This window comes from Triticum urartu, chromosome 5, assembly GCF_003073215.2.
Source record: "Triticum urartu cultivar G1812 chromosome 5, Tu2.1, whole genome shotgun sequence".
Classification (NCBI taxonomy): Eukaryota; Viridiplantae; Streptophyta; class Magnoliopsida; order Poales; family Poaceae; genus Triticum; species Triticum urartu.
In genome coordinates this window covers 591,000,889-591,069,638 of record NC_053026.1, presented here as the reverse complement: position 1 = coordinate 591,069,638, position 68,750 = coordinate 591,000,889, and the positions used below count along the sequence as shown (strand labels likewise).

General features: G+C 46.3%; 2 protein-coding genes and 1 pseudogene across 3 annotated transcripts; 1 reads left to right on the top strand and 2 right to left on the bottom strand.

Moving 5' to 3' along the window:
* Nucleotides 1-37,365: 37,365 nt before the first annotated feature.
* Nucleotides 37,366-38,832, bottom strand: LOC125506184 (putative serpin-Z8). The gene is made up of 2 exons (XM_048671048.1): nucleotides 38,445-38,832; nucleotides 37,366-38,337 (listed from the first exon to the last, which is right to left on the bottom strand). The coding sequence occupies exons 1-2, from the start codon at nucleotides 38,796-38,798 to the stop codon at nucleotides 37,366-37,368; spliced, it is 1,326 nt and encodes a 441-aa protein (XP_048527005.1). The 5' UTR covers nucleotides 38,799-38,832.
* Nucleotides 38,833-41,107: 2,275 nt separating this feature from the next.
* LOC125511023 (putrescine hydroxycinnamoyltransferase 1-like) lies at nucleotides 41,108-43,058 on the top strand. Of its 2 annotated transcripts, none has more exons than XR_007284865.1 (2): nucleotides 41,108-42,718; nucleotides 42,810-43,058. XR_007284865.1 is itself a non-coding variant. In XM_048676307.1 (2 exons), exon 1 carries the CDS (start codon nucleotides 41,296-41,298, stop codon nucleotides 42,640-42,642), a length of 1,347 nt encoding a protein of 448 aa, XP_048532264.1. In that variant the 5' UTR covers nucleotides 41,108-41,295; the 3' UTR covers nucleotides 42,643-42,687; nucleotides 42,810-42,938. The 2 variants fall into 2 exon arrangements, 1 of the variants encoding a protein (XP_048532264.1); XM_048676307.1 differs by having other exon boundaries at nucleotides 41,108-42,687; nucleotides 42,810-42,938.
* LOC125511024 lies at nucleotides 42,720-49,367 on the bottom strand (annotated as a pseudogene).
* Between the last annotated feature and the right edge of the window lie 19,383 nt (nucleotides 49,368-68,750).

The following is a 68,750-nucleotide window of genomic DNA, read 5'->3' as shown; positions in this document are numbered from 1 at the left end:
CTATTTAGATATAAAAGATTATACATGTAAAAACATGTATAGGTCAAGGCGTATAAATGTGCATGGCCACACTGGCAACTGTACATGTAAAAACACGGCGTAAATATATGAGACATTGTCAAGCACTCGGACTCTTCCTCCATAGTTAGTTCCTGTAAGAATGAGGATGGTTCGTCGTCTATTATTAGAACAACCGGAGGTCACACGACAACCGTCCGATCAGATGAATTGGATTAGGAGGTTTCAGGAAATAATACATGCAACCTTTGCGTTGAGTAGTGCCAACGATATCACCACCTCGTACAAACAATGAGTTTCACGGTTAATGTCTTCAATGGAGGTGCTGCAACACATACCGTCAATCCAAACATTTCTGACCCTGCAGCATGCCGGGATGAAGGTAGTCGGATCAATATTGCTTTCACCAGCGGGTGATGACCCTTGTGTCTGTAATCCCCGTGTCATCATGAGATCATTGTTGCTTTTCTGTTCCTGATTCGACTCATGACTGTTGTAGCTTTTGAAACTGTCCATCTGCAACCGTGGAACCGTTCAGAGGTTTGGTTGTCAAGGAAATGTCATAGGGCTAAAAAAAACTGAATCTGGCAATGAACGGTGGCTATGCAATTTCTTTTATATTTTTGTAAGTATCTATAAATAACTCAAACATCTAATGCCATGGTGGCATCTGTTAGAGTTATATTTATGGTGGTCTTTGGCCTTTTGCATTCTGGCCTTTGGCCTGCCCTATACACGTATATATGATGGCGTTTGCCTCTTGATAATACTAAGTTGCATATTTTCTAACATGGTATTAAAGCTTAAGTTAAATTTTTCGCACGTGCAACTCGTGCTTGATCCTTCCATCGCGTCTCCATCGTCTTCTTGCTCGGCGTGGCCGCTCCCTCATCTCCGCTGCTGCCGTTTTCCTTCTACTTGATCGCTGCTGTCTCCACTCCAGAGCGTGGCAGAAGGCCGCCGCTCCCCTGCGTCTTGCATCGTCCGGCATCTCCAACTGGTTCATCCCGCTCTGGCCACCGCCCGGCGCCCCTCCGGCCGCCACCCGCAGCCCATCAGGTGCTACTTCTCAGGCCGCCCCTCCGGCCGCGGGCCGCAGCCCATCAGGTGCTGCTTCTCCGGCCGCTGCCCGGCGCTCCTCGGGCCACCGACCGGCGCCCCGCCGCCCGCAGCCCATCGGGCGCTGCTCCTACGGCCGCCATCCGGCGCTCCTCGGGCCCCTGACCGGCGCCCCTCCGGCCGCCGCCTGGCTGCTCCTCCGGCCCCTTCCGCTCATCGCCGTCGGCCGCCCGTCCGGCCCTCCGCGCTGCAGGCTTCCGCGTGATCGTGTGTGAAACTGTCGCTGTTTCAGTTCCCCGTTCAGATCGATCCTTGGGATTCTGCGGGCGCGTGTTGACTTGGCTGCTGGTGGGCCGCCGTGATTGGTCTGCCGCTACGTACTAATTCTTTCAGCTCTTGGCTCTGCTCCTTGGCCCTTGCCTGATTAGAGTTGGCCCGTCCCTTTTCTAAAAAAAGAGGTACTATGTCATTGTCTTCAGGCGCTGGTTGTCTATCCAACGTCAGCTCACACGTGCACCTTCCATCTTTACTCGGTGCTCCTCCTCAGGCCTTGCAGTCTGTTACTCCGATATTTTTGGATGACAATGGTCGCTTTGTGTCGACTCCTCTCGACGCTGTCGTGAGTAATGGTGGTCGCTTTTCGTCGACTCCCCTTGCGGCTTTTACACGTCGTGGTGGCTGCTCTTCATCGACTCTTGCAGCTTCCGCGCGCGGTGGTGATCGCTCTACATCGACTTCTCTCGCGGTTTCCGCGCGCGGCGGTGGTCGCTTAATGTGGACTCCTCTCGCGGCTTCTCCGTGCGGCGGTGGTCGCTCGACGCCGACTCCTCTTGCGGCTTCTCCGCGCAGCGGTGGTTGCTCTACATCGACTCCTCTCGCGGCCTCCGCGCGTGGCGGTGGTCGCTCTACGTCGACTCCTCTTGCGGCTTCCGCGCGCCGCGGTGGTCGCTCTATGCCGACTCCTCTCGCAGCTTCGGCGGGCGGCGGCGGTCGCTCTACATCGACTCGCTACTCTCGGTCGACTCTACAAGCGGCTGGTGTTCCTACCTTGACCTCTTTCGCAGTGTCCCTGTCTGCGCGCGAAATTGTGCAGCTTCGAAGTCTGCTTGCTGCTTCAGAGTCTTCACCGACTGGTTCTGCAGGTTCTGTGACTAACTCTTCTGGCATTGAGAAACCACCTTCTACTCATTCAGGTACATCCCCATGGATTCTTGATACTGGAGCATCTTTTCATATGACTTATGATTCTTCTACTTTGACCTCCGTTCGACCCGTCGAGTCTCCTATTCGTGTTCTTACAGCTGATGACACTCCCCTCCCTGTAGCTAGTCGAGGCACTCTTAACACTTCTTCATTTCATGTTCCTTCTGTCGCTCATGTTCCTCGACTTACTATGCAGCTCATATCTGGTGGTCAGATTGTTGACTCTAGTTGTAGGGTCATTCTCGACTTTGATTCCTGTTCTGTTCAGGATTGTCGCACGGGCGCTTTGCTTGGTGCTGGCCCTCGACACTCTGATGGTCTCTGGGAGCTTGACTGGCTTCGTCTTCCCTCCGCTGCCACCGCCGCCAGTCTCGCAGCCCCTGTTGCTGCATCTACCAGCTCTTTTCAGCAGTGGCATCATCGTCTTGGCCATTTATGTGGTTCTCGTCTCTCGTCTTTGGTTCATCGCGGTGTTCTGGGGTCTGTCTCTGGTAACGCTTCGTTGGATTGTCTGGGTTGTAGGCTTGGTAAGCAGATTCAGCTACCTTATCCTCATAGCGAGTCAGTGTCCGAGCGCCCTTTTGATCTCGTTCACTCTGATGTTTGGGGTCCGGCTCCCTTCGCTTCGAAAGGGGGTCATCGCTACTATATTATCTTTATAGATGATTTTTCTCGGTACACTTGGATCTATTTCATGTCTTCTCGTAGTGAAGTCTTGTCTATATACAAAAAATTTGCTGCCATGGTTCATACTCACTTTTCTACTCCTATTCGTGTTTTTCGCGCAGATTCGGCTGGTGAGTATATCTCCCATGCGCTGCGAGGATTCCTTGCTGAGCAAGGTGCTCTTGCTCAGTTCTCTTGTCCTGGTGCTCATGCTCAGAATGGTGTGGCTGAGCGCAAGCATCGTCACCTTCTTGAGACGACACGTGCGATGATGATCGCTGCCTCTCTCCCGCCTCACTTCTGGGCTGAGGCTATTACCACTTCCACCTATCTCATCAACATTCAGCCATCTGCTGCTCTACAGGGTGGTATTCCTCTTGAGCATCTTTCTGGTCGTTCTCCTGATTATTCGGCGCTTCGCTTGTTTGGTTGCGTCTGTTATGTTTTGCTTGGCCCTCGTGAACGCACCAAACTGACCGCTCAGTCTGTTGAGTGTGTCTTTCTTGGATACAATGATGAGCATAAGGGCTATCGATGTTGGGATCCCGTCGGTCGCCGGATGCGTATTTCCCGGGATGCCACCTTTGATGAGTCGCGTCCCTACTACCCTCGCCCATCCTCCTCGGCCTTTTCCACGGAGGACATCTCTTTTCTTACCTTTCCGGATAAACCTCCCTTTGTGCCCAGTAGTATTCCTACTCCTCGTCCCGCTGTTGCAGATCCGACGCAGTCCTCTCCTATGGTTCCTTCTCCTCCCTCATCGCATGACTCACCACCTTCATCACCGATACCTTCCTCTTCTCCACCTTCATCATGGATACCTTCCTCTTCTCCACCTTCATCACCGATACATTCCCCGTCTCCACCTCCAGTGATTCCCCGTCTCCCCTCCTTTCCATTCCATTATACTCGTCGTCGACGTGTTGTGGACGAGTCTACTGATGTACCCTCTACTTCTGATGTGTCATCTTCCTCCTCTCAACCGACTTATGGTCTTCGTTCTCGGCCTTGTCCACCCCCTGATCAATATTCTCCTTCTCGCTATGGTCTTTTGACCATTGTTGAGCCGACTTCTTATCGAGATGCTATTGTTCATCCTGAATGGCAGTTTTCCATGGCAGAGGAGATTGCTGCCCTTGAATGCACCGGCACGTGGGATATGGTTTCTCTTCCTCCCTGTGTTCGCCCCATCACTTGTAAGTGGGTCTATAAGATTAAGACTCGCTCGGATGGTTCTCTTGAGCATTATAAAGCTCGTCTGTGGCTCGTGGCTTTCAGCAGGAGCATGGACGTGATTACGATGAGACCTTTGCTCCTGTGGCCCATATGACCACTGTCCGCACACTTCTCGCCGTGGCCTCTGTTCGTCATTGGTCCGTGTCTCAGCTTGACGTTAAGAATGCTTTTCTTAATGGTGAGTTGCATGAGGAAGTTTATATGAAGCCACCACCTGGGTATTCAGTTCCTGATGGCATGGTTTGTCATCTTCGTCGCTCTCTCTCTATGGCCTTAAGCAAGCCCCTCGCGCCTGGTTTGAGTGTTTTGCCTCGGTTGTCACTGCAGCTGGTTTTTCACCGAGTGTTCATGATCCAGCGCTGTTTGTCCACCTTTCTGCTCGTGGTCGCACTCTTTCTATATGTTGATGACATGATCATCACCGGCGATGATCTTGAGTACATTGCCTTTGTCAAGGCTCGTCTCAGTGAGTAGTTTTCTATGTCTGATCTTGGTCCACTTCGTTACTTTGAGATTTCCTCCACCTCTGATGGTTTTTTTATTTCCCAAGAAAAGTATATCCTGAATCTTCTTGCTCATGCGGCTCTTAGTGATGAGCGCATTGTTGAGACACCTATGGAGCTTAATGTTCACCTTCGTGCTACTGATGGTGAGCCCTTGTCCGATCCGACTCGTTATCGTCATCTTGTTGGGAGTCTTGTCTATCTCGCTATCACTCGTCTGGATATCTCCTATCCTGTCCATATCCTGAGTCAGTTTGTTTCTTCTCCCACTTCAGTTCACTATAGTCACCTTCTTCGTGTTCTACGATATCTTCGTGGCACGATCTCTCACCGTCTCTTCTTTCCTCGTTCTAGCTCGTTACAGCTCCAGGCCTATTCAGATGCTACCTGGGCTAGTGATCCTTCAGATCACCGTTCACTTTCTGCTTACTGTGTCTTTCTTGGTGGTTCTCTCATTGCCTGGAAAACGAAGAAACAGACTGCAGTTTCCCGTTCGAGTGCAGAGGCTGAGTTGCGAGCTATGGCTCTTCTCACAGCAGAGGTGACTTGGTTACGCTGGTTACTTGAGGATTTTGGTGTTACTGTTACTGCACCTACTACACTCTTGTCAGACAGTACAGGTGCTATCAGTATTGCGTGGGACCCAATGAAGCATGAGCTTACCAAGCATATTGGTGTTGATGCTTTCTTTGTGCGCACTGGTGTGCAGGACCATGTCATTGCTCTTCAGTATGTGCCTTCCGAGTTACAACTGGCGGACTTCTTCACGAAGGCCCAGACTAGAGCGCAACATGGATTTTATCTCTCCAAACTCAGTGTTGTGGATCCACCATGAGTTTGAGCGGGGGGGGGGGGGGGGGGGGGTTAGAGTTATATTTATGGTGGCCTTTGGCCTTTTGCATTCTGGCCTTTGGCTTGCCTTGTACATGTATATATGATGGCGTTTGCCTCCTGATAATACTAAGTTGCATATTTCCTAACAGCATCAACTTGCTCACACCGACTGAAGGTGGTCAGATCAAGATATCTTTCTTTATCAAGCGATTACTGTTTTGTTTGTAACCCCCTTTGCCATCTCAATTAGAATGAGATCATTCTGATGTCTGTTCCTAGATTGACTCCTGGTTGTACTTGCTTTTGCAACTGACCACCTATATTCCTTAAACTATACATAGGTATGATTGTCAACAAAATAACAATGGGCCTACAATTTGTCACGGGCCTGAGGAGTGGGCATGTGATGTCAGAAGCAAAGTTCTATATGACCAAGGTGTGTCCAACATGGCTGTGTCCAGTGACAAGGACCTGTGTCCTATGTAACCTGGAGAGTAGGTGGGGTAAAGGGGAAAAGATAACTTATATGTAGCCCGAACCACTTCCTTCCACCTTGGCTTCTCCCATTATCTGAATTTTTTTGAACTGTACCCAAAACTGTATCAAATATATGATCTGAATCTCCCCGCGTGATGCCAGTAGCACGGATTGTTACACAATCCAAATTTCGGCAATGAATGGCTGCTATGCAACTCTTTTTATTTCAAATATATATAGCTTGGGATCTGTAGGATCAAAAGTATGTCTAGAGGGGGGGTGATTAGACTACTTGACCAAATAAAAATCTATCCTTTTCCCAATTTTAGTCTTTGGCAGATTTTAGCTATCTTAGCACAAGTCAAGCAATCTTAACACAATTCAAGCAAGCATGCAAAGAGTCTATGAGCAGCGGAAAATAAAGCATGCAACTTGCAATAATGTAAAGGGAAGGGTTTGAAGAATTCAAACGCAATTGGAGACACGGATGTTTTTGTCGTGGTTCCGATAGGTGGTGCTATCGTACATCCACGTTGATGGAGACTTCAACCCACGAAGGGTAACGGTTGCGCGAGTCCACAGAGGGCTCCACCCACGAAGGGTCCACAAAGAAGCAACCTTGTCTATACCATCATGGCCATCGCCCACGAAGGACTTGCCTCACTAGCGGTAGATCTTCACGAAGTAGGCGATCTCCTTGCCCTTACAAACTCCTTGGTTCAACTCCACAATCTTTGTCGGAGGCTCCCAAGTGACACCTAGCCAATCTAGAAGACACCACTCTCCAAGAAGTAACAAATGGTGTGTTGATGATGAACTCCTAGCTCTTGTGCTTCAAATGATAGTCTCCCCAATACTCAACTCTCTCTCACAGGATATGTATTTGGTGGAAAGAAGATTTGAGTGGAAAGCAACTTGGGGAAGGCTAGAGGTTAAGATTCATATGGTGGGAATGGAATATCTTGGCCTCAACACATGAGTAGGTGGTTCTTTCTTAGAAAATGTGTATTGGAAGTGTAGGTATGTTCTGAGGGCTCTCTCCACAAATGAAGAGTGGGTGGAGGGGTATATATAGCCTCCACACAAAATCTAACCGTTACACACGATTTACCAATCTCGATGAGACCGAATTGAGAAATTCGGTCGGACCGATTCAACAAACCTAGTGACCGTTAGGATTTTCGGTGGGACTGAGATGCAACTCGGTAGGACCGATATGGTTAGGGTTAGGGCATAACGTAATCTCGGTGTGACCGATTACACAAACTCGATGGGACCGATTTTGGTAATAAGCTAACCAGAGAGTTGGTCAAATAAACTCAGTGGGACCGATCGCTCATTTCGGTGGGACCGAAATGTTACAAAAGAGAAACAGAGAGTTTACATTGCAATCTCGGTGGGACCGATCGCTCATCTCGGCAGGACCGAAACGTTACGAAGGGAAACAGAGAGATTACAACCCCATCTCAGTGTGACCGAGATCCCTATCGGTGAGACCGATTTGCCTAGGGTTTGTGGCAGTGGCTATGACATTTGAAACTCGGTGGCGCCGGATAGAGAGAATCGGTGGGGCCGAGTTTGTCTTTTGGTTTAGGTCATATGTGGATGTGGAAAGGTAGTTGAGGGTTTTGGAGCATATCACTAAGCACTATGAAGCAAGAACCTCATTAAACAACACATCATCCCTCCTTGATAGTATTGGCTTTTCCTATAGACTCAATGTGATCTTGGATCACTAAAATATAAAATGTAGAGTCTTCAGCTTTGAGCTTGAGCCAATATTTTGTCCTTAATATTTTGAGGGGTCCACTTTCCTCATCCATGCCATGCCATTCATTGAGCTTTTCCTGAAATATTAATCTTGGAATAGTATTAGCTCAATGAGCTATATGTTGTTAGGAATTACCAAAACCACCTAGGGATAGTTGCACTTTCAATCTCCCCATTTTTGATAATTGATGACAACATATAGATCAAAGCTTCGACAAATGATAATAAGAGTGAAAAACATTGTCGCTTTGAGAAGTATGTGAAAAGCAAGAGCCCCCCTAAATTTGTGCATAGTTTATGATTTGCTTTGGACTGCAAATGCACAGAGAATTAGGCTCATGGGTTACTCTTCCATGTCACATACATCTTGGTGGAGCGCTCAAAATGATAATAATTAAATACATGCACTCATCACCAAGCAAAGTGAATGATCATATAGGGATAAAATGATAATGTCATCCAACAAGCATTACAGTAGCATATGATCAAACACATGATCATCCAAGTATCACATAGACAAAAGGTATCTCAAACAAGCAAAGCAAATAAAGTTCAACCACCAAAGCAAGAGAGAATAAAAAGCAACGCTCTCTCTCGAAGCCTATGATCTATACATTTTTCTCCCCTTTTGGCAACAAGTTACCAAAAAGTTCCTAGAAAATGCATAGCACTAAATCGTCTCTTAGGCTTGGTCTTTAGGTGGTGGTGTTCGGATAACTCCAAGAACGAAGGCTTCAGTCGAAGTAGATGGAGCTGATGGAGTAGGTGCTGGAGCTGGTGGCACTGAAGCTGTAGCTGGTGCAGATGAAGTAGCTCTGGTGTCTGGAACAGGCACTGCAGCAGACCTCTGAGCTCTAGGCACTCTGGCAAATGCATCAGTGGTTGTCTTGCCCTTCCTCTCCTGCATATCATCCTGAAGTTGCTCCATAACAGACTGGATCTCAGTTACCTTCACATCGAAGTCATAGAACTTTTGCTCCACGATCCTCTCCAAGCTCTCCTGGTTTTGAGTCAGGGTGGCCAGTCCCTTCTCAATCCTCATAGTGGAGGCAATCAAGTAGCCAAGCTGATCTTGCTTGCTCTTCAGAAGATACTGAGATGCTTCTTCAGTAGTTGGCATCCTAGCAGCCTTTTCAGCCTTTGCCTTCTCCTTCTTGGCTTGTGCGTGCACAGAAGATGGTTCATTTTCATCCATCACCACTTGGTTGTCCTCAAAGTCTGGATAGATAGGCATGTGCTCCTTGTCCAGCAGATATGTGCCAGTGCACATCTTGGAGTTGATCAGCTCCTGGATCCGTGGGGCATACCCACAACTCCTCTTCTGATCTGCAGCTGTCCTCTTGATAGTTTCAACTATAAGGCTCATGACTTTGAACTTCTGTGGGACATCAAAGATATGAAGCAAGTTTATTGCATGGCCTCTGATCATCTTGTGATCACTTGACTTTGGCAAGAGAGTGTGCCTGAGGATCCAGTTGATAGTAGGCAAGCCTGACATAAGGTAATGTACAGATCCAAACTTATATGTCTCAAGAGCAGCATCTGGGATCTCCTTCTACATGTGTGCCATGGAGTTGTGATCCTTCTTCTTGTTGGCATAGACATCCAAGTCATGTTCACTCTCTTTCGGAGCATTGATCAACTTCGCCCATTCAGCAACCGTGGACTGGTACCTAGTACCTTCAGACATCCAGACAATCCTTCCATCTGGGTAGAAGTGAGCTGTGGTGTAGAACTGCATGATAAGCTCATCATTCCATTTTGTGAGCTTCTGAGCCACAAACTCATCGACTACACACGCCTTGAAACTGTCATACACACCTGGATAATGTTCATCATTCTTCCTGATGTACTCCCAGCCGACCCATCTCATGTCACACACTATGGGCTTCTTGTCAAGCAAGACTGTCTCATAGAAGTCCTGCTGTTCCTTTGTATGGAACCTGTAGTCCACAGAAGTCCTTCTCCTGGTGGCATATGGATCAGATTCTCTCCATAGCCTTAGACCTGAGTCCTTCATTATCTTCATGTTCTCAGCTACTGGACGAGCATCATTGTGATCTGGAATTTTTGGCTTCAGCTTCCTCAATACATGTGACTCATCATCTTCTTCTTCCATTTCAGCTTCAGGCACTGGGGCCTTGTTCTTTTCCTCAGCAGGGATGTTCCTGATGCTCCTCTTTGGTTTTGGCTTTGGAGCTGGAGCTGCAGCCTTTGGAGCAGTCTTAGGCTTATATGGAACAGCCCCTGCCCTGATGGCATCACTCATAAGCTTCTGAGCTTTGGGTGCTGGTGCAGCATCTTCTTCCTCTTCCTCTTCAGAATCTCTCATGATTGAGGGTCTCCCAAGTACTCTGGCAGTGGTCTTCTTGACCCTCTCTTTCCTCTTCTTCTCTGCCACAACCTGCTCTTTGGGTGCAGATCCCAAAGTCTCTTGAGTAGATACTCTGGCCTTAGACATTGGAATTCTCTTGGTAGGAACCTTTTGCGTCATGCCTGGCTTGGTGGCAGCAGTTGTGCCATATTCCTTCTTGAGGACTTTTCTCTTTGAGGTGGTTTCTTCTTCCTCAGCCACATAGTCCTCATCCTCTGACTCTGAAGTTCTTTTCTTGCTGGCCCTGGAGGCAGCTTTGGGTAAGTTGCTTGGGGTGCTCCTGCTGCCATCATCCGAGCTGCTAGAGGGACTAGTGCCCTCACTCAAGTGAACCTGCTCCTCTGACTTGTTCTGGCTGTCACTCTGATCAGACATATTGCAAACACTGACAGCAGACCCTGTGAATAGATATAGATGAGATAGAGTGGATAAGCATCACAAAATGCAGAGGTTTTTGCAAAAGAATGAGTCAAAAACTTAGTTTTATTTTTCCACAGAAAGCATTTCGGATCAACCGATCTATAAACTCGGTGATACCGAAGCAGCTGTTGGAACCTAAACTAGTGAACTCGGTCAGACCGAGTCACAGTTTGGTGGCACCGAGACTGCTAGGGTTTCACAAAGTCTTGAACTCGGTCACACCGATTTGCAATTCTCGGTCAGACCGAGAATCACATGTGCAATGGCCTGAGCCGAATCGGTGGTACGGTACCGAGTTCCACAACTTGGTGGGTCCGAGATGGTTTCGGCGGAAACCTAACCCTAAATTTTCAATTCACGACTAAACTACGGAGTGTTTTGACTGGATAAGAATGATCTCAATTGTGGCAAGATACATGGCGAACACAATGTGCTAGGAATCATATAGGGATAGCACAGTGATCGAGTTCATACCCTAGTTCGGCGATGAACTTGCTACGGCGGCAACAGCGGGGATGATTCCTATTGACAGCGGCGGAGACCAGCGACAGGAGGCGGCTGGCGACGAGGAGGACGATCCGGAGACCCTGGAGGCAGAGCGGGCTAAGCGCGGGTCGAGGAGGTTTGGAAAGTTTTCCAAAATTTGACCCGTGGATATATATAGCCCGACCCTGTCGGTGTGACCGAGTGGAACAACTCGGTGGCACCGAGATTCATAACTGCAAGAAGTTACTGAAACTCAGTGTGATAGAAAATTTCGAATCGGTTGCACCGAGGTTGAAAACCTAGATCGACTTAGTGATCTCGGTATGACCGAAATGGGTGAATCGGTCAGACCGAAACGCACAAAGAAGTTTTGGAAGTTTAAGTCTATGACGAATCGGGGACTCCGAGTGCTCCTCACACAAAGTGGTTCGAATCTGACTTGATCAAATTTTGTGATGCAACATGAATAGAGTTTGAGACGAGAAAAGCATAGATAGCTAGAGAAGGTTCTTAGGTATTCTTGTCCATCCACTTGGCCAAAATAAAAGGAAACCAATCAATCAAAACAAGAAGTGGATGTCCTCAAATGAGTAAATTATGCAACCAACATGCTCACACAATAAAATGGCAAATGAAATATGTGGCAAAGCATGCACAAACAATTCTAGCATCTATCAAGCAATTGGCGATGACTAGGTCATCTATATATGAGTATATTGACTTAGGAGTCAAATGAGAACATTTGATGATAGGTCATACTTATCGTTTAAGCACAAGTGGGGTTACCACTTTTACATAAAGCGTTGTTGTGTTCACACCATTAGAGTTTCTTTAACTCAATTGTTAGAGTAAAGCTCCCTCTAGATGTGAGATCCCCCCTAAGAGGGATGAACTAACCTTGGGTTTTGTCGATGATGACTTCATGTAGGTGTTGAAGATGTGGATGCTGTATGTTGATGTAGATCATTTGGAGCTATCCTTTGGAGTGAGTTGCACTTTCAATATCTACACGGGTTAGTCCCACAAGGAACAAACAAGGGTATCCATAGACATAGAGTGATGCACACACAAGATGATGTCTATGAAAGCTTTAGGTTACCTTGTCCCTTGTCTTACCAACAAGAGGGTTTGTGACTCCTTGAACTAGTGCAAGATGTGGAAGTTGATTGCACTTGTTCTTGCCAAAATGATAAGAGTGAAGTATATTGGCGGAGTCACCCTCAAGAACTCTCTAGTTCTTCTTCTTCGGGATCCACACCATCTTGATGGGAATCCTCGGAGTTGTAGTTGTACTTGATGAAGTGGAACTTGATGTAGTCTTGGGAACCCACTTGACCAAGGCCTTAGGAGCTTCTACAAATGCATCAATTTCCTCTTGAAGCTTGTCCTTGCTTTTTTTCTTGTGGTCTTGTGGTGGAAGATCATCTTGAGCTTGTGTCCCTTTGGATTAAGTAGGATCATACTTCTCTTGTTGAGGAACAAACTTCGTCTTGGGGTATTGATCTTCTTCCCACTCAACTCCATTGGCATTGAACTTTCGTTCAAAACCAATACCTTGATTCTTCCGGTGCCTTCCTTGCTTGCGTACAATTTCCTCGAATTGCTTACTCCCGGCAAGGCTCTTGTAAACACCTTTCTCTATAATTCCCTTCAATAAGTTATTTTCTTGCTCAAGTGTAACTTGGCTAAGAGAATCATTAGTGGAATCAAGAGAACTACTAGAAGCAACAACATTGGATTTAGCATGATTATTGTCACTACTAAAGGAAGAATCTTTCTTGTTCTTGTTACTAGACTTGACTTGAGGCATGTAAGTGGATAAGAGTAAACACTTGGAATGTAAGAAGAACTTTTCTTGCGAATATCATCATTGATTGCCTTTAAGAACTCATGCTGTTGCTCAAGGTTGAGCTTTTCAAAACGTAATTTCTCATGAGTCCTTAAAAGTTCTCGATGATCTCCTAAGATAGTTTCATGAGCTAACTTAAGAGTGTTTAGTTCTTTAGTTAGAGACTCAATCTTCTCCTTATCATTGTCATTCGTTTCATCATAGTATTCATCACTATAGTTGTCAACAAGTAACTCATCATCACCTAACAAGTCATCTTCATCACTATTGAAATCAACATACTCGGGGTGTGATACCTTTGGACCTTTGGCCATGAAGCATCTTCCAATTCCTTCATTTGGTGAATCAAATATGTCGTAGGAGTTGGTTGACACAAGTGCTAGTCCGGCAACACCTTCATCTTGAGCATATTCGGAGTCGGAGTGATAGCTTCTCTCGGAGTCATTGTCGGAGTCGGAGCCAGATACCCATTCACCAACATGAGCTTGATGTCTTCGTTTTGTGCAGCTCCTTGATGACTTGTCCTTCCTTTCCGAATCCTTGCTTCTCCGAGGGTGTCTTCGTTCATATCGATCATCCCTACTTCTTCTCTCCCTTGATGGTGATTCTTCTCTTCTACTTCTTCTTTTGGGAGAATCTTCTCTTCTCTTGTGGGGAGCCGTACACTCATTGGAGTAGTGTCCGGGTCTTCCACAATTGTAGCAGTTTCGCTCTCGACTAGAAGATCTTTTGTCATTGTAGGACCTTGACTTGGAACTTCTCTCCTTGCTTCTACTCTTGTAGAACTTGTTGAAGTTCTTCACCATTAGGCTCAATTCTTCATTGAAGGTTTGTTTCTCACTTGATGATGTGGGAGCTTCACATGAGGCTTTGTAAGCACCACTTGACTTGTTATGGAGCTCCTCCTTATCCTTGAGTGACATCTCATGAGCAACAATTTTTCCAATGACTTCTGTTGGCTTGAGATCTTTGTAATTTGGCGTCATTTGGATCAATGTGCATACGGTATCGTATTTTCCATCCAAGGCTCTTAGGATCTTCTTGATGATGAATTTGTCGGTCATCTCTTCACTTCCTAAGCCGGCAATCTCATTTGTGATAAGAGCAAGCCTAGAGTACATTTCAACGACACCTTCACCATCCTTCATTTTGAACTTGTCAAGTTGACTTTGAAACACATCCAACTTGGATTCCTTGATGGAGTCGGTACCTTCATGCATGTCAATCAAAGTATCCCAAATTTCCTTTGCATTCTCAAGACGGCTGATTTTGTTGAATTCTTCGGGGCACAATCCATTGAAGAGGATATCACAAGCTTGAGCATTATACTGTAGCATCTTCAACTCATCCGCGGTAGCTTCACGATTTGGTTCTCTCCCATCAAATAATTCACCTTGCAAGCCAACACACACAATAGCCCAAACGGCGGGGTTATGTCCAAGAATATGCATTTTCATCTTATGCTTCAAACTAGCAAAATTAGTACCATCAAAGTAAGGACCTCTACGGTGATAATTTCCCTCACTAGACGCCATACTCTCCTAGGTTGTGAAACCAAGGCTATGACCACCAAAAGATATGGAAATCAAAGCAAATGGAGACCAAAGCTATGATACCACTTGTAGGATCGAAAGTATGTCTAGAGGGGGGGGTGATTAGACTACTTGACCAAATAAAAATCTATCCTTTTCCCAATTTTAGTCTTTGGCAGATTTTAGCTATCTTAGCACAAGTCAAGCAATCTTAACACAATTCAAGCAAGCATGCAAAGAGTCTATGAGCAGCGGAAAATAAAGCATGCAACTTGCAATAATGTAAAGGGAAGGGTTTGGAGAATTCAAACGCAATTGGAGACACAGATGTTTTTGTCGTGGTTCCAATAGGTGGTGCTATCATACATCCACGTTGATGGAGACTTCAACCCACGAGGGGTAACGGTTGCGCGAGTCCATGGAGGGCTCCACCCACGAAGGGTCCACGAAGAAGCAACCTTGTCTATCCCATCATGGCCATCGCCCACGAAGGACTTGCCTCACTAGCGGTAGATCTTCAAGAAGTAGGCGATCTCCTTGTCCTTACAAGCTCCTTGGTTCAACTCCACAATCTTTGTCGGAGGCTCCCAAGTGACACCTAGCCAATCTAGGAGACACCACTCTCCAAGAAGTAACAAATGGTGTGTTGATGATGAACTCCTTGCTCTTGTGCTTCAAATGATAGTCTCCCCAACACTCAACTCTCTCTCACAGGATATGGATTTGGTGGAAAGAAGATTTGAGTGGAAAGCAACTTGGGGAAGGCTAGAGGTCAAGATTCATATGGTGGGAATGGAATATCTTGGCCTCAACACATGAGTAGGTGGTTCTTTCTCAGAAAATGTGTATTGAAAGTGTAGGTATGTTCTGATGGCTCTCTCCACAAATGAAGAGTGGGTGGAGGGGTATATATAGCCTCCACACAAAATCTAACCATTACACACGATTTACCAATCTCAGTGAGACCGAATTGAGAAACTCGGTCGGACCGATTCAGCAAACCTAGTGACCGTTAGGATTTTCGGTGGGACTGAGATGCAACTCGGTAGGACCGATATGGTTAGGGTTAGGGCATAACATAATGTCGGTGTGACCGATAACAAAAACTCGGTGGGACCGATTTTGGTAATAAGCTAACCAGAGAGTTGGTCAGATAAACTCGGTGGGACCGATCGCTCATTTCGTTGGGACCGAAATGTTACAAAAGAGAAACAAAGAGTTTACATTGCAATCTCGGTGGGACCGATCGCTCATCTCGGTAGGACCGAAACGTTATGAAGGGAAACAGAGAGATTACAACCCCATCTCGGTGTGACCGAGATCCCTATCGGTGAGACCGATTTGCCTAGGGTTTGTGGCAGTGGCTATGACATTTTAACCTCAATGGCGCCGGATAGAGAGAATCAGTGGGGCCGAGTTTGACTTTTGGTTTAGGTCATATGTGGATGTGGAAAGGTAGTTGAGGGTTTTGGAGCATATCACTAAGCACTATGAAGCAAGAACCTCATTAAACAACACATCATCCCTCCTTGATAGTATTGGCTTTTCCTATAGACTCAATGTGATCTTGGATCACTAAAATATAAAATGTAGAGTCTTCAGCTTTGAGCTTGAGCCAATCTTTTTGTCCTTAATATTTTGAGGGGTCCAGTTTCCTCATCCATGCCATGCCATTCATTGAGTTTTTCCTGAAATATTAATCTTGGAATAGTATTAGCTCAATGAGCTATATGTTGTTAGGAATTACCAAAACCACCTAGGGATAGTTGCACTTTCAGGATCTATGAAGAAAATTATATTCAAGGATTTTTTTTCTACATCATAAGTTCAACTACTCCCTCCGTCCCATAGGACCGAGGGAGTAGTTAAAGATACGAGACATTGCAAGAGTCTATGTGATGCTCCATCTGTAGTTACTGGATAAAATAATTAGCTAAAAGAGAGGTCATGGAAAGCTCAACAAGCAAAGGATTCCTTTGACCAAAAACAAAGTCATCAAGGTGATGCTCCATTTTAATTAAAATTCATCCTTTGTCGAAAAAAACAAAGTCATCGAGGGGGTTAGCAATAGGTTGACCACATATGGCTCTCACAATATTTAGCTCCAGATGCAACTCAGGGATGATTCTAACCATTGTTCTTGCTTTACCAGGGTCTTGAGGATCCTGTCCATGAGATCTTTTTTTCTATAATATGCACAAGCATGTGTATCATTGTATTAAGAAGAAGAAGCAAAGAAGGCGGGTACAACACATTTCGACCATTACAGACGCCAATCATAAGGACTAGCCACCACGCAACCACCACACATACCACCACATGTACTACGATACATGCTTCACCTATACCAACCTCATGTCAATGACGATGAGGCAGGACACAGAGCACCAAGCCGCGTCACAGCCAACATCAACAACCTCTAAAACAAGTCCAAAACTCGAGGACAACACAGACCAACGTACCGCCACCCATTGCGCTAAGAGGAAGTCGGCAAGTGGACGGCAGACATAGATCTTGACTATCGGCCTGCACTTCAAGGAGACGAACAACTTACTCTGAACGTTGGAAGACCTGAAGTAGAAGAAGAATCACTACGCTGAGAATGGTCACACCAGCAACCGTGAGAACTACATCAACCATCGATCATGACAGGAGGATGAACTAGGTTGCTCGATGACCCCTTGTGTACGGAAGATGTTTTGTTTGTTAAGTCTACATTACATTAGGAAGTGGATGGTGTATGGAATTTTGATATTTCGAAACCATGCATGTTTGAAAGAATCCGACTCTGCATGTGTAGGTTTTCAGACATATCTAGTGCCTTCTGCTAAGTGTTGCGAATATGTCTCTCTTTGGTGTCATCCTTTGCAAGATCTTAGTGCTATATTGCGGCTTACTGTTGTAATCAATCCTACATAGTGAAGTGGATCATGGTAATGCTTACACTGCCGCTGAAGAGCGATGTACGTGTAAGTTGAATGCACAACAGATTCGATCGGAACGGGACCTACCTATGGCAACCTGGCGAGAGGAGAACATGGACCACCCTATATGCCTAGAAGTCACAAAAAAACCCAGCTCAAAATCTCAACATCAGCCATGAAACGATTAACAATATAAATATGAGTGCAAAGCCCCCCAATACCTTTTCGAAATGAAGCTGACATTTAATTCAGCTCAAAATCCCAACACCAACCACGAAGGACGCACAAACAGATCTACAAAAAAAGGAGAGTTCAAAGCCCCTTTGCCCCACCCCCGGTCGGATGAGCAGACGTAGAGGGACGGGAGAGGAAATATCGCGGGATGAGACAAGAGCAGATACAGCGACGGAGCTAGAGGAGATAAAATGAGACAATTGAAAATCTGAGTCCCTGCATTCATGTGAACTTGGTTCATGCTTCAACCAAACATAACCTTCCACGCATTAACAATGATACCGACCATCCACCAAATGTGAATCAACTAGGAGGAGACTGATGAAACATGTGCCTCATGTCCACATTAGCAACCGTGCATGTAAACATGTATAGTAGGTCACGACAAATATATATGTTAGATCATCAAGCACTCAAATATACTCATTCCCAGTCAGCTCCTTCAAGGAAGAGGATGGTTCATCGACTAGTATTGCAACAACCAGAGATCACACAACAACTGTGTTATGAGCAGAATTGGATTAGGTGGCAAGAGGAAATACTTTCAATCTTTGTGATGCAAAGTGCCAAGTGCTAACGAGATCACCTACCAGAGCACATACCAGGGCTGCACGAGCAATGTCTTTCAGTGTAGATACTACACATTCCACCGGTCCATGCAGGACTAACCATTGACGATTGCTTGGATGGCATCAACTAGCCGACACCGAAAGTGGTCGGATCATATCCCCTTCTTCAGCTAACGATGACCGGATGGTTTGTAACACATGTGCCATCTTGATTAGGACGAGACCATTTTTGCCTCTGTTCCTAGCCGTACCAGCTTATGTAACTATCCAACTGCGACTGTCCAACGGTACAAAAGGATTGGTTCTCAACATCATTGGGTTAAAAAACTGAGTTTCACCAATGAATGGGTGCTAACTTGCTATGCAATTCCTTTTACTTTGAATACATTTGAAATAACTTAAACATGTCATGAAGCCTGATTACTAATCTGAATAATCTTTCCTGCCTACTAATCTGAATATTTATTTCCTTCTTTAGAGTTCTGAAAAATTAGAGCGGATCTTGCATGCAAAAGTCTTGAGTGATCTTTGGTTTTGGGATTTCATAGAAATTCATACCATCCACGTTGTCTGCAAGAACACAAAACTAATGACCAAATGTTTTTAATCTATAGTGGAGATTAGTATGTAGAACTAGAGTTAGAAACACAAGTTGGTCTACAGTTACCTTATACTACTCCCTCCGTTCCTAAATATAAGTCTTTTTAGAGATTTCACTACAAACTACATAGTGGAATCTCTCAAAATACTTATATTTAGGAACATAGGGAGTATTAGTTAAGCGAAATTAAAGTTTGGATCAATAGCTAGTCAGTCCTCATCAAGCCGACTATGTCTACAAAATAGGAACTATCCCGAGAGTAGCTCTACCAACTGGAACACTGAGAGGTACATTTATACATGGAACAACAATTAGATTGGATCGTATGCTAGTTCCTCGATCGTTTATATGTATCAACACATAGGGATGCAGTATATGTGTGGTATCAAGTTAGTACATGGAATTAAAGTTTATGAATTGATTGTCACAGGATCTAATCTTTATGACTGGATTAACTCTTCATGTTTCCTCATATTTTTTCCATGATCATGCTAAGCATAACGTCATCTTCCTTGAGGATCTTGTGCACGAGATCTTGACCGTTAACCCGCACTTCAAGGAGGACGACAAATTTGTGTGGTCATTCAAGATAAAGGCGCTGGTAGGAGGCCTCAAGAAAAAGAGGAACCACTAACCATGAGAACTACATCAGCTAACTTATCAGGAGGATGAACTAGGCTGATCCATGATCCCTTGTGTTCGAAAGATGTTTTGTTTGTTAAGCCTGCTTTATATTAGGAAGTGGAAGGTGGGTGCAATTTTGATATTTCAGAACCATGCATGTTTGGAAGAATCTGACTTTGTATGTGGAGGTTATGAGACTGTGTTTAATACCTTCTACTATGTGCCGCGATACGTTCTCGTTGCTGTCACCCTAATATTCATGTGGGCTTTGTAATTTTTTTTGTGTAACTTAGTTATGCGTAGAAGTGCTATTGCGGTTTTGTGTTATTTGAGGGAAATCCTCACCACCATTCATGAAGGACTAACGAACAAACAGAGGCACAGAGGCACAGAGTAGAGAAAGGTGCAGAGCCCCTCTCACTCCATCCCCAGTCGGATGAGCCGACACAGAGGCACGGGAGAGGAAATGTCAGGAAGGATACAAGAGCAGTTAGAGCGACAGATTGACAAGGGAAAATGTGAGCCTCATATTATGTGAACTTTGATTCGTGCTTCCACCAAACATAAATGTCAATGTATTAATGAGGACGGCCAACCATCCACCAAATGCACTTGGAGTGTTGCTAAGGGGGATTGATGAAGCATGTGCATGTTCACACTGGCAGCCATACATGTATAGGCCACGGAGAATATATATGATACATCGTTGAGCACTTAGACTCCTCATCCCCACTCACATCCTCTAAGAAGGAGGATGGTTCCTCGGCTAGTGTTAGAATAGATCACACAACAAGCAACCAATGAGCATAATTGGTTTAGGAGGTATGGGGAGATACATTCAATCTTTCTGCTATGTGATGCCAATGAGGGCACCTCCTTGTACACACAACAAGTTTGCACTATCATTGTCTTCGACGGAGATGGTGCTACACATACTGTCAGTCTAAATATCTCCGACCAATCCATCAGGAACGCTCTCTCCAGCCGGTGATGTTTGTTCCTAGATCACGGAATCATTGTTGATGTCTGTTCCTAGATCAACTCCTATTTGTACTAGTTGTTCACCAACAACTTTGAAAATGCACAAAGGTTTGGTTGCCAACGAAACATCATTGTGCTAAAAAACTGAATTTCGGCAATGAGCGGTGCGACACAATTTTTTATATTTAAAAATGTTCTAATAACTTAAACATCTAATGAAGCCTGATTACTAATCTAAAAAATAATTTCCTTCATACTAATCTGAATATATATTTCCTCCAGAATTTTTAAAAAGGTCTTCAACGGTCCATGGTTGTGGAATTTTGTATCTGTGTTGTTTGCAAGAACAACAAACTAATGGCCAGATCTTTTGTTTATCTATAGTGGTAATGAATACGTGGAAGTAGAGTTAGAAACACTAGCCGATCGATAGCTATATTATAGTCGTAAGCGAAATTAAAGTTGTGGCCTTAAGCCAAGAATGACACATCGAAAGAAGGCAAGAAAGTCCAAGTATGAAATTTTCTAGGATGTTGTGGCTTGGGAGCAGCGGTGAACATCAGTTCATTGGAATGACGCGAGATAGGTTTGCTGAGAGCACCATTTATGAAAAAGTTGTATCTTTTCATTATCTTAAACAACACTGACCTAAAGCTTAAGTGCACAAGTGCGAGGAGTTTATGAGCTTGATGAGGAAGCTTACCCCATTGTCCCAAACTACTACAATGTGAGGACTGCAATGCATACTCATGACCACATTTTTCCGAAAAAGGAAGTTTTTATGACACAAAACATGCATTAGGTTTCGGGCACATATGAAAAGGGCAAAGGGGCTTACAAGGGTGATCTCGAGTCGTTATGATTATTCAGCTCAAATAACCTGAGGGCAATACAAGTGAAAACCGTTCACAACGGGCCTCTATATGCTGGGGTGCACACAACCTAGACAAGACATAGAAATGAATCTGCAACTAGCGTAGTCTACAACAAAAGGGAAAATAATAGGGAAGTCAATGTGAAGGAAGTCCGATCCAAAGACAAAATGTTCAGTAAATATCTCCTTGGACACACATGCAGACATGCTCCCTATGCATACATGGGCAATTGCCGGTGCTCTGGTCAGTGTAGAATAAACTAGAACAAAGCCAGCGTTATATGAGAAGACAACCTGCAATGGAGTATAATTTTTCTTTTTCTCAAAAAGCACATAATTTGTACATAGTCAAAGGGACTAATACAGTGCTAAGTGCTAACGCTCCGACGAGGATAGATGTTTTAAACTTTCATTTTTTTTAAATAAGTGGGACATCATATTGGGGGGAAATCTGGTATATAGAGCTGACCAAGAACTTGCGGTTCTAGTGAAGATTTCACCGGAACTCGTCGGAACTATGTCATAGTTGAGCATAGCCTAGGCCTGAGTAAGTCATAGACTCATAGGAGGTGAGGTACTTAATATTTGTTCACTCGTGTTGTGTTTGCTACACAAAATGTGGGGCAATCTTGGATATTTGTCGCCGAGTGGTGCATTGCCCAACCACCGATCCTCCAAAATCTCATTTGCCAGAGACTTTTTACGGTACATCGTACTACTCTTAAAGTAACTCCAACGGGCCGACCTAAACGGACAGCGTATTTGTCCGTTTTTGTCCGTTTAGGTCAACTGCCCGTCAGACATCCGCCCAGTTTTATATTTGGGTCGACAGTGCACCCAACGCGCCGACCCATTTCATATCCGCACTCAACTTTAAAAAAAGAGGCCCGCGGCCAATTATGCCAGCGGCCATGTCTCATGCCGGCACCATGCCAACGCCGGCATATAATGCCGGCTTCAGAAAATATCACCACAATTCATGCTGGCGCACTCGCCAGCTGGCCAGCACACATGCCAGCACACAAAAAGGGTGGGACTTAAATTCGACCACGCCATCGCGGCCCCATGGTCATGGCAGCACACCTGCCGGCATACAAAAAAGACGGTGCTCGCCGTCATAGATCACTCGTCGTCGAACTTGAGCATGTCGGCCTGCATCTTCTCAAACCACGGCCTCTTCCTTGATGACACGGTGTTGAGATCCACCTTCATGATCTCCATCCCGGTCATCATGCTCGCGAGAGCCATTTCTTTCGCCTTGGTCTTGGCGTTGGCGGCCTCGATCTCTAGCATCTTGGCTTGCTTCTCCGCCTTGAGCTCGAACATCTTGGCTTGCTTCTTCGCGTCCATCTCAAGCCTCCTCCTTTGGATCTCCAAGAAAGCGTCCATTTGCTCCGCCTTGAAACACCGACGCTCCTCCTCCCTTGAGTCCTTCATGTTCATCATGCCCTCCAGGCTTGCGATCAAGGCGTTGGATGTCGCATCCTGCTTGTCCTCCTTCTTGGAGTTGGTCTTCTCCCACGGCCGTGCCGGCTCGCCCTCCCCAACCTCCTCCACGGCTTGCTTCCCCCCACGCAACTTGAAGGCAGCATATTGCGTCTTGAACTTCTCCTTATCCTTGATGACCCGATAGCAATGGGAGAGGTTGAAGCACTTGCCGTTGTGTTGAATCTTGAATGCCTCCAACGCTTGAAATGCCTACAAAATGTTTCCATGCAAGCATATGGGCAAATGATATGCAAATGAACACGCAAGCATGAACTTGATGACACAAAAGAGGGCGGCTTGCTAGCATACCATGTCTTGCATGCCGATGCGCTCACGGGGCGGGCCTTGACGCTCTCAAGAGTGGTGCAAAACTTGTTGCACTCTTGTTGGATCACCCTCCATCGCTTGGAAATGGACACCCACCCGCACGTGCTCACAAATTGGTAAGGCGGAAACTTCTTGCGCTCATGAAACTCTCGGTGGACACGAATCCAAAAGGTTGAATGCTTTTGTTCAGCGCCCGTCTTGGGGTCTTGTCCAATGTCTCGCCAACACTCACAAAGAAGCATGTCCTCGGCAGCCATGTATGCCTTCATGCGCTTGCTCTTGCGCTTCGGCTTAGGACCGGCGGCTTGGGTGGCGAGCTCGCCCTCGAACAAAGGCTCCACTTAGATGTCGCACTCGTCCTCTTCCTCTAGCCCGTAGTCGTCAGGGAACTCGTGGTCGAGTGGGAAGCCGTCCAGATCGATGCCGACCTGATCACGCATGAATGCCTCCTGATCGGGATCATAGCCAGCGGCCGGCGTGAACGCGCCGCAGCCGTCCTGGATTTGTGTCTCGTCGGGATCGTAGCCAGCGGCCGGAGCACCACCCTCGAAGATGAGGTTCTGCATGTAGTCGTCGTCGACGGCGGACGGCATTCCCTCGAATAGGTTGCGGGCGTCCGGGAGCACGCCGGTCGGCGTTTGCCGCGCGCGTTTCCTCGCTCCGCCGGATGACGAGCCACCGTCCACTGGGGTGGCGTTGAGGTCGATGGGCGCAGGCGCGGGCGTGGAAGGTGCGACCACGCTCACGTAGGGCGAGCACTCCCCGGAGAGGTGGGAGGCCTGCGGGTACACGTGGAAGCCGAGACGCGGGGCGAGTCGGGCAGCACCATCCGAGGAAACGCCAATGAGCCGGTGCTAGCCGCGGCGACGGCGGTGTTGAGGAGGCTATGATGGCTAGGGCTTAGCCCTAGCATGCACAACGCCTCCCTCATTAAGGCGGTGACGCGGGTGGTGGTGTCCTCCTGCTGCACGACGGCGGCCTGCGCGGCGGCCTCATCCCTCGCGTCCACGGCGTGCCTCCGGTCCTTCCTCTTGGCCGACTCCCTTACCCTCTGTGCGGGCGTCAGTGGCTTCTTTGGCTTGGCCGAGGCGGCGGTCTTGCGCGGGATACGAGGCTTGCTTTTCCCGGAGGGGGCGGCGGCGCCGGACGAGGCAAGGGAGGCGAGGCTTGCCTCGTCCGGCACCGGCGTCGAGGTCGATGGCATTCTCCATGGCGGGTGTGGGGCGGGAGTGCGCGGGCGGGAGGGGTTTTGAAGGAAATGGGGGGGGGGGGAATGATGGTGGCTGCCACCGACCGGCGGGCCCAAGGAGAGGAGTAGGCGCGCGCGCGTCCGTCTCCTATCCGCGCCTACGCAAATCCGACTCAAAATTGGGCCAGGAATGGGTCGCCATGCGGACACCAAGCGCAGGGCCGTCTCCAGAAATTCGGGGGCCCGGTGTGAAGTCTGAATGGGGCCCTAAAATCTCAAAGATTTTTATAGCTAAAAGCACACTCTCACTTCTTCAGACAAAAAAAAACACACTACTACTTAAATTATAGAAGCTTAAATATATGTGTTATTTCATATAATAGCTTGATATATACTCATATGTCGTACTAACTATTCCCCCAAACAGTCCGACCACTGAGCAACGAACATATAGCAATTTGTTAATTAACTGGAGAACTGATGCACATATTCAGTATACACATTAGTCAGTAAATTCTTGAATAGATAAAATAGCCACATAAATCAGCTTGGGAGCACCTGATGGACATGGATAGATGGTCGGCGATGGTAAATTTAATCTCCCGATCGATCTGGCCAGCGTTGGTGCTCAACCAGCGGCTGCTTTCTGCTTTGCTTGGAGGCGTTTGACCCCAGCTAGCCCGGCACTGATTTCTGATCAAATTCATGGGCAAGTTCTGCCGCTTGGCCCTGCCCTCTTGTCCTTGCGATCGCGCCGGCGGCAAGCATGTACGATCAGGTTGGGGAATTCGGGAAGACCCGAAAAGAAGCGACGACCAAATTATCGGGGGCAGGCCCTGATCGGAAGGGATCAAGGGAGTTCGTTCGGAAGAGAATTGGGCTATCGGACCATATTGGCAGACCCAAGAGGGGCCCCCTGAAATTTGGGGGCCCTGTGCGAGCGCACAGCTCACACAGGCCCTTGGACGGTCCTGACCAAGCGGACGCACGTCCGTTTGGGTCGGTGCGTTGGGCCGTTTTTTTCATCCGCGCCGACCCAAACGGACGTTAGCGGACGAAATGGGTCGCCCCATTGAAGTTGTTCTTAAGACTGGGTAGTATTAAATCATCTCAGCCGTTGAATAGGTGGGTAGTTCCGTCGTTTCTTATTACGTAATTTATAGGACCCCGCCGCTGTGACCAGCCTCGTCGTTGCCATCACCGGCGCCCAGTCAACAGTCGATCATGCTTCACATCTCACACCATATGTTTGCTCTAATGGTGTCGGCGAAGACGGTGCTATCAATCAGAATTCTGGCTGCGTGCCCTTCAAGTCGCTGCTACAACGTCGTAACCGGCGACGCCGTCGCAGCTCATGGTGCCCACTGCCCAGCCTAGGCACCAGCGCCTCGCCCCCGCTCCGTCCAGCGGTCATGCGTGGCATTGCTGCTTTGACGTCGACGTGGACCTTTCGCCGTCGTCGACATCGAAGGCGGTGGCACTGCAACACCCGCGGTCCATCCATGTTTGATCGTCCCACCTCGCCAGCGTCTCACCGGGATATGTTTGTGGCAACAAGATCATTACGAAGGGTTTCGTCCAGATTCGATCGTGTTGCGAACTTGTGATTGCTTCTGTGTAGCCGCCGGGTTGTGTACGTATACGTACGCGTGAGCGTGATCATTCGAAGCCAATTGGGTGCTCACGTACTAGTGCATCGGGACATGATCGATTAATCTGGGAGCTTGCTTCGTGCTGATTTCGTTGATCAAAAGTCCTGGCCGGGATCGATCTTCTACATGCAAGCGTTTCTTTGTTGCATGTCGTCTCCGGCGGAAACTACTCGGCCGGATCAGGCCAGCGGCAACAATCTTAGAATGGATGGATCGCATCCGGTCAGAGCAGAAGAAGAAAGAGAAAAACATCTAGATGTACTTTAGTAAAACTGATTTGCTTTCTATGTTTCGATTTTACCCCTTGAACAAAATATACTACTGATTTTATCTAGTAGTATTAATAGATCTAGTCCATCGAATGACTGGAAATGAATAATAGCTTCTATTATTTAGATGTACCATGAAAGAACTCATTTACAAATATATTTAAGACTGCGTACATTGCTCAAGACGATCTTAAACATTTGATATAAGCAATATGGGTGGCGAACAAGTTATGCGCCCACACCCTTTTTGAAGAGGCACACAAAAGGTTTACTCAGGAAGGACTCGATCTCCCCAAGAAAAAGGATGATCTGGTGTTTGGAAGAATGTGACTTTGTACGCAGAGGTTTTGTGACCGTATTTAATATGCCTTCTGCTTTGTGCTGCGAATATGATAAGTCACTTGCATTTGGAATTGCAGAGGGAGATTGATGAAGCACATGCATCTCCATCCCGGCCACCGTACATGTGAACATGTATAGGTCATCGTGGCCTATATAATAAACCGTGGAGCTTTCAGACTTTGTACTGCCAGATAATCCCTCAAAAGAACGAGGATGGTTCCTCGACTAGTACTAAAACAACCAAAGGTCACACAACAACCAACCGGTGGGCAGAATTGGATTAGGAGGTATGAGGAAATAAATTTGACCTTTGTGGTGCACGGTGCCAAGAAAAAACGATGGCAGTTGATCGTATGGACAACGACTTTGCACCAGCAATCTGTTTTTACGTAGATACTACACATTCAGGACTAACCATCGACGTATGCCCGGATAGCAATAGCAAGCTATCGACATAGTTCTTCGGATCAAGATCTCTTTCTTCAGAGTGATGACCAATGTGTATTAGTGTATACTAGGATAGATGCCCGTGCGTTGCAACATGAGAAAAATATATATTTCTACACCCTCTGTCAGAGAAAACTGCTGGTGAGGAAGGTTGTTATAGCAGGACCAGTACCCTAGGGGAGGCGCGGCCATTGTCCGGGGACACCACCACCCGGAGCATGGCGTTGCCTAGTCTGAATAATAAGTAAAATCATTTATTTAATCATTGCACACCATAATAATAAAAAATTAAAGATCAACTATGTTGGTCAAACCCACAAGTATGACGGAATGACATGTATGGTAATGAGCCTAAAAATAAGAATAAGCCAGTGAAGCTGTGTTATCCGTGAACATACCTTTTTTACATAGTTACTCAGCAGGCTAAATGGTCAGGTACCCCATAATACTTGTAAATTATTCTGTGAAAACGCTTGTTTCCTGCATCTCTTTAGCAACAATAATTCTACATGTACTCTTAGATTGTATGCGCCATGAAGAAAGGAAGGCATTAGATTGTATGCAGACAATAATTTCGAAATTCTAGAATGTACCATTAATCCCAACAAAATTGGTAACTACTCCCCCGTCCCGTAATATAAGACGTTTTTTTGGCACTAACGTCTTATATTATGGGATAGTAGGAGTACCCTTAGATTTCAAATGAAGCAACCCTTAGATGCCCGAGGATAAAAAGCCAAGAAAATTAACAGATACCTATCACCTAGTATGACAGAGCAAAAACAATTACCTATATACGCTAGCTCGCTAAAGCACTGAACCTCCACCAATATAATCAACCAATTGTCCAAAAATATTAAAAAAGATATAAGAAGAAACTCTTTAGAGGTCTGCTTTTAGATAAAATGCTATGGTTCTTCATGTGATTTCAGATGGGCGTGATTATGCATGTAGGATTGAATAATTGGGAATATGCAGCGCATTGTATTGATCCATAGGGCAATTACATATATACACAAGAATACTTGACCTCCAAGACTCTATCTCTATGTACAAGGAAAGATATCAAGAGGAGGCAAGTATGGAAGTAAACATCCTACGTGATCGCATGTGATACAATGCCTATATTCCTACACCCTCCCGCAGTCGAAGCGTCGTCAGAGTGAATTCCAAGACTCTTGCGAAAAGCTTCGAATGAAGTAGTCGGAAGACCCTTGGTCATGATGTCGGCCAGTTGATGATCAGTCGGGACATGAACAACACGAAACTGTCCCGAGGCCACCTTCTCACGGACAAAATGAATATCTAACTCGATGTGCTTGGTGCGGCGATGATGAACAGGGTTAGCTGAGAGATAAACAGCAGAGATGTTATCACAAAATACCACCGTGGCCTTCTCAATGACGCAATGGAGTTCTCCAAGGAGTTGACGTAGCCAACAACATTCAGCAACAACATTGGCGACAGCTCGATATTCGGCCTCGGCACTGGAACGAGAAACAGTGGGTTGTCGCTTGGACGACCATGACACAAGGGAATCACCAAGATAGACGCAAAACCCGGAGGTGGAGCGGCGTGTATCAGGACAACCAGCCCAGTTAGCGTCAGAGTAAGCAGCAATGTCGATGGTGGAACTGCTAGTAAGCTGAAGCCCGTGAGAAGTGATGCCACGGATGTAACGAAGTAGTCGCTTAACCATCCCCCAATGAGTATCTCGTGGAGCATGCATGTGTAAGCAAACCTGCTGAACCGCATAGGCAATGTCCGGGCGAGTCAATGTAAGATACTGAAGGGCACCAGCAATGCTGCGGTAGAAGGTGGCATCAGACACGGGAGCACCAGAGGTGGCTGAGACCTTGGATTTCGTGTCAACAGGCGTCAAAGAAGGCTTGCAATTAGACATGGAAGCTCGATCAAGAAGCTCCTCGGCATACCGTTCTTGCGAGAGAAAGAAACCCGAAGCTGTGCGCTGGACGGCTACACCGAGAAAAAAATGGAGCGGTCCAAGATCCTTCATCTTGAACTCGGCACTGAGAGCGGTGATGATCGACTGAAGGAACATCGGTGAGGAAGCCGTGAGCACAATGTCATCAACATATAGGAGCAAGTAAGCCATGTCTGAACCGCGACGAAGGACAAATAGGGAAGTGTCGGAGAGTGTCGCGGAGAAACCAAGCCGGCGAAGAAAATCTCCAATGCGGGTATACCAGGCACGGGGAGCCTGTTTAAGTCCATAGAGAGACTTAGACAATAAGCACACATGCTCCGGGTGATCCGTGTCGACAAAACCTGTAGGCTGAGCACAATAAACTCGTTCCTGTAGCTCACCGTGAAGAAAAGCATTGGAGACATCTAACTGATAGACTAGCCAATGACGAGAGGCGGCAAGATGGAGTACAGTGCGGACGGTAGCAGGCTTCACCACAGGGCTGAATGTCTCTCCAAAGTCAACACCGGCGCGCTGAGTGAATCCACGGACAACCCAACGGGCCTTGTAGCGATCAAGAGAACTATCGGGTTTGAGCTTGTGACGGAAAACCCACTTGCCGGTGACGATGTTGGTACCACGAGGGCGAGGTACAAGGGTCCAAGTGCGGTTGGCCTGTAGAGCATCGAATTCCTCCTTCATCGCGGCACCCCAGGAAGGATCTCGAAGAGCTGCGCGAGCCGACACAGGCAGCGATGACAATGCAACAGAGGCCACATGGGCCTGCTCATAGTCATCGTAGCGTCGCGAGGGCTGAACGATGCCCTGTCGAGCACGAGTGGCCATGGTGTGCACAGACACGGCAGAGGGTCGCAACCACGGAGCACCATGAGTAACACATGGTGCGGGCGCCGATGAGGATGTCGAGGCGCTGAGGTCGTCGTCAGAGGCGGTCGCATCAACAATCGGCGCCGCCGTGGCAGCTGAAGTAGGCGAAGAAACGCCAGTCGTGGCAGACGAAACACCAGGCGAAACAGCTGCCGTGGCAGCCGAATTGGCTGCAGGGGCTACCGAACCAGCCGCTGTGGAAGCCAAACGTGGCAATGCTGGCGAGGGAGCCATGGACATGGCAGCGGATGGTGACGACGTTGGGGGCGCCCGAGGAGGTGAAGTAGAGGGCGCCCGAGGAGTCGATGAAGACGGTGCCCGAGGAGGTGAAGTAGAGGGCGCCGGAGAAGTCGCCGAAGACGGCGCCCGAGGCGGTGACGACGCCCGAGGTGGTGACGGGGCGACCATATCATGGCGGCCGGCCAGTGAGACTCGGCCTAGAGTGGCCGGGGCTGGCCGAGGTCCAGGGGGCCCGGCGGCCATGGACGGGAGCGCCATGCTCTCAATCGGAAGGAGCCCCTGGTCGGCCGGCGATGTAGACGATTCCTCCTGTTCCCTGAAAGGAAAAACACGCTCGTCGAAGATGACATGGCGTGATGTTAGTATGCGACGGGAGGCGGGATCATAACATCGATAGCCGCGATGGTCAGGAGGGTAGCCTAAGAAAACACAAGCAACAGATCGAGGTGCAAGCTTATGTTGAGCGGTGGCAGAGGTGTTAGGATAACACAGACAACCAAAAACACGAAGGTGTTGATACTCAGGAGGAAAACCAAAGAGAAGCTCATGCGGTGTTTGATGGTGGCGAGGACGACAAGGACGAAGATTGAGTAGGTATGTGGCAGTGTTAAGAGCTTCAGCCCAAAATCGAGGAGGAAGATGAGCATGAAATAACATAGTACGAACACTATCATTCAAAGTCTGAAGAATGCGTTCGGCGCGGCCATTTTGTTGAGAGGTATATGGACAAGAAAGCCGAAAGTGAATGCCGTGAGAAGCAAAGAAATCACGAGACGCATTATTATCAAATTCCTTGCCATTATCCGTTTGAAAACTCAGAATATTGCGCTGAAACTGCGTAGCAACAAACGCATGAAAATGAGAGAGAAGCGAAAAAACTTCAGATTTGCGGCGTAATGGAAAAGTCCAAGTATAGTGAGAAAAATCATCAAGAATGACAAGATAATAGAGAAAACCGGAGACACTTTTTATTGGAGATGTCCATACATCGCAATGCATAAGAGCAAAAGGGAAACTAGCCTGAGAATCTGACTGTTTGAAAGGTAACCTAACGTGCTTGCCCAACCTACAAGCATGACATGTTGTAGACATAGCTTTATTACAGGAAAACTCAAAAGATGATAATGTTTTGGAGAGAGCAGCGTGTCCCGGATGTCCAAGCCGTTGGTGCCAAAGATCGGAGGTCTCAGCAAGGAGAGCTTGAGGCCCGGATGCAAGTGGATAAAGTTCATCGGGGCTGTCACATCGCATAATCACTCGTCGTGTGTGAAGGTCCTTGACAAAAAAACCAAACATGTCAAACTCAACGGTAATGGGATTTTCACGAGTAAGGCGACGAACGAAAATCAAAATTTTAATGATATTAGGAGTAATGACAACATTACGAAGATGAATAGGAAAAGAAGATGTGGGAAAGGAAACGTCACCGGTGTGGGTGATCGGGAGAGAATCCCCATTACCGATGATGACACGGGTGGAAGTAGAATATGGTTGAGAGTGAGAAAGGATACCGGGATGGTTCGCCATATGCGAGGTAGCACCGGTGTCAAGGAACCAGTCAGCCCCGCTGCCGCCACCATTGATGGAGAGGTTGTTGAGGGCGGCGTGTAGTTGCGTTTGGTCCCAAGCCGAAGGTTGATGAAGAGGCGGGACCGGCGCATAGCCAGGGTAAACGGGACCAGAGGGGTAGCAGTGCGGGGCCACCTGCCCTAGCTGGGCCGCATACGCATGCGGCGAAGAGGCGCCGGGTCGAGGCCCGAGCAGGCCGGCACCGGGCGCACGCCAGTTCGGGGGCCAGGCTGCGAACATCCCCGACAGGGGGTAGCCCCCGAGAGGCCATGCTGGGGTGTTGCGTCCGTCCGGAAGAGGAGTCGTCGTGCCGCTAGGGCCGGCAGGAGGAGCGGCCTGCTTCTTCTTCTTGCCGCGGTTGCGGCCGCCGTTGGGAGAGGGCGCAGTAGGGGCACCGTGGGCGACTGGACGTGGTGGAGTCGGAGCAGCAGTGGCCGGGCGGGACTGACCGGCGATGAGAGCCGTCAGCCGGGCGTGGTGACCGCCACGGGAGAGGCGGCGCTCCTCCTGAAGAAGAACACCACGGGCCCGCGCGAAGGTGAGGCCGGTGGGGTTGACGGTGAGCGTCGCAATGCAATGGCCGAAGTCGTCGTTCAGCCCGCTGATAAGAGCCAGCAGCATGTCTTGTTCAGAGACCGGCGAGCCGACGTCCCGAAGAGTGTCGAAGAGACACTTGAGACGGCTGCAGAAGGCTGTGACGGAGAGGTCACCCTGAACGATGTTGTGAAACTCCCGCTTGGCGAAGATGGCGCGCTGTAAACGGTTGTCGAGGAAGAGCTCAGAGATGACCGTCCATGCGTTGGCGGCGGTGTCGGAGGGCCTGATGATGATGTGCAGGATGTCAGGAGAGACGGTGGTGTAGAGCCACGAGACGATGCACTGATCGATCTGGGTCCACTCAACATCAGCGAACATCATTAGAGCATTGGTCGACCCATCAACATGATCGACGAGACCGAGCTTGCGGAAGGTGAGGTGGAAAAAAGTTTGCCAGATCGAGAAGTTGGACTCATCGAAGCTAAGGGTGACGGGAACATGGCTGCGGATGTTGATGAGTTGCACGGCGGTGGCGCTAGGGGCGGCTGGGTGAGTGGAGTCAGCGAAGGGGTTGGAGCTGGGGGTGGAGCCAGATGGGGTGGAGTGGCTGGAGGAGGGGTTGGAGGCGAAGGGGTTGGAGCCGGGGTTGGAGAAGAAGTCACCGAAGGGATCCATGGCTACGGCGGCTAATGAGGACAGCAGCAGCTGGGGCGTCAGGTGGGGGTGTGGTTCAGGCGTGAGCAGCGGAAAGAGGTCACGGGAAAGAGAAAACTGATACCATGTAGGATTGAATAATTGGGAATATGCAGCGCATTGTATTGATCCATAGGGCAATTACATATATACACAAGAATACTTAACCTCCAAGACTCTATCTCTATGTACAAGGAAAGATATCAAGAGGAGGCAAGTATGGAAGTAAACATCCTACGTGATCGCGTGTGATACAATGCCTATATTCCTACAATGCAGAGCCCCGAATTTTATGACAATCAATCCTAAAAGTATTTGAAATAAAATCTGTAGAATTTCTGAGATATTAATATTTTGTGATCGTTGACATCCCCATGCAGATTGCAGAGTACTCCAATCTGCAGTTCACCTTACAACATAGGAGTATTAAGCTTACATATAACTGAGATTAAAGTACCTGATAGTGCAGCCTTTTCTGCACTTCAGTCTGCATTACCATCTATTGTAATTGGTGCCTGCTAGTTGCGCCGCCTAGTTCAGAAGGTCGTTCCTGACTAATTGTGCCTAATAATCCATTAGCAAGCACCGGCTTGTCCTCCATGGTCTTACACAAGGAGGAACACGCACGCAGCCCTACCACCATCAACGGCTTCTCTTCCACGGTGTTAGCCGGCAGAAGCTTCCAGTTTGACTGAGGACGACGACGACCGTATGAGTAGGAGAGGAGCACGGCGGTGTTTGGATCTGAATCAGAGAACCGCGATGTGCTCTGCTCTGGGCTGCCTCTCCTGACGCCCGGGCGGCTGGAGCACGCGCACAGCCGCCTCATATCCGATCGAGCTTCCCACAAGTTTCATCGTCGCCGCCGTGCACCAGGGCCGTCGACCGACCTTCCCACAAGGTTCGCCTCCGCCGCCTGTGTCCGCCCGTCATCCACCACCAGCTTGTGTCGACACCGCCGCGGCGGCCACCAACGATAACTTTGGCCTGATCATCGTCTGTGTGCGTCTCATGTCGGACCAAGCTTTTCCAACAACGTTCATCGCTGCCGTCATGCGCCGGCCGTCGACCGATCTTGCCACAGCGTTCGCCGCTGCTGCCGCGCTCCGGCCGTCATCCACCACCAGCTTTTGTCGACACCGCCGCGGCGGCCACTAACGACCACCTTGGCCTAATATCATCATCTGCCTGACCAAGCTTTCCCAACAATGTTCGGCACCGCGACAACCACCATGACCACGTTGGCCTGATCCTTGTCTGCCTACACACCTCTTGTCTTCAAGATGGCCCAACAGGGCGTTTTAATTCGTTCTACAACTCACTTCTGTTAGTTGGCTCTCAAGGTGCTTATTGATTTTCGGAGGCAAGGTGTGTATAAATTGGTCAGACTGTGTTTAAAGAGGCGAGGTGGTACTATTTAATTTTCTGACGATCCTATTCTATAATAGAAGTGGATGGTAGCTCAGTCGGAAGCATCCTCCAACACCCACGGGAGCAACTTTTTTATGTCTTTCAAAAAGACGGAAAAGAATGTGCGCATCAGCCCAGCTTGGCCCATCTGCCTATGGTGAAATCCTTTTCTTTTTCCAGTTTAAACAAAAATTAGTACCACCTCGAATAAAAAAAAATCTCTAAAAATAATAATACGGGTGAACGGATTAAAAAATTGACGAAACACACCTTGCTTTATTAGTAAAAAAAAGGTAGGTATAGATAACTCCTACGCCCTCTCAATTACGACGAGATCATTGTTGTCGCCTGTTCCTAGATCGGCTGCTAAGTTTCCACTGGTCTCTGACCCTGTCCATCTGCAACTGTGAAACAGTACATAGGTTTGGTCGTTAGCGAAATGCCACTAGGCCTAAAAAAATATTTCGACAATGAATGGTTGCTTTGCAATTCCTTTTATTTCAAATATATTCCAAATAACTTAAACATCTAATGAAGCCCATTAGTAATCTGAATAATTATTTACTTCATACTATCCGAACATTCTTTCAATAGGAATTATACAGAGCTAGCGTTGGTGTATCATTTTTTTTATGTCGCCCCGTGGATCTCAATTCATTAAAAAAAGAAGATTGCCTGATTAATATACGGAAAACCGGACTAAAACCGTCACCAGCCCACATATGGCAACGCAGGCCGACCAGGCCACACACACACACGGCCCAGCACACCCCCCCCCCCTCCCCCTCACTTTTTTTTGCGGGGTCCCCTCCCTCTTGCTTGTATGCGCCTGTTTTTCTGCAGATGAAAATTGCTATAATGGTTGGGCATTTTCCAAAAAAAACAGGTTCAGAATTGCCTTTCTTTTTGTCTGAACACAAACCAAAAAAGCAAAAAAATGAATTATTATTTTTACTGCAATGGTTGAACATTTCTGAAAGACAATGGAGGATAGGTAAAACGGACAAGCATTACTTTTGATTGACTGATGATGAACTAAATAAATGAAGAGAATTTAATAAAATTGATAGACTGAGGAACAGAGAAAAACAAAGAGTGAGAACATAGAGGAAAATAAAACTGAAGGTCTAATGACTGATAGATAACTAAACTCTCAGGATTGATAGACTGAAGAATGGTGCAAACTTAAAGACTGAGTTAAAATAGACTTAAGAAAGATTGAAAAAGACAACGGCATAGACCTACCGAAGAAAGAAAGATGGAAAAAAGAAACTGAAGATAACTATGTCTACCCAACTAAAAATTTCAGACTTGACCTATTCATAAAAGCCTGTAGCTTGTCTCAACAGGAATTAGAGTTTCAGGCTTATGGTCATTAGCTTGCATTCATCTTCACCCTCAAAAGATGAAAATGAAAAAAAAAAAAAGGTTCTGTGTTCGTGAGTAGCTGCAGAAAAAAAAATGATCTGTGTGCACAAGCTGCCCCTGCAGGCGTCAATTCTGACAAAATCGTTGAACTATAACTCACTTGCATAACTGATCTCCCACTTCAAGCAAAAAATATATTTACGCCAAAAAAAGGCAGAACTAATTACTCTACTAAACAATCCGGATCTCACACGAAAAATTGCTCTCAACCAAGTAATAATACAATCACGAGCCGCCTACTGAAAATATAAAATGTGAAGTGGCTAAACAAAAACTACACATCTGAGTGCTATTTTCCAAGATCGTTTGCAGGTTTCTATGAGCAATTCTTTGTTTTGATTCATCTCACAAGTCTGCTACGGTTACGCAAGAAAAATCCTGCATCTGGACTCTGGACAGTAACCATAAATCTGTAGGAGGACAGAGCTAAAGAAAACTGAAACTATGGTAATTTCAGCTAAAATACTACTAGTTGCTAAACAGATTAACAAACCAATAAAACTCACACGAACAATTACACTTCAAGAAAGCACAAAGCAGATATTCATGAGGTGAAAAATATTCATCCATATAAATTCATCATAGCACAAGTAGCGCTCGTATACAAAGCAGTTCTGAAATCAAAACTAGGAAGAAGAAAAATGTGTTAGTTAACCTCAACAGCTAGCTATTTTGTTGAGCATTTTTACGGTACCCTCTACTGCTATAGAGGGGAGAGAGCAGTATACAATCATCCCGCCGTTCATTTCGTGAGGGTAATCTAGTCATATTTTTCTGTTTTCCATTGTAACGTCAACCCTGCAGCAATCGGTCGCTCTGTTCGTTCAACTACCCGAGCCGTAGTTGAACTCGCCGTCGCGTCCCATATCCCGGCGCACTCCTGCCACCACACTCCGCCGGTGCACTTGACCTCGACTGCCGGGCGCTCGTCCACTTCGCCGTCCTCGTACCTCCAGCCGTGCCTTCCGCCGGGGCGCGCACGGCCCTCTCACGCACGTCCACATCCGTCAGTACAGGCCGCATCCCACCAAAAACTAGAGTGCAGATCGTAAATTTTCACAACTTCTATGTCTTTGGTACCATGGTGGTTCATCACTTAACTCTTGGTCGGTGGAGACGTCGTGTTTTGGTTGATCTATAGAGTCCGTCCGTTGATAGCTTCTGAAATAGGCACTACATCTAATTTCCCTGGTAGCCGGCGGCTGCCAAAGAAGGGGAGCTCGTCGGGATCGGACAACTGTGTATACTGTCGAGCGGCCGGTACACGATCATGTGACCAAGACGAAGACGAGATGCAACGATGGCCGCCGCAAGAGGAAAGGGGAGGACCGGAGGAGGCCTCGTCGAGGAAGACTTTGCCGGCGCACGTGACACCACGAGCTTGGCTGGCGCCTAGCGGCGTAACAACGTTGATCCACGAGCACGGCCGACAATCGGGGAGGCGACGAGGTGGCCGCCGGAATCCAAGTCGATGGGCGTGTTCGTGCGGCCGTGCTGAAAAAGTGTAGAAAACGGGTTGGCTTGTTGGCGAGACGGGCTAATTTTTTTCCTCTCCCTAAATTACCCTCATAGCACGTATACCGCGGCGCCCGAAGCGGCCAGTGCCATTGATACTGTTGGCGACGGGACTGGTCCAATTGAGTAGTATAGATCGATCACCGCCCTTGAATTTCAAGAATAAACGGCCCATATTGATGACAGGGGACAGTAAAAGAGCTCATTTTGTTACTCCTTGGAGGGGTCGACAACATGCCCCGCAAAGACAACCGCGCCGGTTGCCTCCTCCACTATGTAGTAAGCAAACGGATGGTTGGCGATGAAATCCACTTGTGGAGGAGGCGGCCTCCACCTACTTCGTGCGCATCCTTTAGCCGCCTTGACCATAGTGACGGCAGCGGCTTCAGTACCTTCCTCGTTTACTTCGACGACGGCCTTGTGGATGACATCCTCCACTACAATCGGCAAGCCAGAGCCGTCGTCCTCCACCATGTCAGATAGGTCGCCTTCCAGGCAGAATGGCAGTTGAAGCCCCAGCTTCCTGAGGACGGCGACCACGCTGCTGTAGAAGGACAGCTTGAACTTTGGCACCCGAAACTCCCCGAGGGTGATATACTCCTCCGGCAGGTGGTCCTGTAGGAACCCAGGACGGGACGCTATCTTGTCCAGAAGCCCAAACAGGCCGTCGTGGGCGTCCGGGAGGAAGATGCACATCGAGAACTGCGTATGATCAGAGTTGGATGGTTGAGTGTTGCCTGCCCACTGGTCATCTGGCGCCGCCATCTTGTACGGGAGTTGGAGTACCTTGAACCCGTCATGCACGGCGACGAGCTGTGACGCCCGGCTCTGCATGAAGGGCACGTCGACCTGGCTGCGGTCGAGCCGGTAAAATGGATCGTGTGCGGTGTGCCTCTTGTCGAATGGCTGGTCCTCCCACTTGCCCTTGAAGTACATGGCGTTGCCGAGCACTACATGAGTCGCCGGGCTTATCGACCCCGGCGGGAGGACCGAGTCGATGAGGTCCCTCGTCACCTGAGCCGCCCACGCGTTGATCTGCCTCCGTGCCGCCTCCGGCGCGCCGCGGAAGTCGACGGTGTTGACCTCGGCCTTGTACGTGCCCACGACGGCCTCACGGAAGGCCGGCTTCAGACGCCGCGTCAGGTCGCTCCAGATGCCACACGCGAATGCTATGCGGGGGACCTGTCTTGGAGTGCGTCCGCCGCCATGTGTGACACAAAGTTCTCGAGCTCGCTACGCGACCGCGCGCCGAGCACGCAGAGGATCTCGTCCAGTGTGGCATCCCGGGCGCCGGCGGCCAGGAGCGCCAGAGCGGTGTAGATGGACAACGGCGAGAAGACTAGGTTGTCATCCACGCTTCCATCGGCAAGGCGTCTCGCGAGCCCGACGGCGAGCGCTGCCAGGCCGCTGGAGGCAGGATTCCCCGTCGGCCCTACTACATCCAACTGCACCGACGGGTTTTTGGTCACCGGCAACTCATATCCTCTAGCAGGCAACCTCTGCTCCTTGAGTGCATCCCTCTGTTTCGGTTGCCCAGCACGGGCAGAGCCGGACTGCCGCGACTTCTTGCGCGGACGAGGCAGGCCAGAGCCGGACTGCCGCGACTTCTTGCGCGGCCGGGCCATCGTCGTCGCTGGATCCATCAAAGCCGCGCACGGAGCACGAAATTACTTAGAGATCGTTCGTGGCGACTTTTTTTTTGCTTGCTTTGATTGATGATTGATTGATCTCGTATATATATGTAGGCGCACCGGCCTCCGATCTGATTTGGAGTAGGAGTAGGAGTTACAACGTCGGTTTCGTTTCTTTAGGAGCAAAAAAATGCCGGTTTCCTTTTTTATTGCTTTTTTTAGACATTCCTTTTTTATTGCTAATAATGGGCTAGTTTGAGTTAGCCAGTTTGGGCTTATTCGGCCTCCCTCGATCACCTCTACGGCCCAGTTTTGTAACTTCTTTCATTTATTATCTTTGCAATTTCTTTAAAAAAAACACCTTCACATTTCCCTATAAAAAAATCAAAAATTACTGTTACGTACCTTTGCATCTATTTGATGCCACTCAAAGCTCCCTCGCCTGTACTGATTTTTTAGATAAATCTATATTATATTCACAATCAAAGTATTATATGGCCATCATTAATATATTGTCCAGTTTCATCTATGCAAAATTTAAAATATCATTCACAAAATGTTGAGCTTGTGATAGAGTCCACCTCCCTTAGCATCCGATCATCAACGTGACAAGCAAAACCCTTGTAATTTTTCTTTTTCCAAATTCTAATCTGTGCAACTACACAATTTAGGCGTGCCAAACGCATGGCCTCCTGGCTGCACAATCTCCCGCATTGCATTTGGGGCGCCAGGTGGCATATGGCCGGGGCGACGCACATAGGCCCACAAGTCGTCAAGAGACATTGGTCATGGGGAGCTTGATCCAAGATGATGGTCGAGGCAACACTCTCTCCTCGGCGAAATTGAAGTGGGTGATCGAGGTGACCACACTCTCCTCGGCAAAATACAAGCATGTTTATTGTGCACACAGTCATACTAAATTGGTCATAGAAGTAGCACGTGTTGAAGTTGTACTAGAATGTTGCACACATGGTTATACAAAGTTGGCTAGAGAAGATATGCACAAGTTGATTCATTCATAGTCACATTTGTTGGCAACTATAGTAGTTAGAGTTGCACAGAGAGTGGTATGATGGCTCAATTTTTTTCTGGAATAATAGTAGGAGTTCCTAACAACCAATGCTAGTGTTGGTTGAGAAATAAGCATAAGTTGCACAATGTTTTTTTGGGGCTTTGAGCCATGTTAGTGAGGCGGTGGTGTTGCACCCCGCTTTGTTCTCATCCTCCATCATGTAGTATTAGAAAGTTGCACACACAACCATAATAAGTTGGCCAGAAAGTCAACACAAGTTGAAATATTCGTAAAGACATACGCACAGTTCACCATGAGGTCCCACATCACCACCGACCTTGCAGTGGTGTACACCAACGAGCCATGGTCGGTGAACCGCATCATCGCCATGTTTGAGCGGTTTCTAAGGGAGGACAACTACAAGGTGGTTGGGTTCGACCTCGAGGACACTCACATCCGTACCGGGTATGATCAGAAGGTCATCATCGTCCAGTTGTGAGTATTATCCTTTAAGAAGAAAGAAATAAAAAAAACTAAAAATCAAAATAATGAGTTTTTCTAAGGATGAATGAATTGGTGGCATTGATATTGCACTTTAAGAAGAAAGGAAATGAAAAGATAACTGAAACAAACAATGACAAAATTTGCACATGATATACACAAAAGTTACGTTTTCCCCAAAAATATGCAAGAATGAGCAAATAATAGTGAATCTTTTTACAAAAATAAATATTTTTAAGAATGAATGAATTAGTGGCATGGATATTACCCTTAAAGAAGAAATAAAACAAAATAATAGCTAAATCAAAATTAAAATAATAAAGCGAGTTGTATAAGAAACAATGAATTTGTGCCATAGGTATTATTACTCTTTAAGAATAAAGATATTGAAAAAGTTAAAAAATCTTGCACACAACTTTGCGCTAAAATTACACTTTTGTAGTATGCAAATACAATCATATAATACTTTAACAGAGGATCAAGATCACAATGTAATTATGGGATAGAAACAGACAAACAGTGCACTGGTGAATTTTTACTTTTACCAAAGTAGTATGTTCTTGATCAAACAATTCCATCGATTTGAAGGCCACTATACGCATGATTAGCAACTACTGTATAAGGTACCAGCAATATATATCATGATATTCAATGGACCCTCTTCTTGCAATTGCAGAGGATACCCCTGCTTTAGTTCCATTATTACTAGCATTCAACTCGAGCATCTGATTCTCCGGCAAGCATCGATTTCCCAAATAAAATTGATAGCGATGCTTCTTTCTCTAAAGAAATACTTCGATCGAGCATCTAATTCCCTTTGCAAGAACTTCAGGAATTTGAAGCTCGATATTGCACTCCATGGGCTGGCTAATTCTTTAGTTAATGGAAGTGATCACTCGACTGCGTGCACTGTTCGTGTAGACTACAAAAGGGAAGAAGCTCGACATCTCTTCTTCACTCGAGCTCACCTCCGCTCAATCAGCAGGAGAAATTAAAATGGGTGCGGTGCTATCAAAGAAAATGAGAAGGAAAAGTGATGCCGTGGTGGAGGAGGTGAAGGTGGTGGAGTCGGGCATGGTGGCACCCAGCGCGCAGACGCCTAGGCAGGGCCTGTGGCTCTCCCCGCTTGACCTCATGCTGGTCAACAGAGGCCACACCCCCACCGTCTACTTCTACCGCTCCGAGTCCGGCGACTCCTTCGACGTGGCCAGGCTCAAGGCGGCGATGGCCAGGGCTCTGGTGGCCTTCTACCCCCTGGCTGGCCGTCTCGGCATGGGCGGCCAAGACGGGCGGGCGGTGATCGACTGCGCCGGTCAGGGCGCGCTCTTCGTCGTCGCGCGCTCGGACCTCGCCGTCGACGACTTCAGCGGCTTCAGACCTTCGACGGAGCTAAGGAGGCTCTTTGTTCCCCGCGTCGAGGATTACTCGCCCCCCGTCATGTGCGCCGTCCAGGTCACCTTCTTGAAGTGCGGCGGGGTGGCACTAGGGACCGCGCTGCACCACGTCGCCGCCGACGCCATCAGCGCGTTCCACTTCTTCCAGACGTGGTCCGCCTTCTCCCGCGACGGCGACGCGGCGGCGGCGGCCCTAGAGCCCCCGTTCCACGACCGCACCCTCCTCCGCGCGCGCTCCCCGCCCTTCGTCCACCCGGACGCGCTCACCGTCTTCTGCCCCAAGCTGAACCTCTCCACCGAGCCGTCGGCGGGGCCCGTCGTCAGCGAGGCTTTCGACATCTCCAAGGACCAGGCCGACGCTCTCAAGCGCGCGTGCGTCAGCGGCGACGGCGGGCGTGTCAGCACGTTCTGCGCCGTGAGCGCCCACGTGTGGCGGTGCGTGTGCGTGGCGCGCAGGCTGCCGCCGGACGCCACGACCCGCCTCACCTTCCCGGCGAGCGTCCGTCGCAGCCTGAGGCCGCCGCTCCCGGCCGGCTACTTCGGCAACGGGATCATCTGGCTGGGCGCCGCGGGCCAGGTCCGGGACGTCGCCTCCTCGGAGGGCCTGGCCTCCGCGGCCGGGCGGATCAGGGGCGCCGTCCGACGGATGGACGACGAGCTGGTGCGCTCGGCGATCGACTACTTCGAGCTGACGGAGACGGACAGCAAGCCAGCGCCGGGCCGCATGGCGGAGACGGAGCTGAGGGTGATCAGCTGGCTGGGCATGCCGGTGTACGACGCGGACTTTGGGTGGGGGAAGCCGCTGGCGATGCTGCGCGGCGAGGCAGAGCGCGCCGGGTTCGTCTACCTGATGGACGGCGGGCAGGGCGCCGGCAGCGTGCGCATCGTCATCTGTACGGAGGCCGCGATCCTCAACGACTTCCAGCGCCTGCTATATGCCAAGTTCTAGCTCTAGGCGGCGCCTGACATGAATGGCGCCGGTCGTGACGCCGAGGTGTTCAACAAAGAGATCACATGTGCAAATTGTACTGCAATTATGCAAATAATTAATAATTCAGTTTTGCAAATCAAATTTCTTTTTGACACTGAATAGCCTATCGATTTTGTAATATGCAGCTCAATGGAGCCTCTTGGGCCTGATATGCGCGCCGTGCTCCGGCTGCAGCATGCCGACGGGGAAGGGCGCGTGCGCGTAGGACGGCGAGAGATCCAAGGAGAAGCGCCGCAGGATCATGGCGAGCCCCATCTTGGCCTCGAGCAGCGCGAAGCCCTGGCCGACGCAGGTCCGCGGGCCCCACACGAACGGGAAGAACGCCGGCGCGTCCGCGGCCGACGCCTTGGAGACCCCCTCGGCGAACCTCTCTGGCCTGAACTCGTCGGCATCCGCGCCCCAGACCTCCTTGTCGTGGTGGACGCACAGCAGCGGCAGCATTAGCACCACGCCCGCCGGGTACCTGACGCCCCCGAGGTCCATCGGCTTGCACGTCTTGCGCTGGAGCGCGGTCAGCGGCGTGTACAGCCGCAGCACCTCGTACAGCACCATGGTCACCTGCAAATGCGATCATAACTTAAGGGAGCCTCGTACAGCACCAAGGTAAGACGAAGATGGTGCTGCTACATACGGTTTTCAGGCGACCTAAGCCATCGTAATCTGGAGTAGTGTCGGCGGAGAAGACCTGCGTGACCTCCTCCCTGGCGCGGTCCTGCCACTCCAGGTGCATGCAGAGCACGACCATGGTCCACGTGAGCAGCACCGCCGTGGTCTCCATGCCGGCGAAGTAGAACAGCTTGCACTCTCCGACCACGTCGTCGGTCGTGATGCAATCTCCCCTGGAGTGCGCCATGTTCGACTCCAGCAGCAGCCCGAGAAGGTCGTCGCTCGTGGCTTCGCCGGCTCTCAGGGCGTTCTGCCTTTTGGCGATCATGCCTTTCAGGATCCTCCCGATCTCCGCGGCGATCTGCCTCATCCTTCGGTTGGCTTTGGTGGACGCAAAAAAGATTATGCATCAGTACAGTCTGCATCTGCAGTTGTAGGAGCACTGCAGTCTGAACTCCCTGACCACGTAGAACTCACAGGTAACCAGGGATGTGCATCTTGCTGATGGCAAACATGGCGAGCTCGATCTGCTCCCCCTGGAGCTGGAAGATCCTCCTGCCTTCGAGGTAGCTGCTGCCGAACGCGGCGCGGGAGATGACGTCTCCCGTCAGGCTCTGCATCTCGGGCCAAACATCCACCTCGCACGGCGCGTCATCACCTGCGGCTAAACCTCCCCACCTGCTCACCAGCTCCGTGCAACAAGCGGCAAAAGCCGGCAACATCCGCTGAAAGTTTAACACAAGAAGAATTATGACAGCCTGAACTAGCTAACCATGGGGCTCTGCCATTTCAGTGACGGATCAAGAAGATCACCTTGAGCTTTTCCAGATGGAAGGCGGGGTTGATGATCCTCCTGTGCTTTGCCCACTTCTCGCCCTCGTGGCCACCCACGCCGTTGTGCAGCATCCTCTGGAGTCGGCCGAGGTTGAGTTTCTCACAGTAACTTCTCGCACTAGTTCAGGCTTTGTGATGGTCACTCTAGGCACCGGTCCAAGCCAGGCGAAGGACATTTTACCTGTCAAATGATTTGGGCAATCACACAGTGAAGCTGGTTAGCATTTTTTTTGTAAGAATGCACATTTCCATTTTCAGTTAAGTCGCTCGTTTTTTAGACCTTGTTTCGGTCACACCCTTTGTCAAGAGAATTGGAGGGGATTTGGGGGGGGGGGGGGGGGGGGGGGGGGGGGGGGTTGACTTGTACGGGATTAAATCCACCTCCATCCCTGCCAAAACCCCTTCACAACGCTGTCAACCGAACACAGCCTTAAGTGGGGATGTGGGAGTAAAATCAATCCGTTTGTTGAGTGCGGGAGACTAATGTATAAGTGGTAAAAATCATATTCTAGCCTATTTTCTAATATACACGTTGGATTTTTTTGAAGTACACATTGAACATTACTAGCAAAAGAGCCCGTGCGTTGCAACGGGACAAAAAGAGCCCCTAGGTCATTTGTTCACTTTCAAATCAAGGTCACCTTGTGACTGCTCAATTGTATATACTCCCTCCATCCATCTATATAGGGCCTAATGCATTTTTTATGTAACTTTGACCGTGCGTTGCAACGGGAGATATAATGACATATCCACCGAAATATCCAGCAACATGTCCCAAGAACATCTGAAATGATGCCATCCGGCAATGGCAGGAAGGCGCGCACCAAGGTCTAGTAATACTTCATATCAATTGTAAGGGCATGGCCAATTCAGCAAATTCAGGTGGGTGAGATTAGTTAGTGGGGGCCCCACAGTTGAATTAGGGGGGTGATTAGTTAGTGTGGGCCCACCCTACAATTCATCGGGGAGAGAAATTAATTAAGGTGAGGAGAGATTTACGTGGCTTCGTACCCAGATGCGTTGCGAAGCGTTGCAACGCTCGCAGACGAGTAAGTCTTTTCCCAATTGTACATTAAGAAGCATGCTACATATACAATGCTTTTGATACGATTTTTATACGACGATTCTGATCGTAAAAGGCCCCCTAATTTTTAAATCTTAAAGGCATTATTTGTAAGCTGTCGTGAAAAAAAATCTCACTAAGCATTAGAAATAATGAATTATAATTCCTTCGCATTTGAACAAACAATCCCTAGTTTTTTACACATACAATACTTTTGGTACAACAATTCTGACCCTAAAGGGCCCCCTAATTTTCAAATTTTAAAGGCATTATTTGTAAATTGAAGCAATTTTAAAATCTCATCAACTTTGCGTTAATTGTATGCCATGTCTGGGTAATTGCTTTGTGTCATATCATACACCTTTCTTTCTTTCTTGTTAAACTCTTCTTCCTTATTTATGTATAAGGATCATACCCTCGTATTATAATTCCTTTGCAACATATTATTATCTCCTTCCTTTCTTCCTTGTTTTAGGAGCTCACCTTCCTTATTTATGCCCAAGGATCAACAACACTGGTATTATATGGTCATTATCCTCCCCTTTTTCTTTTTCGAAATTCTCTTTCCATATTTATACCCTCTAATCACGCCACTCTTTTTCCTTATTGATGCCCGCTGATCACACGCCACACATCTCATGAAATCTAAGCCATATATGTCAGCCACCTTTGTTTCCTTATTCTCAAAGACGTTTTCCTCACAAACAGGGCCCATTATTACTATTTAAGTCTCCAGGCTGCTTATTGATATTGAATCGGAAACATATATAAATCGGTAGAACGGCTTGTAAAGCAGCGAGGTGGTACTAATTTATAAAGAAACAAACGTTTTCTTTTGTATCCTGATGCTTCAGCTGTGTTGGTTGCAGCTTTGGGCCTCGACGTGCAACACTGTGAGTTTGATCCCATGTAAAGACGTTTATTTTCTGCCTAATCTCCGTTGCATGTCATATTTTTTGCATGGGCCGATTTCGGGTCAAGGCCCAGTAAGGCGATTTAGCCCAGCCTGGCAAAGTTGTATCGAGGATGAAGAGTACGAGCAGGAGCAGCGTGACGGATGAAATTGACGTGATTCCCCGAATTAGTACCACCTCGCATATATCTTTTAAATTCTAATTAAAAGCGTAAATTCACAGAAAGAAAGCGTATTGTGACGGTGAACCCACGGAGTCAATCCGTGCTTTATTATTAGGGAAAGATTTACTATTTTTTCTGTTTGAAAAATACACAAGCGTATTTAAAATGTTCAAATATTTTTATCTAAATAACGAACATTTCTTTAGTACTCCCTCTGTAAAGAATAATAAGAGCATTTAGATTGCTAGAGTGGTGATCTAAACACTCTTATATTTCCTTACGGGTGGAGTATTTTTATTTTTCTCTTTATATCTTTCTTTTTATATACTCCCTCCGTCCCAAATTAAGAGTCTCAACTTTGTACTAACTTTAGTATAAAGTTGTATAAAACTTGAGACACTTATTTTGGGACGGAGGGAGTATTATTTCCATTTATATTTTTGCTTTCTTAATCTCATTTTTACCTTTTTAAAACATGAACATCGTGCTTTCACAAAAGTGATATGAGTCATTTTTAATACACAATGAACAAGTGAAGATACATGATGAATATTTTTCTAAATATGCTATCATTTTTAAAATGCATGACAAATCTTTATTCGAAAAGGCGATGAACATTTATTAAGTACACGCCAAGCTTTTTTAGCACACATACATGATGAACATTTTTTTAAATACATAGCATACATTTCGAAATATATGATGAACATGTTTTACTTACATGAAGAACATTTTACAAGACACGATGAACATTTTTAAATACACAAAAAACTTTTTTTAAAAATATTTTATTTTATTACAAGCTACCTGAACACTTTTTAACACGTGGACATTTTATTTTTCGAACATGAAAATTTAAATTTGTACTTTATACATGAACATTTTTTACAACAGATGAACACTTCTTTTCGTGCACAATACATTTATAGAAGTATATGAGCATTTGTCTTTTTATGCGTGAACACCTTTGTTTACAAATACATGAACATTAAAGTATTTAATTTGTTCCACATGTATGTGGTATGGTATCATGTAATGAATAGTTGTAACTAATTTTTTGGTTTAGAGGGATAATAATTTAGTTTGAAACTGTAAGAGTTTGGATTCCATCATACGAAGTACTCCCTCTGTTCCGAATTACCTGTCGCAGGTATGGATGTATGTAGATGTATTTTAGTTCTAGATACATCCATTTCTACGACAAGTAATTTGGAACGGAGGGAATACATAACTTGCCAATGAGCTGGCTTCAGTTTTATTTGGCTGGCCCAGTCACAGCGTTAGCGAGTAAGACTCAGAAGTGCTCGCAACTAGCGGGAAATACATGTGCTCCAACCTTGGTGCATGAAATAGGGGCGCTCCAGCGGAAGTACTCTAGGAGGAAACGCACATAAGTTTTTTTTTTCATTTTTGCTTTACTTTTTTCATTTTTCTAAAATTTGGATAATGTATATACTCCCTCTGTCCCAAAATAAGTATCTCAACTTCAGTACAACTTTGTACTAAAATTGTACAAAGTTGAGACACTTATTTTGGAACGGAGGCAGTATGTTTCAAGTTGTAATTTAATTAAAACTTCAAAAAAAAAACATTCACCACATATTTGAAAATATTCATGCAGTGCAAAAAAAATGTTCACATGTTTCATGAAATATAAAAAATTGTTCACACAATGTTTTCGAAAAACGCATAACTAATAAAAATATTCGTGTCATTTTATAAAAGAACTCTAACCCTTAACACATGTTTGCACGTTGAAACCAAATGTTCAATATGTGTCTAAAAATGTTCAATGTCTATTTTAAAAATATTCAATATACCTTATACAATTGTTCAACATGTATTTTAGATAAACTCAATGTGTATCTAAACAAGGTTCGATCTGTATACGAAAAATGTTCAACGTGTATTAAAAAATTGACATGTATTAAGAAAAAAGTAAAGAAAAAAATAAGAGGAAAAGAGGAAAATTCAAAAATAAATAAGCCAATGAAAACCGTTGAGAAAACACATAAAAGAAGAAAAAAAACACATAGAACCTTCCCAAAACTGGCCAACGGGAAGGTGTTGGTCTCGCACAAGTATAAAGGTTCTCCGAGTGACCATCGAGATGTTGTATCTTGCTAAATCATGCCTCATCGTACCCTTGTTGATGATGTTGGCTCGAAACGTAACTTCGGGATGAAAAATCTCAAGTTTAACTTTTGGTTGAACTGGTTGAAATAGGCACACATGTGAGGATCCCTTCTTAAGGTCTCATCGAAGTGTGGTGTATTTTTTTTCAGTCACATGTCAAATGGTAGATTATGGTCCAATGACATAGAGTTCATGAGAGAGAAAATTATTCTGACTACTAGAGTGCCAATAGGAGTTCATTGAGTTAGTCTTTCACATCCGGAATGATGCTGTCTACTAGAGTGCCAGTAGGAGTTTTCTTGCTAAAACTATTCTGACTAGTGCTCCTATTTTCCGGGACTACAATTCTGGTTGTTCTATTCTGTTACGCGAACTAGCGGTACAGTTGAATTGAACTCTTAAATAACATCGTGTACCCGAAACAAAATGAATCCAGTCAAAGAAGACGGGCGAGCGATCATAAGATCACAAAAATTTCGAAGGTGAAGTACTCAAAATTACTTGTTTTGGAAATAGATGTATGTAGAATTAAAATACAACTAGATACACCCATTTCTTCGACAAATAACTCCGAACGAAGGAAATAGTACGTACCGTGCTCGTTTGCGGCCTGATGGAGGAGCGGCATCGCCCGCGGCACGACGTCTTGGCAGCCCAGCGGCATGGTCCGGGACCTCGCCTCCCTGTTGAGCCGCTGGCTCAGCGGCACGTCGCCGGCCACCGGGCGGTACGCCGTGCCGCGGAGACCCTGCGACCGCAGCGCCCGGTCCAGGCGCCGGGGCCTCCACCACGCCCACTCCAGCGCCCGCACGGCGCACCACGCGACGGCCGCGTACAGGTACAGCACCAGCTGCTGCTGCTCCCGTGGAAAGGGAACCGGCGAACCCATCATGCTCGTCGCCATGCTCGACCGCCGGAGTCAAGCGGCAGCCGAATGGGGACGGGGTTGACGTTTCTCCTCTGTCACCCTGTGTGTGTACGAGTGGTGGATGCTCACCGCTCCAGTGCTACGTACATGTAAAACATCGTGGTGACCCTTTTGTTCCCCGTGCTTTCGTGCTGTTGTAGTTTCGTTCTCTCCACATTTTTGGCCTATGTTTCCGCGATGGTTCTGTATGCAGTCGTTCTATAATGCCGTGGATACTCCCAAGACCCAAAGCATCATATGGACCGTCGCCATCGTCACGGCCCCGGGCCAATTCAAATCCCCCGCCATCACATCGTGTAGTCATGACTCAGTCATCCTTGGATTCCTTAGAGCATCTACAACCGGAATTGTCTAATCCAGACCCTATACGTCTACGGTAACCTAGAAGTAACTAGTAAGTGTGCACGTGCAACACACGTATCATGAAAAAGTCATGGTTCACTCTGTCCTAACTTTCTTAGTAAGGGGAAAATGGCGGCGACAATTTGCCTCTCACTTTGTTGTCGAGACTCAAGATACTACGGGAGGGGGCCGCTTTGATTCTAGTGTGGCGAGAGTGACATCGCACCAGAATAATATAACTCGCTCTCCTCCTACCTTCAAAAAATTATCTACGACGCATCATTCCTGTCATATTTAGTCTTTCAGGAGAAACAACAACTTATTAGTGAATAATTTACAATGTCACTTACAACCAGTGGCCTAACAACACACCTACGCTCGGGCTTCGGCTTTCATCCCATTGCTTCATGTCTAGATGTTTAGAGCAGCAGTCAGTAACACATCCCCTTCGTGGTTTCAATCAATGACGTCTTGCCAGATATATTTGAAAAGAATTGACGTTCACCTATTCACTCATTTTTCTCTAGTCACCTGTCCAGCTGCCTGGTGGCAATCTGCGTCACATGTACCTGCAAAATAGGTATTTTTACAATCGTCATGAGGTTGAGTTTCTACATAATTTCCCTGTCATACTGGTGCTACTTCAAAATAAATATAAAAATAGCTCATCCAGTTTGATCAAAAAGTAAGGTGACTAGAAAAAAACAGGCTCGGACATTTCATCAAACACGTAGAGCGTGAGGTGTATATACGGGTGAGTTAGACGTACCGAGGCGTCGTCCGGTGGCGGCGGTGTGGGTTAGGACATGGGTGGCAAAGCCCTGGGTTGGGAATGACGGCAGAGCAATGATAGCGGCAGAACTCCGGTGACGGCTGTGTGGACAAGGCCAAAACAAAAGAGGAGAGGACTAGTAGGGTAAGGAGGGGTGGGGCGCATATACGGGCGAATTGACACGGGTCTTTGTTGTCAGTCCTACGTGGTGGGCGTGTCCGGACATCCGTATATCTGCCCCAGATATGGGCCGTGTATGGGGAGTGCCGGTCAGTCCGGGCGTTTTAGCCAGATTTGCAAGTCGCGATTGGGTGGCAATTTTGTGTTCGGTCAGTGATCGGGCAACCTACCCGGGCGTTTGGGTGGATAAGGGGGGTCCGGTTGTAGATGCTCTTATAGGCTACGGGTAAAAAAAATGTATTTTTTCTCCTACGGGACGAAAATTCTAAGGTGAAAAGGAGAACACATTTTACAGTGTCAACAATTTCCACCGCGTAAATATGTGAAGATATTTTGGGTCATCTAACTGCAAGTAGATGTTGTAGATCTTCATGCAAAAAAAGATAAGTTGTTCTAAAAAAAGATAATTTTTTTTGCGCATAAAGAAAGATAATTGTAGGGCAAAATATTTTGTCATTTTATAGTATATTGATTTTTTTCTCCTATCTAGAACACAAAAATCGCTTCTTCTCGCACTGAAAACTAGAGATTGTTAAAAAACAATTGTGCATGTACATTATAAACCACAAAGAAGACATATATGATTTTTTTTTGCTTTGCAGACACTTCTCTTTTACATTGGTCATAATTATGTTTGCTTTGCGGACACAGATCCTCTACTACCATGTTGTACTTCTTTGCCTGCTAAGAAACATAATATTCTTCTTTGTGGTTCCGAAGTTTATATATGCAGCACAATGATGTAAGATGCCACAAAGCAAGTAAGGAAATTGATTGTTCCAATTGTCAAAAACAAATATGTAAATTGCAATATTACTTTAAACCAACAAACTAAAGTGTTTATTTCACCATCTGTCCTTTCATGCATGATCAATATTTCTTTTTGCAAAAAACACTCTGATCTATTATAAACGTTCATAAGAAGTACAAAACTTCTTAAACATAATAAAAATTACATCGACGATCATGTACCACCGAATGACCACTACAACCGCTAGAATAAGCCGTCGTTGTCGTCAACAATAGTCGGAAAGTCTTCGTGCACGTGCCCCTAAAAACCAACGCACTAGAGATGCATTCGTCATCATTGAACCATTGAATCAACTTAAAGCGCCTAACACCAAATCTTGTTGGCGTGCACGCATGACGAGAAACCCTATCCTTTCCAACCTAAGGAGAAGGCGGGAATCTACGCAGGAGCATCATTGAATCCATCACAATGGACGAACTCGAGGAGGGTCAGAGCCCGCAAGACCAACTCGAAGATGAAGCACTGTTATCCACTGGAACGCCGCACCCTGTGAGAAAACAAAACCTAGCCTAAACTACTAGCCAGAGCCAAGGCACTAGACCACCCTCGCCGTTGTCGGCCGCCTGAGCTGCATGTAGAGGGGAGGTGGATCCATGGGCTCGCCAACGAAGCTTGAAGGGAATAAGCACCCTAGCTGCAGAAGACGAGAAAGGGAAATAGAAACCCTAATGGGGTACATGATATATATCTCGGTTGTTCACATAATGTACTTCCAATGCAAAGTTAGTACAAAGTTGAGTCACTTATTTTGGGACGGAGGGAGTATAACATATTTAGAATCTATAATTAAGGAATCATTAAATAACTTTTAAACATAAATAGCGAATATTTAAGACAATGGATGGTGATACTCTAATCCACATCGGACGACAATGCCTTCAGGAAGGACACAACAACGAAGTGCCGCCATCACCCTAATCTTCCACTAACAAGCAAATGACATTGGCTACTCCAGTGGAGCACCTCTAAAATCCCATTTGGTTAAATTTAATTGAATCCCAGTGGAGCAACTCTGATTTCCGAGCCTTACCAGTGAAGACGTCGCTCTTCTTGTGCATCTTCAACGTCCAACTCCACCACCACCTCCTCCGGTTCATCCCTTGCTGTTGGAAATATGCCCTAGAGGCAATAATAAATTGATTATTATTATATTTCCTTGTTCATGATAATCGTTTATTATCCATGCTAGAATTGTATTGATAGGAAACTCAGATACATGTGTGGATACATAGACAACACCATGTCCCTAGTAAGTCTCTAGTTGACTAGCTTGTTGATCAATAGATGGTTACAGTTTCCTGACCATGGACATCGGATGTCGTTGATGACGGGATCACATCATTAGGAGAATGATGTGATGGACAAGACCCAATCCTAAGCATAGCACAAGATCGTGTAGTTCGCATGCTAAAGCTTTTGTAATGTCAAGTATCATTTCCTTAGACCATGAGATTGTGCAACTCCCGGATACCGTAGGAATACTTTGGGTGTGCCAAACGTCACAACGTAACTGGGTGGCTATAAAGGTGCACTACGGGTATCTCCGAAAGTGTCTGTTGGGTTGGCACGAATCGAGATTGGGATTTGTCACTCTGTGTGACGGAGAGGTATCTCTGGGCCCACTCGGTAGGACATCATCATAATGTGCACAATGTGATCAAGGAGTTGATCACGGGATGATGTGTTACGGAACGAGTAAAGAGACTTGTCGGTAACGAGACTAAACAAGGTATCGGGATACCGACGATCGAATCTCGGGCAAGTATCGTACCGCTAGACAAAGGGAATTGTATACGGGATTGATCGAATCCTCGACATCGTGGTTCATCCGATGAGATCATCGTGGAACATGTGGGAACCAACATGGGTATCCAGATCCCGCTGTTGGTTATTGACCGGAGAACGTCTCGGTCATGTCTGCATGGTTCCCGAACCCGTAGGGTCTACACACTTAAGGTTCGATGACGCTAGGGTTATAGGGAATAGATATACGTTGTTACCGAATGTTGTTCGGAGTCTCGGATGAGATCCCGGACGTCATGAGGAGTTCCGGAATGGTCCGAAGGTAAAGATTTATATATGGGAAGTCCTGTTTTGGTCGCCGGAAAAGTTTCGGGGTTTATCGGTAACGTATGTGGGGCCACCAGCCCCGGAGGGCTGCATGGGCCAAGTGTGGGAGGGGACCAGCCCCAGGTGGGCTGGTGCGCCCCCCACCAAGGCCCAAGGCGCAAGGGAGAGTGGAAGGGGGCAAACCCTAGGCTCAGATGGGCCTAAGGCCCACCTAGTGGTGCGCCTCCCTCTCTCCCCCTTGGCCGCCCCCTAGATGGGATCTAGGGCTGGCCGCCATCCCTAGGGGTGGAAACCTAGATGGGGGCGCAGCCCCTCCCCTCCCCCTATATATACTTGAGGTTTTGGGCTGCCAGAGACATGGATTCAATCTCCTTCTTGGCGCAGCCCTACCCCTCTCCCTCTTCGTCTCTTGCGGTGCTTGGCGAAGCCCTGCTGGAGTACCACGCTCCTCCACCACCACCACGCCGTTGTGCTGCTGCTGGATGGAGTCTTCCTCAACCTCTCCCTCGCTCCTTGCTGGATCAAGGCATGGGAGACGTCACCGGGCTGTACGTGTGTTGAACGCGGAGGTGCCGTCCGTTCGGCACTAGGATCTCCGGTGATTTGGATCACGACGAGTACGACTCCTTCAACCCGTTCTCTTGAATGCTTCCGCATAGTGATCTACAAGGGTATGTACATGCACTCTCCTTCCCCTCTTTGCTGGTTTCTCCATAGATAGATCTTGGTGACACGTAGGAAAATTTTGAATTTCTGCTACGTTCCCCAACAGTGGCATCATGAGCTAGGTCTATTGCGTAGATTCTATGCACGAGTAGAACACAAAGTAGTTGTGGGCGTTGATTTTGTTCAATATGCTTACCGTTACTAGTCCAATCTTGTTTCGACGGTATTGTGGGATGAAGCGGCCCGGACCGACCTTACACGTACTCTTACGTGAGACTGGTTCCACCGACTGACATGCACTAGTTGCATAAGGTGGCTAGCGGGTGTCTGTCTCTCCCACTTTAGTTGGATCGGATTCGATGAAAAGGGTCCTTATGAAGGGTAAATAGCAATTGGCATATCACGTTGTGGTCTTTGCGTAGGTAAGAAACGTTCTTGCTAGAAACCCATAGCAGCCACGTAAAACATGCAAACAACAATTAGAGGACGTCTAACTTGTTTTTGCAGGGTATGCTATGTGATGTGATATGGCCAAGAAGAATGTGATGAATGATATGTGATGTATGAGATTGATCATGTTCTTGTAATAGGAATCACGACTTGCATGTCGATGAGTATGACAACCGGCAGGAGCCATAGCAGTTGTCTTTATTTATTTATGACCTGCGTGTCAACTTAAACGTCATGTAATTACTTTACTTTATTGCTAAAGCGTTAGCCATAGTAGTAGAAGTAATAGATGACGAGACAACTTCAAGAAGACACGATGATGGAGATCATGATGATGGAGATCATGGTGTCATGCCGGTGACAAGATGATCATGGAGCCCCAAGATGGAGATCAAAGGAGCTATATGATATTGGCCATATCATGTCACTATTATTTGATTGCATGTGATGTTTATCATGTTTATGCATCTTGTTTACTTAGAACGACGGTAGTAAATAAGATGATCCCTCATAATAATTTCAAGAAAGTGTTTCCCCTAACTGTGCACCGTTGCGACAGTTTGTTGTTTCGAAGCACCACGTGATGATCGGGTGTGATAGATTCCAACGTTCACATACAACGGGTGTAAGACAGATTTACACATGCAAACACTTAGATTGACTTGACGAGCCTAGCATGTACAGACATGGCCTCGGAACACAGAAGACCGAAAGGTCGAACATGAGTCATATAGAAGATATGATCAACATGAAGATGTTCACCGATGTTGACTAGTCCGTCTCACGTGATGATCGGACACGGCCTAGTTGACTCGGATCATGTAATCACTTAGATGACTAGAGGGATGTCTATCTGAGTGGGAGTTCATAAGATGAACTTAATTATCCTGAACATAGTCAAAAGGTCTTCGCAAATTATGTCGTAGCTCGCACTTTAGTTCTACTGTTTAGATATGTTCCTAGAGAAATTTTAGTTGAAAGTTGATAGTAGCAATTATGCGGACTAGGTCCGTAAACTGAGGATTGTCCTCATTGCTTCATAGAAGGCTTATGTCCTTAATGCACCGCTTAGTGTGCTGAACCTCGAACGTTGTCTGTGGATGTTGCGAACATCTGACATACACATTTTGATAACTACGTGATAGTTCAGTTAAACGGTTTAGAGTTGAGGCACAGAAGACGTTTTGAAACGTCGCAAAACATATGAGATGTTTCGAGGGCTGAAATTGGGATTTCAGGCTCGTGCCCACGTCAAGAGGTATAAGACCTACGACGATTTTCTTAGCCTGCAAACTAAGGGAGGAAAGCTCAATTATTGAGCTTGTGCTCAGATTGTCTGAGTACAACAATCATTTGAATCGAGTGGGAGTTGATCTTCCAGATGAGATAGTGATGTTTCTCCGAAGTCATTACCACCAAGCTGCTAGAGCTTCTTGATGAACTATAATATATCAGGGACATATATGATGATCCTTGAGATATTCGCGATGTTTGACACCACAAAAGTAGAAATCAAGAAGGAGCATCAATTGTTGATGGTTGGTGAAACCACTAGTTTCAAGAAGGGCAAGGGCAAGAAGGGATACTTCATGAAACGGCAAATCAGCTGCTGCTCTAGTGAAGAAACCCAAGGTTGAATCCAAACCCGAGACTAAGTGCTTCTGTAATAAGGGGAACAGCCACTGGAGCAGAATTACCCTAGATACTTGGTAGATGAGAAGGCTGGCAAGGTCGATAGGAGTATATTGGATATACATTGTGTTAATGTGTACTTTACTAGTACTCCTAGTAGCACCATGGTATTAGATACCGGTTCGGTTGCTAAATGTTAGTAAACTCGAAATAAAAGGCTGCGGAGTAAACGAAGACTAGCTAAAGGTGAGCTGGCAATATGTGTTGGAAGTTTTTCCAAGCTTGATGTGATCAAACATCGCACGCTCCCTCTACCATCGAGATTGGTGTTTGCGTTGAGCATAGACATGATTGGATTATGTCTATCGCAATATGGTTATTCATTTAAGGAGAATAATGGTTACTCTGTTTATTTGAATAATACCTTCAATGGTCTTGCACCTAAAATGAATGGTTTATTGAATCTCGATTGTAGTGATACACATGTTCATGCCAAAAGATATAAGATAGTAATGATAGTACCACCTACTTGTGGCACTGCCACGTAAGTCATATCGGTATAAAACACATGAAGAAGCTCCATGTTGATGGATCTTTGGGCTCACTCGGTTTTTGAAAAGTTTGAGAGATGTGAACCATGTCTATTGGTGTATACGCATGAAGAAACTCCATGCAAATGGACCGTTTGGACTCACTTGATTTTGAATCACTTGAGACATGCAAATCATACCACATGGGCAAGATGACTGAAAGCCTCGTTTTCAGTAAAATGGAACTAGAAAGCAACTTGTTGGAAGTAATACATTTTGATGTGTGCAGTCCAATGAGTGCTGAGGCGTGTAGTGGATATCGTTATGTTCTTACTTCACAGATGATTTGAGTAGATGTTGAGTATATTTACTTGATGAATCACGAGTCTGAATTATTGAAAGGTTCAAGTAATTTCAGGGTGAAGTTGAAAGATCGTCGTGACAAGAATATCTATGATATGATCATAGAGATGAATATCTGAATTACGAGTTTGGCACAGAATTAAGACATTGTGTAAATTGTTTCACAACTAATACAGCCTGGAACACCATAGTGTGATGGTGTGTCCGAACATCATAACTGCACCCTATTGGATATGATGCATACCATGATGTCTCTTATCGAATTACCACGATAGTTTATGGGTTAGGCATTAGAGACAACCACATTCACTTTAAATAGGGCACCACGTAATTCCGATGAGATGACACCGTATGAACTATGGTTTAGAGAAACCTAAGCTGTCATTTCTTAAAAGTTTGGGGCTGCGACGCTTATGTGAAAAAGTTTCAGGCTGATAAGCTCGAACCCAAAGCGGATAAATGCATCTTCATAGGACACCCAAAACAGTTGGGTATACCTCCTGTCTCAGATCCGAAAGCAATAAGGGATTGTTTCTAGAATCGGGTCCTTTCTCGAGGAAAAGTTTCTCTCGAAAGAATTGAGTGGGAGGATGGTGGAGACTTGATGAGGTTATTGAACCGTCTCTTCAACTAGTGTGTGGCAGGGCACAGGGAGTTGTTCCTGTGGCACCTACACCAATTGAAGTGGAAGCTTATGATAGTGATCATGAAACTTCAGATCAAGTCACTACCAAACCTCGTGGGATAACAAGGATGCGTACTACTTCAGAGTGGTACGTAATCCTGTCTTGGAAGTCATGTTGCTAGACAACAATGAACCTACAAGCTATGGAGAAGCAATGGTGGGCCTAAATTCCGATAAATGGCTCGAGGCCATAAAATCCGAGAAAGGATCCATGTATGAAAACAAAGTGTAGACTTTGGAAGAACTACTTGATGGTCGTAAGGCTGTTAGGTACATATGGATTTTAAAAGGAAGACGGACAATGATGGTAAGTATCACCATTAAGAAAGCTCGACTTGTCGTTAAGATGTTTTCTGACAAGTTCAAGGAGTTGACTACGATGAGACTTTCTCACTCGTAGCGATGCTAAGAGTCTGTTGGAATTATATTAGCGATTACTGCATTATTTATGAAATCTTGCAGATAGGATGTCAAAACATTGTTTCCTCGACGATTTTCTTGAGGAAAGGTTGTATGTGATAAACCGAAAGGTTTTGTCAATCCTGAAAGATGCTAATAAGTATGCAAAGCTCCAGCAATCCTTCTAAGGACTGGAGTAAGCATCTCGGAGTTGGAATGTACGCTTTGATGAGATGATCAAAGATTTTGGGTTTATACAAAGTTTATGAGAAACTTGTATTTCCAAAGAAGTGAGTGGGAACACTATAGAATTTCTGATGAGTATATGTTGTTGACATATTATGGATCAGAAATGACGTAGGTTTTCTGGAAAGCATATAGGGTTATTTGAAAGTGTTTTTCAATGGAAAGCCTGGATTAAGCTACTTGAACATTGAGCATCAAGATCTATAAGGATAGATCAAAACGCTTAATGGTACTTTCAAATGAGCACATACCTTGACATGATCTTGAAGGTGTTCGAGATGGATCAGTCAAAGAAGGAGTTCTTTCCTGAGTTGTAAGGTATGAAGTTAAGACTTAAAGCTCGACCGCGGCAGAAGAAAGAGAAAGGACGAATGCCGTCCCCTATGCTTTTGTCATAGGCTCTATACGGTATGCCATGCTGAGTACCGCACCTGATGTGTGCCTTGCCACATGTCTGGCAAGAGGGTACAAAGGTGATCCAGGAGTGGATCACTAGATAGCGGTCAAAATTATCCTTGGAGTAATAAGGACATGTTTCTCGATTATGGAGGTGATAAAGAGTTCGGCGTAAAAGGTTACATCGATGCAAGCTTTAACACCTATCCGAATGACTCTGAGTAGCAAACCGGATACGTATAGTGGAGCAACCATTTGGAATAGCTCCAAGTGGAGCGTGGAAGCAGCATTTATAATATGACCTAGAGATTTGCAAAGTACATACGGATCTGATTGTTGCAGACCCGTTAACTAAAACCTCTCTCACGAGCAAAACATGATCAAACCCCGGAACTCATTGAGTCTTAATCACATGATGATGTGAACTAGTTTAGCGACACTAGTAAACTCTTTGGATGTTGGTCACATGGCGATGTGACCTGTGAGTGTTAATCACATGGCGATGTGAACTAGATTATTGACTCTAGTGCAAGTGGGAGACTATTGGAAATATGCCCTAGAGGCAATAATAAATTGATTATTATTATATTTCCTTGTTCATGATAATCGTTTACTATCCATGCTAGAATTGTATTGATAGGAAACTCAGATACATGTGTGGATACATAGACAACACCATGTCCCTAGTAAGCCTCTAGTTGACTAGCTCGTTGATCAATAGATGGTTACGGTTTCCTGACCATGGACATCGGATGTCGTTGATGACGGGATCACATTATTGGGAGAATGATGTGATGGACAAGACCCAATCCTAAGCATAGCACAAGATCGTGTAGTTCGCATGCTAAAGCTTTTCTAATGTCAAGTATCATTTCCTTAGACCATGAGATTGTGCAACTCCCAGATACCGTAGGAATACTTTGGGTGTGCCAAACGTCACAACGTAACTGGGTGGCTATAAAGGTGCACTACGGGTATCTCCGAAAGTGTCTGTTGGGTTGGCACGAATCGAGACTGGGATTTGTCACTCCGTGTGACGGAGAGGTATCTCTGGGCCCACTCGGTAGGACATCATCATAATGTGCACAATGTGATCAAGGAGTTGATCACGGGATGATGTGTTACGGAACGAGTAAAGAGACTTGCCGGTAACGAGATTGAACAAGGTATCGGGATACCGACGATCGAATCTCGGGCAAGTATCGTACCGCTAGACAAAGGGAATTGTATACGGGATTGATCGAATCCTCGACATCGTGGTTCATCCGATGAGATCATCGTGGAACATGTGGGAACCAACATGGGTATCCAGATCCCGCTGTTGGTTATTGACCGGAGAACGTCTCGGTCATGTATGCATGGTTCCCGAACTCGTAGGGTCTACACACTTAAGGTTCGATGACGCTAGGGTTATAGGGAATAGATATATGTGGTTACCGAATGTTGTTCGGAGTCCCGGATGAGATCCCGGACGTCACGAGGAGTTCCAGAATGGTCCGGAGGTAAAGATTTATATATGGGAAGTCCTGTTTTGGTCACCGGAAAAGTTTCGGGGTTTATCGGTAACGTACGTGGGGCCACCAGCCCCGGAGGGCTGCATGGGCCAAGTGTGGGAGGGGACCAGCCCCAGGTGGGCTGGTGCGCCCCCCACCAAGGCCCAAGGCGCAAGGGAGAGTGGAAGGGGGCAAACCCTAGGCTTAGATGGGCCTAAGGCCCACCTAGTGGTGCGCCTCCCTCTCTCCCCCCTTGGCCGCCCCCCTAGATGGGATCTAGGGCTGGCCGCCACCCCTAGGGGTGGAAACCTAGATGGGGGCGCAGCCCCTCCCCTCCCCCTATATATACTTGAGGTTTTGGGCTGCCAGAGACACGGATTCAATCTCCTTCTTGGCGCAGCCCTACCCCTCTCCCTCCTTGTCTCTTGCGGTGCTTGGCGAAGCCCTGCTGGAGTACCACGCTCCTCCACCATCACCACGCCGTTGTGCTGCTGCTGGATGGAGTCTTCCTCAACCTCTCCCTCTCTCCTTGCTGGATCAAGGCATGGGAGACGTCACCGGGCTGTACGTGTGTTGAACGCGGAGGTGCCGTCCGTTCGGCACTAGGATCTCCGGTGATTTGGATCACGACGAGTACGACTCCTTCAACCCGTTCTCTTGAACACTTCCGCATAGCGATCTAAAAGGGTATGTAAATGCACTCTCCTTCCCCTCGTTGCTGGTTTCTCCATAGATAGATCTTGGTGACACATAGGAAAATTTTGAATTTCTGCTACGTTCCCCAACACTTGCTCTATCAGAAATGTTCGTCCACCCTCGCTGCACTCACCATCAACGCCGCTCACTCCCTCGCACCAACACTACCTCTTTTGCTCATAGTAAGTCAAGGCGTCAACACCTCGACCACGCCATATTTCTAACACTCTCCTCCTCGCACCACATTCTAGAGAACCTACTTTGTCCGCATATTCCTAAAGTTGGCAATTAAGCTTAAAATTTGTAGTCTCCTATTCAACACCTCTAGTCGACTATACTGATCCTTTCAAGAGGATTTTGGTATCTCGTACTAAAATTCTTCTTATCTCGTGGATGGATATCTGTCGTCTCGTGCTGCTAACCATGAGGATGACACTCAGGCGTGAAAGACACAACGCAGTCATGTGCAATGGCCCACAGGTGGTTCAAGAGTAAGCATGAATGTAAAGATAAGACCATTAAAACAACTCTAATATTCCACTACTGAAAAAGCTTTCGCCCAGTTTATATATAAAACAACACCAATCATACAAGCCAACGCACACCATAGACATCACAACAACACAAACACTCACCCAAGGCAAAGATACGTAGGTGCCGAAGACCAACAACTACAACACTCCAAACGACTTGAAGAACCACAGAATGACACAAAGCATCACTTTGGAGCCGCCGGAGCACTTCATGGCAAACACAACGCGAAGGGGTGGAGTTGAAGTCGACGAGCCGTGTGCTCCAAGATAGCACTTTTAGGAAGGACACGACATCGAAGCATTGCCACCACCCTAATCTTCCACTAATAAGCAATGACATAGGCTACTCTAATGGAACACTTGGAAACACACCTCATTAACTTGAGTTGAATCAAATGCACATATACCATCTATACTCCTCATAACAGAGCGTAGGGAGGCAAAGAAGCAACACATTGAGCAACTGTTGGTGAACGTAGTATTTTAAAAAAAATCCTACGATCACGCAAGATCTATCTAGGAGAAGCATAGCAACGAGAGGGGGGAGTGTGTCCATGTACCCTCGTAGACCGAAAGCGGAAGCTTTAAGTAATGTGGTTGATGTAGTCGAACGTCTTCGTGATCCAACCGATAAAGTACCGAACGCACGGCACCTCCGTGATATCCACACATTCAGCTCGGTGACGTCCGTCAAATTCTAGATCCAGCTGAGGCCGAGGGAGAGTTTCGTCAGCACAACGGCGTGGTGACGGTGATGATGAAGTTACCGATGCAGGGCTTCGCCTAAGCACTATGACAATATGACCGAGGTGGAAATCTGTGGAGGGGGGCACCGCACACGGCTAAGAAATCAATTCATGTGTCTATGGGGTGCCCCCTCCCCCGTATATAAAGGAGTGGAGGAGGCGGCTGGCCTCGTGGGGTACGCCCCAAGGGGGGGAATCCTACTCCTACTAGGAGTAGGTTTCCCCCTTTCCTAGTCCAACTAGGAGGGGAAGGAAAGGGAAGAGGGAGAGAAGGAAAGGGGGCGGGCCCCCTCCCAATTTGGATTGGGCTTGGGGGGTGCCCCTACACATGTCCGCCTCCTCATCTCTTCCACTAAAGCCCATGAAGGCCCATTAACCCCTTGGGGGCTTCCGGTAACCCCCCCAGTACTCCGGAAAATGCCCGAACTTATCCAAAACCTTTTCGGTGTCCAAACATAACCTTCCAATATATCTATCTTTATGTCTCGACCATTTTGAGACTCCCCGTCATGTTCGTGATCACATCCGGGACTCCGAACAACCTTCGGTACATCAAATCACATAACTCACAATACATATCGTCATCGAACGTTAAGCGTGCGGACCCTATGGGTTCGAGAACTATGTAGGCATGACCGAGACTCATCTCCGGTCAATAACCAATAGCGGAACCTGGATGCTCATATTGGTTCCTACATATTCTACGAAGATCTTTATCGGTCAAACCGCATAACAACATACGTTGTTCCCTTTGTCATCGGTATGTTACTTGCCCGAGATTCAATCGTCGGTATCATCATACCTAGTCCAATATCGTTATCGGCAAGTCTCTTTACTCGTTCCGTAATGCAACATCCCACAACTAACTCATTAGTCACATTGCTTGCAAGGCTTTATAGTGATGTGTATTACCGAGAGGGCCCGGAGATACCTCTCCGACAATCGGAGTGACAAATCCTAATCTCGATCTATGCCAACTCAACAAACACCATCGGAGACACCTGTAGAGCATCTTTATAATCACCCAGTTATGTTGTGACGTTTGATAGCACACCAAGTGTTCCTCCGGTATTCGGGAGTTGCATAATCTCATAGTCATAGGAACATGTATAAGTTTTGAAGAAAGCAATAGCAATAAACTAAACAATCAAAGTGCTAAGCTAACGGATGGGTCATGTCAATCACATCATTCTCTAATGATATGATCCCGTTTATCAAATGACAACTCATGTCTATGGTTAGGAAACTTAACCATCTTCGATTAACGAGCTAGTCAAGTAGAGGCATACTAGTGACACTCTGTTTGTCTATCTATTCACACATGTACTAAGCTTTCGGTTAATACAATTCTGGCATGAATAATAAACATTTATCATGATATAAGGAAATATAAATAACAACTTTATTATTGCCTCTAGGACATATTTCCTTCAGTCTCCCACTTGCACTAGAGTCAATAATCTCGATTACATTGTAATGATTCTAACACCCATGGAGTCTTGGTGCTGATCATGTTTTGCTCGTGAGAGAGGCTTAGTCAATGGGTCTACAACATTCAGATCTGTATGTATCTTGCAAATTTCTATGTCTCCCTCCTTGACTTGATCGCGGATGGAATTGAAGCATCTCTTGATGTGCTTGGTTCTCTTGTGAAATCTGGATTCCTTTGCCAAGGCAATTGCACCAGTATTGTCACAAAAGATTTTCATTGGACCCGATGCACTAGGTATGACACCTAGATCGGATATGAACCCATTCATCAAGACTCCTTCATTTGCTGCTTCCGAAGCAGCTATATACTCCGCTTCACACGTAGATCCCGCCACGATGCTCTGCTTGGAACAACACCAACTTACAGCTCCTCCATTTAATAAAAATATGTATTCGGTATGTGACTTAGAATCATCCGGATCAGTCTCGAAGCTTGCATCGACGTAACCATTTATGACGAGCTCTTTGTTACCTCCATAAACGAGAAACATATCCTTAGTCCTTTTTAGGTATTTCAGGATGTTCATGACCGCTGTCCAATGATCCACTCCTGGATTACTTTGGTACCTCCCTGCTAAACTAATAGCAAGGCCCACATCAGGTCTGGTACACAGCATTTCATACATGATAGAACCTATGGCCGAAGCATAGGGAATGACTTTCATTTTCTCTCTATCTTCTACAGTGGGCGGGCATTGAGTCTGAATCAACTTCACACCTTGTAACACAGGCAGGAACCCTTTCTTTGCTTGATCCATTTTGAACTTCTTCAAAACTTTATCAAGGTATGTGCTTTGTGAAAGTCCAATTAAGCATCTTGATCTATCTCTATAGATTTTGATGCTCAATATATAAGCAACTTCACCGACGTCTTTCATTGAAAAATTCTTATTCAAGTATCCTTTTTATGTTTATTCAAAAATTCAGTATCATTTCCAATCAACAATATGCCATCCACATATAATATCAGAAATGCTACAGAGCGCCCACTCACTTTCTTGTAAATACGGGCTTCTCCAAAAGTCTATAAAACCATATGCTTTGATCACACTATCAAAGCGTATATTCCAACTCCGAGATGCTTGCACCAGTCCATAAATGGATCGCTGGAGCTTGCACACTTTGTTAGCACCTTTTGGATCGACAAAACCTTCTGGTTGCATCATATACAACTCTTCTTTAAGATATCCATTAAGGAATGCAGTTTTGACATCCATTTGCCAAATTTCATAATCATAAAATGCGGCAATTGCTAACATGATTCAGACAGACTTAAGCATCGCTACGGGTGAGAAGGTCTCATCGTAGTCAACTCCTTGAACTTGTCAAAAACCTTTCGCAACAAGTTGAGCTTTGTAGACAGTAACATTACCGTCAACGCCAGTCTTCTTCTTGAAGATCCATTTATTCTCTATGGCTTGCCAATCATCGGGCAAGTCAACCAAAGTCCACACTTTGTTCTCATACATGGATCCCATCCCAGATTTCATGGCCTCAAGCCATTTCACGGAATCTGGTCTCATCATCGCTTCCTCATAGTTCATAGGTTCGTCATGGTCAAGTAACATGACCTCCAGAACAGGATTACCGTACCACTCTGATGCGGATCTTACTCTGGTTGACCTACGAGGTTTGGTAATAACTTGATTAGAAGTTTCATGATCATCATCATTAGCTTCCTCACTAATTGGTGTAGGAATCACTGGAACTGATTTCTGTGATGAACTACTTTCCAATAAGGGAGCAGGTATAGTTACCTCATCAAGTTCTACTTTCCTCCCACTCACTTCTTTCGAGAGAAACTCCTTTTCTAGAAAGGATCCATTCTTAGCAATGAATATCTTGCCTTCGGATCTGTGATGGAAGGTGTATCCAACAATCTCCTTTGGGTATCCTATGAAGACACATTTCTCTGATTTGGGTTCGAGCTTATCAGGTAGAAGCTTTTTCACATAAGCATCGCAGCCCCAAAATTTAATAAACGACAACTTGGGTTTCTTGCCAAACCACAGTTCATATGGTGTCATCTCAACGGATTTAGATGGTGCCCTATTTAACGTGAATGCAACCGTCTCTAAAGCATAACCCCAAAATGATAGCGGTAAATCAGTAAGAGACATCATAGATCACACCATATCTAATAAACTACGATTACGATGTTTGGACACACCATTACGATGTGGTGTTCCGGGTGGCGTGAGTTGCGCAGCTATTCTGCATTGTTTCAAATGAAGACCAAACTCGTAACTCAAATATTCTCCTCCATTATCAGATCGTAGAAGCTTTATTTTATTATTACAATGATTTTCCACTTCACTCTGAAATTCTTTGAACTTTTCAAATGTTTCAGACTTATGTTTCATCAAGTAGATATACCCATATCTGCTCAAATCATCTGTGAAGGTCAGAAAATAACGATAACCGCCGCTAGCATCAACACTCATCGAACCGCATACATCAGTATGTATTATTTCCAACAAGTTTGTTGCTCGTTCCATTGTTCTACAGAACGGAGTCTTAGTCATCTTGCCCATGAGGCATGGTTCGAAAGCATCAGGTGATTCATAATCAAGTGATTCCAAAAGCCCATCACCATGGAGTTTCTTCATGCGCTTTACACCAATATGACCTAAACGACAACTTTCACAAATAAGTTGCACTATCATTATTAAACTTATATGTTTTAGCTTCAATACTATGAATGTGTGTATCACTACTATCAAGATTTAGTAAAAATAGACCACTCATCAAGGGTGCATGACCATAAAAGATATTACTCGTATAAATAAAACAACAATTATTCTCTGATTTAAATGAATAACTGCCTCGCATCAAACAAGATCCAGATATAATGTTCATGCTTAACGCTGGCACCAAATAACAATTATTCAGGTCTAAAACTAATCCCGAAGGTAGATGTAGAGGTAGCGTGCCGACGGTGATCACATCGACTTTGGAACCATTTCCCACGCGCATCGTCACCTCATCCTTAGCCAATCTTTGCTTAATCCGTAGCCCCTGTTTCGAGTTGCAAATATTAACAATAGAACCAGTATCAAATACCCAAGCGCTACTGCGAGCATTAGTACGATACACATCAATAACATGTATATCAAATATACCTTTCACTTTGCCATCCTTCTTTTTCGCCAAATACTTGGGGCAGTTCTGCTTCCAGTGACCAGTCCGTTTACAGTAGAAGCACTCAGTCTCATACTTAGGTCTAGACTTGGGCTTCTTCACTTGAGCAGCAACTTATATACCGTTCTTCTTGAAGTTCCCCTTCTTCCCTTTGCCCTTCTTCTTGAAACTGGTGATCTTGTTGACCATCAACACTTGATGCTCATTCTTGATTTCTACCTCCGTAGCCTTTAGCATTGCGAAGAGCTCGGGAATTGTCTTATCCATCCCTTGCATGTTATAGTTCATCATGAAGCTTTTGTAGCTTGGTGGCAGTGATTGAAGAACTCTGTCAATGACACTATCAACCGGAAGATTAACTCCCAGCCGAGTCAAGTGATTGTGGTACCCAGACATTCTGAGTATGTGCTCACTAACAGAACTATTCTCCTCCATTTTGCAGCTGAAGAACTTATTGTATACTTCATATCTCTCAATCCGGGCATTTGCTTGAAATATTAACTTCAACTCCTGGAACATCTCATATGCTCAATGACGTTCAAAACGTCGTTGAAGTCCCGGTTCTAAGCCGTAAAGCATGGCACACTGAACTATCAAGTAGTCATCAGCTTTGCTTTGCCAGTTGTTCATAACATGTGGAGTTGCTCCTGCGGCGGGTTTGGCACCTAGCGGTGCTTCCAAGACGTAATTCTTCTGTGCAGCAATAAGGATAATCCTCAAGTTACAGACCCAGTCCATGTAGTTGCTACCATCATCTTTCAACTTGGCTTTCTCTAGGGACTCATTAAAATTCAACGAAACAACAACACGGGCCATTTATCTACAATAATATAGACATGCAAAATACTATCAGGTACTAAGTTCATGATAAATTAAAGTTCAATTAATCATATTACTTAAGAACTGGCACTTAGATAGACATCCCTCTAATCATCTAAGTGATCACATGATCCATATCAACTAAACCATGTCCGGTCATCACGTGAGATGGAGTAGTTTTCAATGGTGAACATCACTATGTTGATCATATCTACTATATGATTCACGCTCGACCTTTCGGTCTTAGTGTTTCGAGGCATATCTGCATATGCTAGGTGATAACCCACAAGTATAGGGGATCGCAACAGTTTTTGAGGGTAGAGTATTCAACCCAAATTTATTCATTCGACACAAGGGGAGCCAAAGAATATTCTCAAGTATTAATAGTTGAGTTGTCAATTCAACCGCACCTGAAAGACTTAATATCTGCAGCAAAGTATTTAGTAGCAAAGTAATATGGAAGTAATGGTAACGGTGGCAAAAGTAATAGTAATAGTAATAGTATTGGTTTTGTAGTGATTGCAACAGTGGCAACGGAAAAGTAACTAAGCAAAGATCAATATGTGAAAAGCTCGTAGGCATTGGATCAGTGATGGATAATTATGTCGGATGCGATCCCTCATGCAATAGTTATAATATAGGGTGACACAGAACTAGCTCCAGTTCATCAATGTAATGTAGGCATGTATTCCGAGTATAGTCATACGTGCTTATGGAAAAGAACTTGCATGACATCTTTTGTCCTACCCTCCCATGGCAGCGGGGTCCTATTAGAAATTAAGGGATATTAAGGCCTCTTTTAATAGAGTACCAGACCAAAGCATTAACACTTAGTGAATACATGAACTCCTCAAACTACGGTCATCACCGGTAAGTATCCCGATTATTGTCACTTTGGGGTTAACGGATCATAACACATAATAGGTGACTATATACTTGCAAGATAGGATCAAGAACTCAC

Excerpts from the sequence above, each read along its gene's own strand:
- LOC125511023 (XM_048676307.1), top strand. The coding sequence starts at position 41,296 with ATGGGTGCGGTGCTATCAAAGAAAATGAGAAGGAAAAGTGATGCCGTG.
- LOC125506184 (XM_048671048.1), bottom strand. The coding sequence starts at position 38,798 with ATGGATCCAGCGACGACGATGGCCCGGCCGCGCAAGAAGTCGCGGCAG. Across the intron at positions 38,338-38,444 it reads TGGCGCTCCTGGCCGCCGGC|GTCCCCCGCATAGCATTCGC; the intron begins GCCCGGGATGCC and ends ACTCCAAGACAG.